Source organism: Dromaius novaehollandiae, chromosome 18 (genome assembly GCF_036370855.1).
Source record: "Dromaius novaehollandiae isolate bDroNov1 chromosome 18, bDroNov1.hap1, whole genome shotgun sequence".
Lineage (NCBI taxonomy): Eukaryota > Metazoa > Chordata > Aves > Casuariiformes > Dromaiidae > Dromaius > Dromaius novaehollandiae.
The window spans coordinates 4913300-4973590 of NC_088115.1; the positions used below are offsets into that span (position 1 = coordinate 4913300).

Sequence of the window (60291 nt, forward strand, 5' to 3'; positions counted from 1 at the left end):
AGATGATGGCATGGAAAAGACTGAAGCTTTTTTTAAGAGGGGTGGAAATGGGCCATGGGCAGACCTCTTGTTGTCTACAGGATCAGCCAGGACAGCGTCCCCATGCTTAGCTGAGGCTCACACAAGCACCGTGTCCCGAAATTGCAGCGCTGCACAGCTTCCGCTACCACCCGCGTGGGAGATGGGCTCAGCAGGGTGCTGCTGCTGCGGAAGCCGGGCTGCCCTGCTTTCCTGCTCCTCGGCCGGGGGACCGGGACCGGGAACCTGCGGGGCCGTGGAGGTGCCAAGGCCGCGGGCCGGGTTAACCGGGCCCAACGGCCGGGTCCCAAGCGAAGGAGACGTAAACCGGCCTAAGCCAGGTGCCGCGGCTGGTGTCCCCGGGACGGCGGGGGGCAAAGGCTGCAGAGACGCCGCACCCCCCGCAGCGTCCGACGCCGCGCCCTCGGCAGGCTGCTCCTCGGCCCCCCCAGGCGAGTGGGGCCGGCCCGGGCGCGGCGGGGCGGGGCGGGCGGCGGCCGGCAGGGGGCGCCGCAGCGGCGGCAGCAGCGGCGGAGCGCGGGAGCCCCCCGCCCCGCCCCGCCCGGCTCCGCTCCGCTCCGCTCCGCTCCGGGGGAGCCGCCGGCGGCGCGGGCAGCGCGGGGCAGCGCGGGGCTGGCCGGTGCCGGGTCGCGGCATGGAGGGCGGCCGGACAGCCGCCCGGTACGGCTCGCTGGAGTCCACCCGGTGGCCGCCCGCCGGCACGGCGGCAGGTGAGGCGGCGGGACGCGGCGGCGGGCCGGGATCGGGGCTGGTGCGGCCGCTCCACCTCCAAACTTTGCCCCGGGTGGCTCCAGGACACCCCCCCCCCCCCACCTCGGCCCCGGTCCCGGAGCCCCCGGACGTGGCTGGAAACGGGGAGCTTCATTCACTGAACGGAGCCCCACGGGTCCGCCCGGCACCGGGGGGGACCCTGCTCCGCCGCCATCGGGCGTGGAGCGGGAGGGAGGGAGGGAAGGGGTGATGGAGGGGAGGAAGGACGGAGGGAAGGGCAGGATGGAGGAGGGATGTGTGGAGGGAAGGGGTGATGGAGGGGAGGAAGGACGGAGGGAAGGGAATGGATGGTGGGGAGGAATGAATGGAAGGAGGGATGGCTGAAGGGAAGGAGGGATGGAGCCCTCCGCAGCGCCCCGGCCGAGGCTGCCCGGAGAGCACGGAGCCGCCGTGCCGTCCTGCCCGGCTTCAGGCAGCGCTGTGACCCGGAGCCCGGGGCTCGGACCAGTTCCTCCAGTATGAACCGGGGCGGGCAGGGGGGACAGACTGGGGGTCGCGCGAGGCAGCAGTCCCCAGCCCTGGGTGGGAGGAGGGGACCTTGTGCTGCCCCGGGGAGGGGAGGCTCCTGCAGCCCCTCTGCCAGGACATCGTCTGTCTGCTCCCCTTCCCCAGCCCTCTCTGTGCCCCCAGCCCCTCGTACTGGGCAGGACAGGAGCAGGCAGCGGGAAAGGCAAGGACAAGGCAGGGAGCAAGCTCCAGCTCTGCCCAGCATCCTGCTTGGTACTGGGGGGGGGCTGCTGTCTTCTCCAAGGTGTGTGTGGGGACAAACCCCATGGAGCCTGGTGTTTTGGCATCCTTGCGCCACCTTCCACTAAGCTCCCCGGGCAGTGCTGGCACCAGGGTCCTCATCAAGGGAGCAGTTCAGTCTCCTGTTGTGGGCTGGAGGGGGGGCAAGTCAGCTGGGGGAAGCCAGGGAAACGCAGAGATGCAGCCTTAGGGAAGGCTCCCAGAGGGGCTTCATCCAAGCCAGGGGCTGTTCGGCTTCATGGCAAGCTACCCAAAGTTTTAGTCCTCCTTTGCACCTTCCAGCACAGCAATATATATTCCCTCCTGCCTCCCCCTCTGAAGACTCTCTACTTGGAGACCCCATCCTTGGGAGAGCCAGGGCTGAGCCATCACCTGGATCACCTGGATCCTCTGTTCCCAGCAGCCGGGTGACACCAGGGTGGTCCAGTGAATCCTCAGGCATTTGCTGAGCTCAAGGGACTGGATATGGCCCAGGCATCTCCCCTTGGGTGCCTGCTTGCGGGGATATGGTGGCACTGATATTTGCTGGTTCAGTGCAGTTCTCTAAACTTCTGGCCCTTTTGGGGGGGGGGGGGATCCCCTGGCTGTGCGAGAACATGGCAGGGGTCAGTATCTTTTTTTCAGATGTTGCCCCATGTGGCTTTGCTGCTTGCTGCCATCGCAGGGAGTCTCAGGCTGAACCTGTGAAGCACTGAGCACACGTAGCCTTCACCTCCTCGTCCTGCTGGTGCTTGGGGGCCTGCTGTGGGCAGGGGGATGCGTTGCTGCCTGGCGATGCCCCGGCGGGTGACCCAGGGGAGCACACGCACAGCAGCAGGGTGTTGCAGAGGGGCTTCACCCCTCGTCGTACACCCAATAAGTCATCCAGCAGTACCTCACCCAAGACTTCTGATCTTTTTTATGGCTATCTCTCACAGCAATATCCAGCAGCCCCATTGGCACCAGCTGTTTCAGGGGCTGTACGAACAGGTAGCCAGAGAGATCCTCACTGGTTGCAATGGACCAAAGCTGTGCTTTTCTCCCAAGTTTACTAGTGAGGAGAAATGTGGCACTGGAAGGGGAAATGATGCTGTGGTTTGTGGGCTGCAGGTAGCTGTGACCTCTTCCATCTGAGCGTGAGCCTGTCCTCCAGGAACGGTGTGCTCTGGCCGCATGTTGACGGTCCTGGAGTTTCCCATCCTCCTGTCCCTCCAAGTGGTTTCTGCCAAGTAGTGCAGATGGTGGGGACCAGACTCCCCTGGAGAAGCTACCCCAGAGCCGGGCAGAGTTCACTATCGTTCTCCTTGTCAAGCCTGTGAATCGAGGGTTGATTCCAACGGGCTGAATGCCACCTGCCCATGCTGCTTTCCCTGGCAGTGAAAAGCACATGGCTAAGTTGAGGGCCCCTTGGGATGGTGCCCAAGTAAAGAGCTTTGACCCCCCCCCCCGCCTTTCCCCAGGGTGCTGTCAATCAATCGCCCAACTTTAATCATGAAATAAATCGCTTGAAACTCAGCCTGCGCTGGTTGCTGCTGTGACTCATCTCGGGCTTGCTGCTGGCTGTCTAAATGTTTTCACCAAAGCCATATGGAGTGAAAGTCTCCAGCTATTATACTCCTCATTAACGGTACTCTCTTCCCCTGGGCCATGTGTGATGATTAGAGCATCTCCAAGTTTAAATCAAAGCTTTCTTTTACTTGTTTGCTGGGTCGAAATGGTGCCTCTCTGGGGGTCCCTTTGCTCTGGCAGTGTGGGGCTGATTTCTGTGCCCAGCTCTGCTGTCATGTGCGCAGCTGTCGGAGCAAAGAGCCCTGGGCAGTGTGGATGCACATATGGATCATGCCTCTCCATCCCTGAAGGGAGGCTCAGGACTGTGAGTTCGATCACAGCTCTAATAAACTTCCCTGCCTTAGGCGTTTGCTGGTACCAGGCACATAGAGGGAAGTGTAAGAAACCCATTTTCAGCCTTGGCAAAGCCATCTCTAGGGAGATCCTTTACTTAGCTGTCTGCCTGCAGAACATGCCAGGTTTTACTCCTTCACCTGCTCCAAGGGTCTGTGCTTGCCACCGGCCACTGCCATATGGTGTCACTGTCATCATGCAGGGTTCATGGGTGCATGATGCCCTTTAGTCTTGCTGTCATCGCAGGAAAGCCGTGATCTGGCCCATGCCTGTAGTTGCTGGTGTTTGGGAACTCAGCATCAGCCCACATCTGCCTGGAGAAAGCATCTCCTGAACTAGCAGAGAAGATCCATGCAAATCCCAATCAGTCCTCTTAGACTGATCTCATTACATAGAATCATAGAGGAATTTAGATCGGGAAGGACTTCTGGTCCAGCCCCCTGTTCAAAGCAGGTTTCATAGATCTGGTTGCTCACAGCTTTGTCCAGAAGATATCTTAGACCAAAGATGGAGATCCCACCACCTCTCTGGTCCCTCTTCCAGTGTCCAGTCACCCTAAGAGGAAAAGAATTCCTAGTATCTAACTAGAATTCCCTATGTTCCAACTTGTGCCCATCTCCTTTTGTCCAATCCTTATGCACCTTTGAGGGGAATCTGGCTCCATCTTCTCTGTGTCCTTTGATAGTTGAGGAGAGCTATGAGAGCCCCCTTCACCTTCTCCAGGCTGAACAAATGTGCTTCTCTCAGCCTCTCCTTGTACATCCTGGGCTCCAGCCTTCTGACTTCACTCAGATGTTCAGTTCTTGACAAGATGATCTTGTGGTCCTGGGCAGATGCTGGCAGATGGAAGAGGTCTCCATCAGCAAGATCATCTTTCCATCCTATCAGCAGCCTTCAGGGTGCTGTTTTTCAGTCACCTGTACAGATCCAGTGGTTTCTCATGAGTGTAATGGATAGTTCTCATGCAGTGGCGTAGCTATGCCCCCTTGTCCAGGTATTTCCCACACCCTGCAGCATCTCTCCTGCCCTACCTTTCCAAGCTGTGGGTCCAAATTCAGTGTGATGAATTGCCTTACATTGGACAGAGCTTCTCTCAGTATCCAAAAAGCAACAGCAGCAGCTCAGGGGGGTTATGATCCCCAGGACTTTCTCCAGTGTTCACTGAAGATAGAAGGGGCAGCGAGAAGCTGCTTAAGATACTTTTTAAAGGAAGCAGAGGGAAGCGATTGGGGCTGGATGAGGCCAGAGTGGCAGAGGCAGACGTGTGCTCCCTCCTGGGGTGGGCTGAGCTGGGGGCAGGCAGGGGTGAGGTGATAGTTGTCAGGCACACGCTGTTCTCCGCGTTGCGGAGCAGCAGGGTTGGTGTAGGGTCAGGGCAGCAGCCCTGCAGCTGCAGCTCTGCTCTTAGCCGTTGCGGTGTGGTTTAACACACCATATCCTCCTACATCTCTGTACCGTGGTGGCTCCAAGAGCAGATTTGTTAGTCACGAAGGACAACAATACACACAACACTGCTGTGACCCCGACTGCTCTGTTGTCCCCATGCATGCTGAAGGTCTTGAGCAAGAGGGCTTCTGCTGCACAGTCAGCGCAGCTCCCAACCATGCCACGTTCCAGCAGGTTCCTGTTCCAGGAGCAGGATACACGCAACCAAGGGAGTGCCTCTCCGTCACATCCCTCTGGCTACAGCGAGGGAGCCGAGGGCTGGGCTGTGAGCTGGGCTCCTGGGGGATGCCCTGAGTTGCTCTTCCAGCTTCCATCCATTGCTCCTTCAGGAGCTCAACATGCACAAGACTCTTGTCTTGAGGTGCAGCTCCATTCTGTGGGCTCCATCTTCACCTCCAGGTTCCCTCAGCAGCCGCAGGTTCTCTCCACAACTTATTCATCCTGCAGGATTGGCACTGTCATTCCTCTGATTCTGCCCTGCTTTAACTAGCTCCAGGCAAGGGACTTCCTCTTTAGAGTTTCTTGTCCATGACTTATTGCTTTGGTGAGCATTTCCCTGGCTTGCCTGAGGATAAGTCTTGCCCAAGGGGTGCAGAGTGCCATGACCCCAGCCACACCACCGGCCTCAAGACCTAGGCAAGGGCTGGGGAGCTTACAGCTTTAGTCCTGCCGCAGTCATAGGCTGGACATTGCCTTGTTGCATGGTGTAGACCTGTCCACCATCCCTGTTTAGAAGGATGCTTCTGATCTGTAGCAGGAGCAGCAGCAGGAGAGGAGACCGGGAAGGGGTGTGTGAGGGCAGCTTTTCCTGGGCAGGGTGGTTCCGAGGCAGGCCTTGAAGGTGTGCTGAACTCCGTCTGTCTCAGAGGGTCACCAGTAGGATGGTCAGGCTGTCCGCATTGCTCCATGCATGTTGGGAGCTGCCCCAGCCTTCAGGCCAAGCGATGCAGTGATTACACGGGGCTGCGACAGGGGATGAGCTTCAGCGTGAGCATGGTGTTTGCAGTGGTAGCACCTCCGGCTGCCGGCGACTGACAGCCCTGGGTCTTGCCTCTTGTGGTGGTTTGGTGCCACAGCCAGTTTCTCAGCCATGCCGTGTCCTCTGCCTCTTCGACAGGAACCCAGCCCGACCTGGGGACAGCACTGAGCCAGGAACTTTCTTACTGTTGTGTGCAGCTGCTTATGGGCTGAAATCACTTCCCACCCTCCTGCTGCAGACGGGAGAGAGCAATCCAGCACTGCCACCTCCTCCCTTTGTGTGCAAAGGTGAGGAATCGCCTCTCCCATCTGGGATGGCTTCTGCTAATGAGGTTATGGGATGAGAAGGGAGAAGAGGCGTTGCTAACACCCGTTTCAAGCCCTTCAGCTCACCCAATGGGAAAGAGCTGGCTGATAATCCAAGCCAAATACTTCTGCTACCAATAATCAGACTATTCTGGGTCATTCCTCCACCCGACACACCCCAGGAGTGACAGCCCCCCCTTCCCCAGACCCACTCCTGTGCTGCTATGAGTGATTAGATTTGTCCTTAGCTAATGAAAGCTGCAGTAAACTCATATCTTTGCTTACTGGAGCATCTGTAAAATAATCAGCCTTGTCATTTTAGCCTGGTCACAGAAACAGCACTTCAAGAAATGCAGCTTCTTCCTGACAGGTCTAGAGCTGCGCTGAAGTACAGCCTAACCCCAGGGAATGGCTGCTTGAAAGCACAAGCTGGCTGCACCATCTGCAACCACACGTATGTCATTACCTACTTGTCCGTCGCATCTGCAGAAAGATATGCCTGGGGAACCATGGCCGGCGAGCAGACAGCTGAGCCTCCCTGGTCCCGGTGCCAGGCCCTGGGTGCTCAGTGGGTGCTGGGTGCCGATGCACAGCATGGTGAAATATCCAGGGTCACGAGGAGCTCTGGAGTGGCAGAATAGCAGCGAAGCTTGGAAGCGGCAGGCCTTCAGCATCCTGGTCCCCTAGCAACTCTGTCCAGACCCCTAGCAACCGCAGCCTCATCCCCTAGCAACTGCATCCCAGTCCCTAGCAACCCCATTCAGGCCCTTAGCAACAGGGCTAAGGAAGGGTTTCCTGTGGAAATTTGCAGGAGATGGACTGAGCAAGAGCTGATGGAGGGCAGTGAGTCCAACCCCACACCGCACCCGATCCACGTAGCCATCAGTCCACCACCCGGGGCAGGCACTGGGTCCCAGTAGCACAGTTTAGGATAGGAAACAGTTGAGGGCTCACCATGCTGGTGTTGGGTTGAATGTGGCTTGCATGGCTGGGAGAAGTGGGAGATAATCTCCAAGTGATCCTAGTGAGTTCCAGAAACAGCAGAAAACTATTCTCCAAACCAGTCAGGATAGCCTAAACCACTCGCATTTCCACTATTAAACCTTCTCTGCCAGCTGCCTGGGAAACATGCCTCACTCTAGGAGTGATTTCTCAAACAATTTTAAATGATGAGTAGACAACCAGTATGTGCCAGCTCTTTTGCCATATACCTTAATGCTGGCCTAACTCTTCCTGCCCTGTAACCCTCAGCTCTGGCCTGCTTCCTATTTGGGGTTCCCGAGTCAAACACTCCAGCTCTGCCATCTCCAGTTCCCAGACCTCGGCTGCCTGAGAAAATCCAGCTTCCAGACCTGGTGCTCCTTGGCAGTGTTCCCCCCCCCCCCCCCCAAACCTGTCCTTGCATGGGCAAAGTCCCAGGGCTATAGGGAAAGCAGAGTTTCAGAGGGGAGATCTGCCCCGTGGAGATTCGAAGGAAGCAGAATTTGTCCCTGATGTACAGTGATTTTTTTAATGTTTTCTCATAGCCTGGCTTTGCTGTAGCTTCTGAGGTCCCTCCAGTCCCCGCCATGTGTGTACGTTGCGGGAGGGCCAGGTTAGCCCACATGTGATCAATGTGTCATTGCACATCACCGAGAACAAGCCCATTGATGTGTCTCTGAGAGCCAGACATGGCTGGGAGGTGGGAGCTGGCCTGGAAGGGATATCTCAGATATCCTTGTAAAATGGGCTGCGACATCCTTGTGTAAATCCATGTGATAACTTTGTGTAAATCAATGTGACAGCCTGGTGTAAGTCAGTGGCGCATCCTTCCACGTAGGGCAGTGGTGGGAGGGAGAGGCAGACTGGGTTGGAGTGGTGTGTCATCCTGTCTGTCCCAGGCTGGCTGAGCCCACTACTGCTCTCTTCTAAAATACAAACAACATCCCCTTTTCCCCACATCTTGCTGGGAGTCTCAGGGATATTTACAGGTTGCGGTGGGTGAGGTTATAGAAAGCATAAGGTGTTTGACTGCTATGGTGAGGTACTTACGGGAGGGTGTTGTTATTTGCATATCATGTAGCACAGTGCATCTTGATCCCTGAGCAAGTGACATCCCCTTTCCCTGCCTCAGTTTCCCCAAGTGGGTCGTAAAGGTGATGCTCACTGCTCCAGAGGGTCAGGAAGCTCCACTGGCCAGTCTGGGCGCCATGTGGGCTTTTCCTCCCAGTGAGTTGGGAAGGATGGGGGCTTCATCCAGCCTGTGCTGGGAGGGAAGCGGCTGTGGGATCTTCGCCTCCACAGCTCCTTAGGAGACCACTTGGTGCTATGTGTGGGGCCAGATTTTGGCCCTGGCACATGTTAGAGGAGGGAGAGTGCATACGTTGTGTCTCTGGTGTCCATACACGTGCTGGAGATGCCTTAGGACCTTGGACGGTCCAGGTCTGACCCTTGCTGGCTGTTGCAGACAGGCAAGCTGGGCCCCAGCATTGGTGCAGCCTTTTAAACATACCCGATAGCAAGAATTTAGCAGCATGTGCAAAACAAGCACTGCCAAACCTTTTCTGTGGAGTAGCCTGGCATGGCGTTTTAACCTTAGTTAGTTGGTCTGGGTCATGGCTGTTTTCAAACCTTGCCTCTTAAAACTTCACATCTGTTGTATCTTCCTCCTGCACTGGCAGAGACCAAGGCGAAGGGCAGAGTATCTCCCTGCCTTGCTCATCTCAGTTTCTGCTGCTCATTCCCAGCATAGATATTTTCAGGCAAAACACCAGCTGCTTTAGCAGTTCTGGAGCACAAGAGATATATGTTCCTCCCTCCAGCAGTTTTTAGCTCCCTTGTCCTCCTGCTGTTCAGCAGAGGGGAAGACCCCAGGAATTTCTATTTTTTTAGCTTTATAAGCAGTGCAGAGCCTGGTGCAGCACTGGTGTGGGCAGGATGTGCTACCAGTGCAAGCTGGTGAAAATGGTGCTTGTTTGTCAGGCTCGGAGGGCTGGAAGCTCAGACGAGGTTGCCTGCTGGCCTCCAAGGTCTTCCTTCATGCAGACACTTCATGCATATTGCATGCGTGTTTGGAGCCATGCACAGCAAGCCAAGCTAGCTCTGACGCTAATGCAGCAGTGAACAGATTTGTTCCAGTACCCAGCACAACATAAGTCATAAATGCGAAATCCAGTCGCCTGCAGCAAAATGCCCTTGCGTATGACAGTGACTTTCCTCGTGGGCCAGAGTCCCATCTTGCTTCCCCCCATGCAAACATGCAGTGGCACTGCAGAGGTCATCGGAGTTGCGACAGGCTTGGAGCCGGCTGGGTGCTGTGCTTGCCTGCCTTGGCCGGGCTGTAGAGGTCTTCTCTCGGCAGTGACAGGCCCCCAGGCCCTGATCTCCACTGTGCTGTCTCCTCTTGCGGCACCCAGCAGGGCAACCCTCGCCAGCGCTGCCTGAAGCCTGCCAGCAAGGAGCCTGGAAATGGGTTTAAAACTGTGGATGTGCTTAATGGTTTCGCTGATCTGGGGCACGGATGTGTCGTGTTTGCTGGCAGGGGTCCGTGACAGCCTAGCCTGCACTTTTGTCCTCAGCATCAGTTTAACATCTCCTCTTGCTAATGTGGCTCCTGTTTCATTGGCAGAAGATGAGATTATTTCCATGGCTGACTCGACCACGACCATTGATGACATTGAAGGGGAGCTCTTCAAAATCGAGAGAATCAGAGAGATCCTGGTGAGGAGGGAGTCAGAGCTGCGGTACATGTGAGTATCCTGCCCACTAGCCACTGTCCCCCCCTTTCCATGGTCATCCCAGCATTTTTGTCTGCCTAATTAAATACGAATCTTCCTCAGGGAAGGGCAGAGCTAAGGCCATTTTCAGCTGGAAAAACAGCTTCTCCCATGGTAGATGATCCTGTCTCAAAGTTCAATGCTCAAGAGCAGTTTCATTTATTAGTATTAGGTGCTGAAAGCCATTTTGTTGGCCGAATAAGATGCAAGAGCTATAGTCACCACCCAGAGACACTGGTAAAATAAGTCCCAGAAAAAGCTCACCTTTCGGTTTGTACGGATGGCGAAGGACTCATTGACCAAGTAGGAGCACAGTGCTAGGTACTGGGGACTGCAGGCAGGCGCCAGGGTGTGAGCCACAGCCCAAGAACCAAGCGGCTCCAAAGATGCCTCTGGGTGCGTTTGTCCTCCTTTGCAGTCGCTATGTCGCAGTCCTTGTGGCAGGAGCTATTTTTGGGTCTCCATGTGCTGGTGGCCTGTGGATCACAACAGATCGCTTTCCGTTTGAAAACCAGACATTGTCCTAGCCTCGCTCTTGGAAGGGTCTTGATAAAGTCCTTGTCACAAAGTGGCACAGGCTCAAGGACATGGAGAGCAATTGCAGACAGCGTCCTGTGGTCGGAGGCAGGTGGGAAGGACTCGGTCCTCCGAGTTTGCAAGTCAGATCTGCAAAATTGCAGTCACTCACCCTAGGCCGGAGCAAAGGGGAGTGCTGTCCCCGAGGGGCTCAGGAAACAAGCTGAACTGAGGGAAACGGTGGGCAAGAAGTGAGATAAAACTATCCTCCAGAATGCAAGGGCAACTCTGCCCATAGTCCTGGGATTAACTGCTGCATGGCCCCACTGCATCTTGCAGGCTGCAGGGAGAGGCCCGAGGAATGCCCCCAATTGCTTCAGCCCCCTGAGCACAGCGAGGCTCTGGGGACCCGAGCAGGTCAAGCATGCCAGGAGGGGGATAGAGAAGCAGCCTGGCCATGCGCCGTGCTACCGAATTGCACTGATGCAGGAAGGCTGTGATGGTGGTGCAGGGCTTGGAGTAAGCGGTATGGATAGCATGACACTGTGATGATTGGAGCCAACCGATTTCTCGGCAAACAGAGTTTATAGCACAGGTTTCACTAAACTAAAATGTGCCATATTTCACCACAAGCACCCCATCCTTGGCGGGTTCATACTCTTCCACCAATGCATGGCTCTTGTCTTGCGAAGGGACCTGAGGTTCAGGTAGCTCATTGCTGGTCTCTGGAGGTATTGCTCTGTCCCAGTACTGAGATTGCTGGCTGTTAAATATCCCCACAACTGCAGCTTGCTCTCCCCACAGTGCAGTATTATGCATGCTCCTAGCTCCTCTTTTGCTCTTTCCTTGGTTGTTGGAGAACGGTTTCTCCTCGTTGACAAGCCTCAGTGCCCGGTGCCTGTCTCTGCATTGCGTCCTGCTCTCCTTGCCCTGCACAGCCTCTGCAGCCAGAAGTGGAGAGAAAGATTTTCTTCAGGGCCCATTTCACTGGTCAAAACAGTCTTTGAATAAAAATCCAGAGTCCTTTGAGGTTTAAGGCAATCAAATAGTGTGTTGCAGTGGTACCAATGGGCACTTAGGAACATTTTCCCTGGATGGGTTGGGGGCTCCTATGGTCCACGAGGAAAAGGGCTGATTTACCCGAGCTCCAGATTATCAACACAGTGGTCTCTGTTGAACTCTTCCCTTTTGGATCATCAGTGTGGGGAATTTGGGTCCATAGCAGTGCCAGGGTCAAGGCAGCCCTGCCTAAAAGGCAGAAATATAGCCAATTTGATGCAGGGTGATATTTGCAAGGCAAGAGCTCACTAAGCAAATTTGTGATGAAGCCCGGGCTGCACACCCCCTCTGAGACCTTCAGTGCCTGCAGTCTCACATTCTGGGTTGCCAGGCTTGGAGAGGACTGAGGAAATGTTTCAAGGGGCCAAAAGATTCATTTGCAGCAGAGGTAAATATATGGCCCCTGTTTCTGCCTCTACTCTAAATGTGGCTACAGAAACCGCATCAGGGATGGCCTGGCTCCCCAAGTGACTCTGCATCAAATGCATGGCATCTCCAGTTGGCCCAGAGCCCACCACGGCCTCCCGACTACTGTGCTGCCTTTGGGGCTATGGACGCAAGGGGTGGGCTCACAGTTCCTGGCTCCCATCACAGCTCTGTGGGCCTTCACTGTTAATCTCACAATTCTGATATGGGCAAAAAGGGAGCACACCGTATATACAATTCAGAGAATAATTAATATGTAATCAACCTTAATATGTAAACAACCTTATCAAAATACAGCAAGTGTTATTAACTGAGTTACAATAATACTAGCATTCATAGTCTTAGTTAATGCAGAAAAGCTTCATTAATACCATTAAATTGCTATGGCCAGACCAGTTCTGAGATCCCATACTGTCAGGTCAATACAGAGCCTGGGATTTTTTAATGGTAATGGCAAAAAACATGTTTACTGAGCTGCAGCACTTGACATGCTGCTTGTTTAAAACATTTGTCTCCACCAGTGCCTGGACCACAGGGAACACAAGAACCTGGTAATGCCCACATAAACCTGTTATCTAGGGTAACTGTGAGCTGAAAGGTGTGATTTGGATTGGTGTGATTTGCAGTGATGACCTCTCTGAGGGATCAGCATGGTTCCCCTGAAATATATTGCTGAATGGGATTTTTGAAAGTCATAAAAAGTGAAGTGCTTAAATACTTTCCATGGCAATTGGTACCTAACTCTCAAAGTTGCTGCCAAGAATCACATCTGTTGGTTTTTCTCATCCCTTTATTTGGTGTGCATTTGGAAAGTAGAAGGAAATCACTTACAGAAACCATGTTACAGGATGGATATGGCTGCAAAATTAAGCACTTGAAAGTTAGGAGTCCCCGGAGCTATGTATTTGAGCTGTTTGGATGTGCTGCGAGGAATTAGAGCGTTTCTGTCAGCTTGCTGGAGCGCACCGCTGGGGAGGAGTGTAGCTCTGCAAGTCCACAAGAGCTGGGTCCTTTGGCTGAGGAAAGAGCCCCGAGGATTGCCCAGGCCTGGCTTAGTGCCGGCTGGGGAGTGCAGGCGGCAGATGGCTGCAGGAGGTAAGCCTGGTCCAGAGAGCTAAGTCGCTGCTGAAGAAAAGGGATCCACCAGGACCAGGGTGCTTCAGGACAGGGTTAAAAGCACCGGGATCTGGGGCTGCAAAGGGGCTTTTTCTTCCAATGGGGGGAAAAAAACAAAAAATCCCTTATATTAGAGCTGGAGTACAGGGTGCAGGCTAGCCTGGGAAAATGGCATCTCTAAAGACCAGAGACATGTGGTGCCCATGGTGCACTGCCATACGGAGATGTGACCCGGCTGGTCAGTCGATAACTGTCAGTGTTTTGTTCCTGTTGGAAATGTCAGACTAAAATGTTCCAACATTTCTGAGATGTCTGTGCTGTGGAAAATGTTGAAGGTCCCAGTATTCCTTTCCTTCAGAGCAAAAGGAAAGGGCAACATTTCCTGTGGGAGATTCAGCTGTGTACATCACATGCTCCGTGCAGGAGTCTGGTCCCAGGGTCGGATCAGGGATAGCACAGCCAGGGCTAACGCTGCAAAGTTTATCTCAAGTGGTAGAAATAAACCCAGCGCCAGCAGCAGCAGCATTCTGGGTGCTCGTCTTTGCAATCTCTCTCAAGTTTTATTTAAATGAGAATTTTTATTACTACTCATTTATTATTTTTATTATCAATTTTAAAAAGCTTTCGCTCCAATTTATCTTTAATATTTCAGTTAATTGCTTATTTCAGTTTTACTAAGTGAATTGCTAATAAACTTTTCATACTCTTAAAATAAGAGTGATTATATAAAGCAAGCTTAGCTGCATGTATAGGAGTTTGCGTGCCATAGACACATCCAGTGCTCCCAAAGAAGTGGGATGTAAAACAATAGTGAGAATTTAGGAGAGAAAGAGGAGGGAGAGGCCAGCTGGTGCAGTACAGCTTTGATAGGATTTAACCTGGGGTTTTATGTGGAGAGGCGACTAGAGCAGGCAGAGCAATGCAGACTAGGTACTGTAGATGGGACATAAATCCTTCTGTTCAGAGCACCAGTGATTTTTTAATGGATGGGTCCTTGGGTTCGAATGTACCTTAGGGTACACCTCAGAGCGTCCCCTCCTCAGGACCAGCCAGGACCCAGATGGAGCTGCGAGTGGGAGGACTGAGGCACAGAGCTGCGCTGATGGCCCATGCAGGGAGTGCGCTTTGGGCTGTGCCTGCTTCCCCCTTCGAAGTGCGCTGCCACGTTCCCGCGGCTCTGTAGCAATGGTCCCTTTGAGGGAGGGACAGTCTGGTAGCTGTCTGTCCTGTGAAGACCTGTTGCTGCTCTTCATGCAAGCTGAGGGCTTTGTGATGATGAAGTGAGGAGCAGTGGAAGGAAGGACAGATCAGCACACACAGCTACCAAATGTTAGCGTTGGTGGACCTGCTCCGTGCCCAGCACAGGACTTGCACTAGTCTCTAAAACAAGAAAACTTGTAGTATGCAAACAAATGAAGACACCATCAGATGAAGCAAAAAATGACAAAACCAGGAGGAAGTCTTCTCCTCTGTCTGGGATGTTCTCCTCCTACAGCAGTATGTCACAGGGCCCCTCTCCGTCAGTCTGTTAATTTTCCCTTCCCTAATTAATATTTCCGTTGTCCTCTACTCAGCTGACAAAGCTGCAGCTTTGAGTAGCTCCCGGCAAATATGACTCATCGGGCCAGGGTGAATGGTGTGACTCAGTGGACGTGCCAGCAGGATTATTGAAGATGCGGAAAGGGCTCTTAGCAACACACACTTCAAAGTGAACCAGACACTTCTGTCCAAGGTGCCACCAGCTCATAAGCCACAGATCGTGTATTATAGCTTGTCATCATTCACATCTGTGGAGCTTGCTACCTAGTGATCTCAACTGTGCTCTTGAAGGTTGGATGCTTTGCCATGTGTCTTGCAAAGCGTGCAAGGAGTCCTGCATTCCAGCCTTGGAAAAACTTGTGAAGCTCAAGCTAAGATGCTGGAGTGCCTGGTAGGCCTTGGAAGGAAGTATGGCCCTTAAGTTGCCTCTCTCGGGGTGAAAAATGGGTCAGCTGATTTCCTGTAGTTAACATTTGGAAATGCCACTCCGCTTTGAGGCACAGGCCAGATGGGTTGACCAGTGCACTCTGCGGTGTTAGTGCTTCACTGCTCCTTAATGAAACACGTCATGAACACTCGGAGTAGGCAAGGGACAGTGCACAGGGCAGCACAGAGCCACATCCTGTGTGGACACATTTGGTCTCCAGCTGAGGTATTTGTGAGGGGAGCCCTTTCCTTCACCATCCAAGTGTTGCCGCAGTAGCCCCGGTTGAGGGTTACTGTCTTGGGGCAACAGGGAAAGAATGAGCTGTTGTCCTTGGAGACAGTTACCACAGGGGGGTATCACACTCAAATTTCCTAGCTTAGATCATTTGCTGCAATTAAAAAAGGTGTTTCTAACACCTTGGGCCACCAGATATTTTCCCAGCACAGACTGGTCCGTGTCCTGAGCCTTGTCCGTTGTCTCTGAAACACCTAAGGCTGTAGTCACAAGTGTCTCTGATGTCCAGGGAGCCCTTAGATAAAGGTATTTCAGAGATATCAGTGGATTTGTCGCACTGCCAGAAGTAAATGCTCCTGTTCAGAGTGTCCACATCTACCCCTGGGGTGATGATGGGAATGCCTCTGTTCTGCCAGTGGAGCTGCTCAGCGCCAGCTTGATGAGCTGCCTAACTCCAGGCCTATCTGCCATGCAGCTTCTGGTGCCTTCACTCCAGGCTCCAGATTCCTGGAAGACATTTATCGAGATTGCGAGGACTGATGTGTAGATGAAGGGGTTTCTGCCTGGAGGTACCAACTGAGCAACATCTGGTCCTTGGGGCATGAGTACGATTGTGGTACCAGTCATGACCAGGATACCTACCTCACTGCTGTATGCCTCTGTGATTCCCTACAAATGTGGCCTTGAACAAAAACAAATTTGGCCTTAAGAAGGGAGTTTGTTCACAAGGAAAGTGTAGCTTTGCAAAGAGAACACCCGACTGTTGCTCTGATGACAGAAACTCTATGAATATGCAGCTTGGGGATCCCAGGAAATTCCCTTGTCACCCCACGGGAGCTAATGCAGAGCACAGAATAACCCTCTGATCATCACAACCAGTCAACTAGTTCTTACTTATACAGAAATATCTTTGGAAACTCATCTTCAGAGCTGCACAGTAGCTTCACAGCTGCACATTACATCTGGAAAATCTAGAGGTGGATTTTTGGTGCAGACAGTTTCATTTAGCCTCAGGTCATGAAACACAGGTGGGGAGATGCCAGATGCTGTGGTAAGCCTAGAAAGAGAAGAGAAACATCCCAAGTCTTGGCTCAACAGGCCATCTCTGAAGATTCACAGTCCTGCCACGGGGTGGCATCTGATAGAATGCTGCCACTATGTATTGTTTTTTGGTTTTAGAACATGTTTTCAAGTGAGCCTACAGCCCAGATGTCCCGCTCTGGGACTTGGGTTCCTGGATGCCTCAGTGCTGAGGAAGTGGTGCTTACCAGCTACTGGAGGGGCAGCTGCCAGCTGGCTGGACTGTGCTGGCAGAGCAGATGGGGCTGGTCAGCCCTCAGATTGGTGATCTGTACATATGAGCTGCCTTGGCAGAAAGCAGGAATACTTTGAGGAAAGGATCCTGAAGGGCAAAGCAAGGAGGTTGCTAACGCTGTAGATTACTGTTATGGAAGAGGTCAGGAGGTAGGGAGCAGAGCAGTACAGGCTGACAAAGGTTAGTGCAGAGGATTATTGGAGAAGTGGCTTGTCTCATCTGCTGCAGTGTCACCTTCCTGGGGCAGATGCTCGAGGATGGCTTGTTCTGTGGCAGAGAGGGATCTCAGCCAGGAGCACTGTCTGCTGTTGGGGTTTTCCTTACCAAGAGCGAGTAAAGCCCTTCAGTTTGAAGCACTAACACTCCTCATGGCCAGACAACAACATTCCTAGGTCTTGTCCAAGTGGGGCTTTAGTGAGGGCACAGGCATGCCATATTTTTTGAGATAAATCAACAAGTAAATTAAGGTGAATCTTGTCAGCCAGTCCTGGTGAGCAGCCAGATGCACTTGAGCTGATACACTCATGGAGAGGGCTGAGCATCTGCAATACTTTCTCTTCCCAAGCCATCATTAAAGCTGCCTTTCCAGCGCAGACAAGGCCGTGCATCCCCCAGCCACACTGCCAGCAGCTGACACTGACACTTGAGTCTGGATCCCAGGGGGCCCATCTAGGGCCCATCCTGATTGGTATCTCACTGCTGTTCCATGGTTCAAGCCAGAGAAGATTTCATTGCCTGTGGCGTCAGCAGTCTCCTGTTGAAATGACATTGTTTCTTAGTGGGCACCTGCAAAGTTTACACTTTTTTTTCCCTGCGTTGTGTTTCATTTTCTTGCTTTTTTAAAAAAAATTCTGCAGAAATCCAGTATGAAAATGCAAGACCTTTTTATGTGGCAGCAGTTTCTGTTTGCTTTTGGATTTTGCTATTTGGGGACTTTTTTTTAAGAAACACAGCTGCTGTTGCATGGTGAATGTGCCAGGTTTTAATAAGGCATCATTGTCATTAGAGCAATGAAATTTTTGCTTTGCCAACAACCAGCGACACAACCTATTTAGCTCTAATAAAAGCTCTGAGATGAAGTGATCTATCGTTCCCTGTGGGAAGGCAGGTAAATCTGTGCTCCCTGATGCATGCATTGGGCTTGTTGCCTTCTGAGGTTGGCTGGGTTTTGCTCCGGAGGTTTTGCACCTTTCCTCTCTCCATCTTTCCTTCAATGGTTTCATTTGTATCTCTGCAGGATGGATGACATTCAGCTTTGCAAAGAAATCAGCCGGCTGAAAAAGGAGCTTCAGAAACTCATAGCCCTTCCAGGTAAGGCTTTGTAAAGTTTCAGAAAGCTTCACGCTGCATTTGCAGTCAGCAAAAGATTTCTGTGAAATTCAAGCTCTTGAATGACTCCCACTCTGGGATGCTCCTGGAGACACAGGTGCTGCAGGCAGGACGTGTTTTAACAGAAAGAAATGTGGTTCCTAAGGTCTGATCTTAGATCTTTCTTAGGAGCTTGAAAGCTTGCAATACTGCCAAGAAGTCCTTGTCCTGGCCTGGACTAAAGGGTAGAGAGGAAACAGAAGCGGAAAAGAAATAGGAGTCCTTTGAGGAGGAGCATGGGTCTGATACAGGAGGAGGAAGGGGAGTGGCTGAGTTAGGTGGCAATGAATGCCGACATGGTGGGACCTGCCATGCCCACCAAGGAAGGCCTCCAAACAAGTCCAGAAGAGAAGAAGGAAACATCTTCAGACTATACCATAGAGGGGCTTCTTTGGAGGTGGCAGGAGGGCAGATGCCTTCAAAGATCTGAAATACTTGGAAAACAATTAATTCTTGCTGTGGCCACGTCAGAAACATCTGTCACCCACTAAACAGAAGACAGCTGCTGCCAGGACAGGCTGGAGTCCCAGTCACAGCCAGGGTAGGATGGATGCTAAGGGCATGTCATGCCAAAGGAACTTGGAGATGTCCCTGATTTAGGTCAATTCTGCATTCAGGATTTGGAAAAGAGGCAAACAACTAAGGGCAACATGTATGAAAGCTTCAGGAAATGCTGCTTTTTTCCTCCATTGCCATGGCCAGTGACTCTCCATGTCCCTGTGGCAGCCAGCAAACCACATTTCCCCCTTCGCAACCAAGGGAAGGTCAAAACTAGGCTCTCTAAAGGATCCCCTTCAGCCAAAATATTCAAATAAAAGCATACAACAAACTGCTCAGGGTTTGAATGAGAATGAGCAAGAAAGATTTGCCCTTGAGCTGTTTCCACAACTGTTCCTAAGGCTATGCCTCCTCCTAGGACATCCATGTTCAGCCCACCAATAAGGACCTTACCTGTGTTTCTAGGACCAGATAGAAGACATATCCCTGCTTATTTGTCCCCATGAGTTTGGACATCCAAGCAGTAAAATCTGGACCTCGGTTATTTCCACCGCAGGTATCTCTCTTAAGATCTTGAACTTACTGAGACCAATGAGTGTTTAGCAGGGGGTGAGCCAGTTGCCTGAATTCAGACAACAGGCCAGCTGTGCACATCTGTTTCCCAGAGCAGCAGCTCAGCTGATAGGTTCTTTACAAGAGGTTATCTCAAAGCCAAGGACATCAAGGGGCCTTGACCCTTTCTAATGCTTCAGTCATGCTGTGCTGTGTGTGCTTATGATCGTCAACATGCAGATTGAAGCAGGTGAGAAACTGGCTGCTGCTTAATATGAAGGTCTCGATTGGTTGTGATACAACCTGGCTGTATCCAGAGGGAGGTTCAGACTGGGAAAGTGAGGAGTCTGGCATAAAGATAGGAGCTGCTTGCAAAGTGTAGACTCACATCTCATGTTAGCTTTTAGTTCAAACATTCTCTAGTTCATAAGATAAGACTTGATCTAAATGATGGCTCAGAACTAGAGACAAACTGGAACTTCTCTGAGCCTTGAGAAATGTGACTGGCTTTCCCTCATCTGCTTTGGTTTTTCATTTCTGGCCTTTTCAGCATTCCCAGTTTCAGCTGAGAGCAGAAATGCTGGTAGCATGCAGGATGCTCTTTTTGTTTTCATAAGTTAACTCAAGACTCTCCTGGAAAAATGCTGCAAATCACTAATTTTGGGAGACCATAGCAGCAGATCAGTACTAAAAATGGGTGTTGAGGTCTGATTCAGATAAGGACCCAAACGCGTCAGTGCTTACTCAGAGCTCAGCCAGACCTGTAGCTAGAAATCTCACCAGATCAGGTTGTCTTAAATTCAGAGGCACACCACAGCTATGATGGACTCTGACATCAGCAAGTTGGAAAAAAAAGGTGCAGTGTTTGTACAGTGGATATGTTTACTCTGATATGCTTAACTCATGAGTGCAGATTGTTAATTAACTCCAAAGAGCTGATATGTTTGTGCACCAACCTGATGACTCTGATTGTCATGACATCTGAATGACATTGTAAGTGCTTCTGTTCCCACCAGAGAGATGGGAACTGCTGCACGGAGACCGTGGCCATGGCCAGGTGACTTTGCATTAACTATTCATGGGAAGAGGCCAGTAGCTGTGGCCTCTATCTCAGTCCAGATCAGCTTTCTCTGCCAGGAAGCCTCAGCTCACTCCATACACAAAATCACTTATCACCTCAATGGTAGGAGAAACCTCTGTTTGCTGGGGATGTTTCTAACAACATCACGATTGTGAGAAGTTCATCCTACTCAGACTGCCGCAGCAACACCTCAGATCAATATATAACAGGCTTTAAGCTACAAATCAATACACAGTTTAGGTAACTACTGGAACCCAGCCTACTGGTTTGCTCCATACTGTGAATTTCACTGGATTTTTATTTAGCTGAAGGAAGAGTGGAGATTGATCCATCCTGTGCTGGATTGATTTTGAAGCTGGCTGCTGAATTCAGAAATGGTATTAAAAAGTTGCAGCACAGACAGTCACAGTCTCCAGCCAGGGTAGCTCTCCAGGTATTTTTAACTCCCGTTAGCCCTACCTCTGTCATCTTCACATATCTCACTTACCATTATATACCAGTCTATATAGGGCAGGCCTTTATAGTGATGCGAGAGTTTCCCTGGTCTCACTGCACAAAGATACATGGTGCAAGTGGGTCCCAGAGTGCTAAAGGTAGGTCACTCTGGGGCTTTGGGGGTGCAGGTGACAGCCAAGGCTAACACATTCAAAATAGTAGCTTGGCAGATGCTTGTGGTCATCCTTGTCACTGTGATGGGAATAACATGGGTGGAGGCTCACAGTAGTTTGAGAGGTCAGATATAAGGGATAGAGATCACAGGGACTGAGTTCAGCAGGGACTGAGACCACATAAAGCCAGTAGATCATACCAGTCTTCATGTCTCTGTATGTATGGGTAAATAGTGGTGTAACATGTTCTCAAGGCACCTGATCATTTGTGATAATTCCCTCCAATTCCTTTGTTAGGCACCTCAATCCGTGGCTGGGCTTGCAGCCATGTGGAGAACCCAGCTCAGAGGCAGCCAAATAGGGTCTCTTGAGCCCTGCATAGCTCAGGTCTGTGCCGAGACTATGTGGCTGGGTGTGCTGGCATGGGAATTGCAGGCTAAGCACATCCCGGCTGAAGGAGGTCATCTGAATTGACATCTCTGATCTCCCTGGGACCAGATGCCCAGTCCTTCCAGCAGTGAAGGATGAAGGCTCCTGGGGAGACATGATCTTTCCCACTGGTGAGGCCACCCTCCTGAGGTTCTCCTTCTCTGAGGCTCATAGTTGCATCTTGCACTGCTCAGCTCCATGAAAATTTTGAGGAGCAGTTCAAAATCCAAAGTTTGGCCACACCTGGGCTATCCCCTCCCAACCAAGACGGTTTGGACAAGGATGCTGCTTATTTAGTGGCCTGTGTCTGGATCCAGGTGATTACTCTGGCTTGGCTTTTACCCCCACCATCACATCTGCTCCTATGTGGAACAGAATTAGAGCCAGCCTGGCCTCAGCTTGGGGGGATGGCCCCTGTCAATATGTTAAATATGTTCCCTGTGCTGCAGAGACCGAGAAGTCCAATGAGGAGAAGCAGAGAGAAGAGGAGCTGGTGCAACAGATACACAAGCTGGTGGAAACGCGGGATTTCCTGGTGGATGATGTGGAGTTTGAGAGGCTCAGGTAGCATGGTGCAAATTAGTTCTTTTTTCTGGAGCAATTACTGCCTGGCTGGGTCAGCTGGTCTGATCCTTGTGTGTACAGTGTGTACAGCAGGTTGGGGAACAGAGCTCCATGGCTGGGACGTGCTCCCAAAGGCATTACCTGCACACTCCACTCTTACATCCGGATCACCATCCAAAGTGGTGGTATTCCAGGTACATCTCAAATGGCATGCCCTTGGCTTCCCTGAAGCAGGAGCAAAGGGTAGTAATAAGGAGGGTCTACCATGTTCCCTGGGTAGTTCCTGCTTGAGCAAGCAAACTCTGTGCCCGCTGCCCTCCCTGACACCGCAGGGTCTCCCTGGGTGCTCCCAGAGCAAGTCTTGGAGTCAGCGCTACACAATAAGGTACTGAGCAGTCCCAAACCACTGTTCTAGGCCATCTGCAGATGCAGGCAGAGATTGCTGTGCTGGTCACACTCAGGTCATGCCTTGTAGCTTTCTGAACACTGTAGACTAGGCACGTCCTCCCACAGAAGAGCTGAGCTTCTGAGATATTCACATGACTCCAGAAACAGAGGTTGAAGAGGCTAAGACAATTATTGGCTCTGGAGATAGATAATGGAGAGATGGGCATGGCTACTTGACCAGCTGAGTCTGGCCTGAGAAAAGTTTACAAACCAGGATTTTTGAGGAAGGGGTGAGAAAATAGCCACTTAGCACCTACTGTGCTGGATCCATCTGCAAAATATGGCTCACTTGTGAGCATGAGTGTGTGTTAAAACCCCCCTCTCCAAGGAGGCTGCTTTGCCTCCACCAAGGGAACAGGAACTTTTGTTGCAGCTGGTGTTAGCTCTGGAGGGCTCTGATTAAGCCCTCCCAGAAGCACACAAGGGGCTTTCGCTGTTGCAGACAGAATGCTCAGTCCCCTTGCTCCCATCTCTCCAAGGAGCACTGTGGTGGATATACAGTCATAGAACAGGTAGCTTGGCCAGAAGTTGCTCTCCTGGCTTCCAGTCTGTGCTATCATGCCTCACTGGATGCTCCTGGATGCCTTACTGTTCCTTTCCCAAGTGGTAACCAGTCTCCTTTATCACAGGGAAAGGGAAGAAGACAAGGAAATGGCAGAGTTCCTGCAAAGTAAGCTCTCCAAAAGCTACCTCCAGAAAGCAAGTAGGTGGTTGATGAGTTTTATTCCTTGCATAGAACCTCCCTGGCAGTTTCTCCACTTTGATAAGTTGCCTGCCCCCAAAATTTGATTGCTCTGTGTGGGCTGTTTTACCTGGAGGCCATCTGCTACCTGTGGAGGGTGTGAGAAAATGGCAACTGGGGGGTGCTGGTGCTTGAGATCATGTTGTGGAAACATCCCAAATTGGTATGGATGCTGTGCTTCCATTTTTCTCCCTTCATTTCGAGCCAGCATGTCCTATGAGAACTGGAATGGGTAGATGTCCTTTCATGTCTCATGTACTTCATCTGACTCCTTCTAACCGGCTCCTTATGTCTCATCACACTGTTAGCTGAGACCACAAGTTGTGGTATACCATCCGCTCCTCCTCTAGTCCTGGCCTCTGAAGCAGGCCACCCTCTTCCCTGTGCCTCCATCATTCCTGGAGGAGCACACCTCTGGTAGAGTGGGAGGCATGTGCAGTCCAGGGTCCCTGTGTGCATGTCCTGCTTACGGATACCTGGGAAGCGCACCCAGTGATGGGCATCGTGATGGCAGGAGCTCCTGGCCAGCTGTGGGGGTGAGGAGGGGCAGCATTCCAGCACTGAAAGGAGCTCTAAGAAGCAGCAATGGGCCTGTGCCCTTGTCACCAAGCAGGTGGTGACCCTGAAGTTAATGATGCCTCTTTCCATAGCTCCTGTCAAAGAGAAGAAAATGACTTCCAGGGGGCAGCAAACCTCCGCACCGTACATGACCAAAACGGGCCTCACCCTGCTCAAGGAGTGCTGTGGTTTCACCTGTTCCATCATGTAGGCCAGCCGCCGGCTCCTCTGCACAGGACACGATCACGGTAGCATACACGTTCTGGGAAGCTGGGCCGGGTGAGAGGGGCGTCCTCAGGGTACAGGAACTCCCCAGTTCCTGTGTAGGTGGGTGAGCGAGGGTGGCTGGGACATGCACGGCTCCTGGCACAGCAGGCATGGGGCACAAGCGAGCACCAAGCTGCAACCCTGCTCCGCGGGGGTGTCAGCAGGGCAGAAGTTCCAGAGCCCCACTGACTCCCGGGAGAGTAGGGCTGCAGTCACGAGTGGAGGAAGGCTGAGGAGATGGAAGGGTTTGGGTGGAGAGGGAAGAGAGACAGAGGTCAGGGAGGAGTGGGGGTGGGCGCACTGAGGGATGGTACCCTGGGCACCAAGACCTCTGGCTACAGCCATGAAGAAGAGGGAGTTATAGATCAAATGCATCGCTGGTGTAAATGCCTGGTACTCATAGAGTTACACTACTGAAGTCCTCTGTCTTCTTGTAGCATCTTCTCTGAATATGTGAGAAATCATCGGGCCTGTCTCTCCTCGAAGGTCCTCACATGCCTTCTCCCTGCCCCTCTCGATCTTTTCCTTCTTAGCAGGTTACAGTTAAATCACTGACATCTGCCAACATTATCTTACAATCACAGGTGCCCAACCATAAAGTGATGTGTCCCTTGTATTTAAAATAGTGTTTACTGAGGGCCAAGCTATGACAGTTGTACAGGACTCTCCTCTCACTGCCCAGCTGCTGAGGAGCAACCGGTTGCACCTCTGTTCATTTGCTAACAGCTCAGCGCATAAAATCATTCCTGAAAGCATAAAATGAATATTGTCACTTGACTTTGTAAAAATCCCAGGTAGTGGGAAGCTCTAGAAGCACCAGTAAAGAGGTGCTTCTTGCCAGTGCAGCCTGGTGTAGGCTCCTTCTCCTCAGTCCAGGAGGAGGCTTAAATCAGTGTACTCACAGAGGTAGATAGCGGGATTTGCACAAGATCAGCCCTGCCTGGGTCAAGCTGCCTCCCTACCCACATGTTCATACACTGCACTGCTCCATGCAAAATGCTGTCAAAACTGGTGTTTGTGGAGTGCAGACAAGTCAAGCAAGGCCTAAACATCTTGGTGGGAGCTGGAGCAAAGGCTGTACTCGTGATAGCTGGTGAGCTGAGCTCACTCCTACCAGAAGGCAGTGTGGACAAAGATGAAGCAATCTGCAGCTGAGGTAAAATTATGTCTCTAAGCATATGCCTTGATATGGTTGAACTGACATTCTGGGCTCCAGCATTGCAAACCTGAGCACAGACCTTACAGCTTATCATGGGGCAGCTGGCAAGGAATGCAGGAATTGAAACCACCCGCCCCACTGAGCTCCCACCTTTCTCAGTGCCTGGACTTCACCCAGTAGGTGATGAGCATGGCCAAACCTGAGAGCTGGGTCCTGACTGACAACACACGTGATAAGCACTGTGTAAGAAGGTGGTGATGTTAATGGAGGTCCAATGGGTTGTAGTGTCTCCAGGGGAGGATACATCTCATCCTCTAATATTGCTGATAACTCTTCCATTGTGGCAGGTGGCCTGACACCCAAGGGTTAGTGTCATTGGCATTGGGCACTCTGTAAAGCACGATCAGCTCTCCAGCTGCTGGGGAGGGGATGCACCGAGGGGATCCCATGGTCACAACCCCTTGTTTCCAATCTCTTGCCTTTCCTCACCAGGTCTCCAGGCAGAGTCCACAATCTGCTCTCCTCCGAGAGTTTCAACGTCCTGTCATTGTTCATGCTTCCCACTGCAGCACCAACACCGAAGAGACTTTCCACGCAGGCTGGTGCAAGCTTGAATGATGGCATGTTTTCTTGGTGCCACATCAGCAGTCGTCTCCTTCGTAACATCAACAAACACCAAATTCTACCCAAGCTCAGCTTGGAAGAGGCATGTGCAGCAGCGGCAAGCAAGTCCATGACAAAGAGGACTGGTGTAATTCTTTACCTGAACAGAGTACTAAAACAAGCACTGGGAGCTAATGTTTGAAGAACATTGTACTCCACCATCCAAAAAATGCTGTGACCATGGATGAGCTCTCATCCTTGGCCCTTGTACCATCTTGTTGGGTCTCTTTTCTATGGACTTTTTGTGGGGAATGTCTCTGTTTTGGATTTTGTTGTTTGCATCAGTTTTAATGCAATGTGCTGGATGGTTCTGGGTAGAGCTGTGGAAAGTGGGAAGGACAGTCCCCACAGGCGGCTGAATGAAGGGTTATTTCTTATGAAGTTACTACCTGAGCACAGATCTGCTGTGTTGAAGAGTGGATGAATGAGTTGGTTTCCCCACCTCACTGCTACTGTATTCAGTTCCAGCTCAGAAAAAAAAAAGGAAAATTAGAGCAAAAGAGAAAATGAGAGAGATTCAGAGAGAAATTCAGGAGAAGAATGGAGTAAAGTGCAGAGATAAATGAAAACCAAACAGGAGACTGAAAATGTGTCAGGGAAAGGCAGAAAGAGCAGATGAGAGACACTGTCACTGCCAGGAGTGTCAAGTCTTGCCCTCCAGTTTCCCAGCCAACACTTCTGGGCTTGGCATCCTGAGCTAGACATAAAGCGCTGTGTGAAAGATGCACACACCCCAAGGTGTTGCAGTCTATGCTGTCCCTTCTGAACACTCACCTGTGTCATGATGGCACAGCCAGAGCTGCTAATGCCCGTTTTGGCAGGACAGGGGCTCTCTAGCTGTCTGTGAAGCTGCTGCCCTGTCTATCCTTCTGTCCTTCAGGATGGTGTGTTTTCACTGGGTACCCTGGGGTGGCGTCCCATTTGGGTGGCTGCCCAAGAGTTCTGATTGTCCTCTGGCCAAAATGCTGAGGCCATCAACTCAGTCCTGCTGCAACTTGCTGTAGTGATGTGTTCCTGCCTGGGTCACTGTCCAATGTGCCTTTGCAGGTGAGCTGGTCACATCCCATGTGGCTCTTTTCATTGCATCTCCTGCTATTTGTGCACTTGTTAGCACATTCATCCTCGTAAAACACAACACAAGTGGGATCCTTCCTTGTGCAACACCATAAGCAGGTCTGAGTTCCTCCTGCATTTCTTTATCAGCACTGCTGTAAGACCCAGTGTGTGGGACCCATTTTCAAACTTTTGCAAGGGTGTTGCCACTTCCTTTTCCTTCCTGAGCAATCTCCTCCCCAAATGGTTTTTATTAGCAGTCAGAAAAGTCCACAGACTCTAAAACGATCCCTCTGCACATTCACAGGACCAGGTGTGAGGCCCAAATCGGCTAGCATGGTACCTGGTCATCTCCAGCAAACTTGACCCAGCTCTAGTTCGTGTCACTTCTGAGCAGACCTCAGTGGTCTCAATCTGGAGCCTGCCTTCATTTTGCGTTGCTCATTATTAATGACCTATGGCATCCCACAGCCACTGCTTGCTGGTTCTGGTGCTCTCCTTGCTTTGGAGCGCCTTCACTTCAGGCTGGAGCGAGGGCTGGAAAGTGCTGTAGATAGCAGAAGTAAATTAAGTCACAGAGAGGTCCCCTCTGCTTTGCTAACCTGTGTAACAGAGAGATGTGCCTCCACACTGCAGAACACACCTGAAGCTGTTGCCCAAGCAGGAGTGGTGGGTAGTGTCACAGGCCATGGTTGGTAGCATCCGTCCTGAAGCTGATGGGACGGATTGGGCCACTCTTACTCCCTGCCCTTCTGGATGCTGTCCAGTGACTGCTTTTATCCCTCACCCTGCAGTTACCCATGTGGTGCAATATGGATGTTTGCTTTGATCCACACAGACCAACGGTTGAAGACCTAAAAGACCCTCACTGTCCTTGCCTTCCCCAGGATCTTATTGGGGAAAATGAATAACTGAGCTAGTTCGCTTGGTTGGACTGAGAGGGAGCCAAAAGCAAAGAAAGACCTTTGATTCAAAACTTTTTCTCCAGGTTGATCCCTACCTCCACCGTACAAGGCCTAGATTTCAGCTGCTGGAGCAATGCTTGGGTGGGCAGAGAGGATAGCTGGTGAGGAGATGGGGAGAATCCTGACCTGTTCTGTACTGTGTTTTCTGGTTGTATTTGTGTAGCTGGTCGTGGAGGAGACAGGCTGCTGTCCTGGTCATGCAATCCTATTCGGCCTGTATTTTAACTGATGACAAAGGTGCACAGCACACAGGAGCAACACTCTTTCATGTGCATTTATTTCAACCCAAACAAATAAATGTCTGCTGGAAGCTTGGCTCTTAGATATTTTACCCTGCCTGAGACCTTTGCAGTGAGGTGTCTCAGGCTGTGTCAGAGCAGGGTGGTTAAAGTGAAAGGAAACAAGATCCCAAAAAGTAAGGCTGGATTTTGGAGTTTCCTGGTATTGCAGGAGTACAGACCAGCTCCTGCTGCTGCAATAAGATATATTATATATACCTTATATTATAAGACATATATATATATACCTGTGCCTTTCTGGCTGTCAGCCTAACATTTCTCTTTTGGACCGGGCTGAAAAATCTTTGGAAATGCAGGAAACTGTCTCTCTGGGTTAATATTCTTTAAGGCCTAGAGAAAACACCCAACTGTTTTAATTTATCTAATCACTGATATTAGTCTTTTTTTTTTCACCAGGCCTCAGTGGTACCATTTATAGATGATTTCTGACACATAAATGTCTTCTACATGTGGCATTTTGCTTGATGGAACTCTGAAGAGGTCTGGCTGTAACATCTCTCCTCTTGACCCCCCAAATCTCCCCCTCCTCTATCACATCCCCAGGTGAGCCTTCAGTACTCTCAGCATAAGGATCAGGAGTGGCAGCCCTCCAAACTGGAGAGTCTCATGGGATTCAGTGTCGTGTGTCCTTGGGACAAGTGAGTAAAGAATGCCTGAGAAGAACTCCCAGTGCAGCTCCCGGCAGCTCATCGTGGGCATGCTGGGGAAGATATGGTGGTGGAAAATGGGCAGAGCGGGAGCGAAGAGGCATGATGAACTCTGTGCTTCACCTGAGTCTCTGCAGATGTGTAGGACCAGAGAAGCTTGCAGTCACTAACAGATGCCACATATGATTTTATGCCAGCAATGACTGAGAGGGGAGCAGGCAGCTATGGCACCCACATCCTCTCCTGGATCAAGCAGCTGGAAACTGCATATGCAGAAACAATGCTCTAATTCAAGTTTAATGGCATTTATGCCTTTGCCATCTGGCACCCCATGATGCTTGGCACGCCAAGTCCCAAGTAATTGCTAATTATGGGGTTAACAAGCCAGCAATGCCTTTCCAAGTCACTGCTGAAGAGAGAGGTTGTTGCTAGCACAAAGTTGTCCACATCTGCTTGCAGAGGGTTTAAGGGGGGGATATAGCAGGTCTGCAGGTGAAAGCATCGTAGGGGATCTGGAGCTGACCTGTGCCTCTCCGTACAGCCATGCTCTGTATCAGAGCCTTCCCCACCTCGTGAACACATAGCATGTCCCGTCACTCTGGCCTGCGCACTGGCAACAGGCACATCTGGCTGCTCCAGGGCAGAAGCTGACTCCAGCAGCAATCCCTCCACTGGTGCTGGGGCAGAGCAGCTCCAAGGGGCAGCTTGTAGAGCAGAGAATATCAGTATTGCTAGCTCCTGCCCACACTGATGGAACAACAGGCTTCTCCAGAAGAAATGTTGACAGAGTCCAGATTACACCAATAACAACATTTCAGCGTGCTGGGGATTTTCCATCAAAAAGAGGCAAAACAGACTGTAGGTTTATCCAATGCTTTAATAATCTCTTTTCCATGCCAAGAGAAAAAAAAATTACAAACAAAAACAAAAGCAAACAAAAAACCCTACAACCCAAGCCCTGCAATTCCCTAAGGAGAAGGCATGCTATTAACACAAAAACCCTGTTTATTATATACAGTGTCACAGAACTTTGACTCTGATTAAGTAATTTTAGTCTTTTGTATCACATCCTATGGCACTGTGAGTCACACTGCTTTTGCTTCACCCAGCCCAAGGAGGATGGGCTGGCAGGAAGCATACTAGGAACTTCACCTTTGTGGTGTTCAGCATGCTGTGCTCGGGGAGTGGGTACTGCTATCTCCTTTGCTGGTGCTGAGGTCCCTGAGCCAGCAGGATGGCTCCAGCATGCAGGAGAAGGAGGAACATGGTCCAGGAAACCCTGCCAACCCTGATGGTCCCCTCTGTGAAGCAGGACTTCAGGACCAGTGCAGCTCCAGCTTGGCATCCTCTGGCACCCCGCAAGTGATGGGAGTGGAGTTTGTCTTTCTGCTGGGCTGCGAGTGCCTCAGCTGGCTCTGCCTTAACTCAGAGGAGATGATTTCCTTCCTTTCCAGCTCCCCAGGAAAAGGACAGTGGGAGGATGAAATGAGCTTTATTGCTTGGAGTAGCCGGTGCCTGTCCCCCACACTCCATATCCCACTGGTTGGTTTTCCAGGCAAGCCCAACCAAGGATCCCTCCACCCCAGGCATGGCAGGGTCGATGCACACTTCGGGTACACTCCTTTCCCCCCTCACCTCACAGGCACCAAGTCTTCCAAGGCTTCTTGAAGAGGCGTCTTTAGGGGCTCTTAGTCACATGAGAAGAGGTGAGGAACTCAGGTAATTTAGACACTATGCAGCTGTCCAGGGCACGACCTGTGCTTCACCATCTGGTCAGAGCCTCTTCTGGCTCCTCAAAATGGGCAAGGGGAAGGCTGGAGCTAGAAAGAGAAGGGGCAGCTGAGTCACATCCCAGGGTGGACATAAATGTCCCCGGTCCCTTTGGATACATCACTGCTGGGATGAGATGCAAGGACACAAATGCCCAACATCATCTCTGCTTGGACGAGTCAGGAGTTGACTTTTCCAGTGCAGGCAGCAGGTCTCAGTATTGTCACTAATTCCTCTACGACGCATTTACCAACCTCTGGGATCCCTGAAGGCCTCAGCAAGACGCACTCTCCTCCTGCTTGTTTTTTCTCGCCCTTCTACTTCTGTGTGCTTGGTTTCACAGAGCAGCAACAAAGACCTTGATCCAGGCCAGCATGGATCAGCATGGACAACAGTGGAAGCACTGTTGTCTGTGGGGCAAAGGCTCTCAGATCCAGTCCCCACGTGGCAGGCTGCTCTCTCCGAGGAAATTGCCAGGAGAGTGGATTTCCATTCTCCCTATGAGGCCCAGCCCTGGGGCTGAGTGGTGAATCACTCCATACAAACAAAAAGGTATATATTTGCTCCTCAGTGAGAAATCAGTTTTCAGTGGCCTCAAGTGCTCTGCACTGTCTGCCTCTCAAGGCCACCCCTGCAGTCCCGGTGTTGCTGGAGAGCATGACTAGGCTGAATGTTTTTACTCACTGAGGAAGGAGGCCTTGGCATGGCAGTGGCAAGGATCTGCCCCTGTTCTGGGATTTGAAGGAAGTCCTTCCCATGCAAAGAGCTGCTGCAGATCCATAGCCCCTATCCAGGGTCTTAACAAAAGGCAAGGGAAAGCTTCCCATTTACTCTTAACCCATCTCTTCTCCAACCTTCTTGTTTCAGTGAGCATCCCTCTACAACCCTAAATTCCTGTCCCTAAGCCATAGTCCTCTACTGATGTGGCCTCTAAACGCCCCCTTCTTCTGGATGGCCAGTGGGTAAGAAACCAAGCTCTTCTCACCTCTACCATTCACTTGCTGGGTGACCCTGGGCTCCTACACTGCTCCTGCTCTCAGACTGGGCATCTCTTTTCTCCTTCCACCCTGAGCTCCTTGAGGCAAGGACTGTGTACATACACCCATCATAGCAGGGTCCAGACCACAGCAGTGGTTACACAATCACTTATACAGGACATTAATCCGGGCTCCTGCTCTGAGAAGTAATATGGCTCTTTGCAAATGTCAGCACTCTGGGCCTCCCAGCCCCTTGCAAGGAGGTATTAATGCCAGGGCCCTCTGTGCACCCATGGGCTCTATAACCCCTTCCCTCTCCTAAGGGTCAGGAATGTGGGGTCAGATTGCTGGAAAACCAGACAAGGCATGAGATGGAGTTGTGTGAGGGGAAGCTGTGAGGAGCCTTCATTAGAGCCTCCTCCTCTTTGCCTGGGAGCTGCATTTATGCTCAGGCCCTTGGCACTGCCTTGCAGGTAAGCCTGTATCCAGCCTTGTACCTTGCTGATTCTCACCTTGACTTGCTGACTTGACTTTTTGGCATGGTGTCATCTCTGCCTCATCACTACAGACTAGTGCGGCAGTTATTGGACTTCAGCCAAACCTGGTCACCATCATCGATCTGTTCTCCTGTTCTTGCTCCTGTGCCATGGGACTGCATCCTGTTGATGAGGAGACTGCCTGCCTGCCTTGCTGTCACCTTGGCTCCTTCCTTTGAGGAGCAACCCACTCTTGCTTCTCCCTGACAGTTATTATCCCTTCTTTACAGATTAAACATAATATAATCATGAAAGTGTAGGCACATGGTGGATGCATAAAGTTACTACTTTTACTTTTCTTTGCCAGCTCAAATGCAAACTGCCACTCAACTCCCACTGCTCTGGGATCTATTCAGAAAAAAACACAGGGCATGTCTTGGCCTACACTGCATTTACATGTCAAGGTTTCAAAAAGAAATGAGCTCTCCTTCCATATACAGTAACTGACAAGCAATTACTGCCCTTGCCTCTCAAATAGAGGCTTTCATTATTGTGTTTCCTTCTGCAGTATCATCACCCTGAGGACATTCATAGGGTCATTTTCTGATGATGGATGGTAACTCACTAAGCTTCAATGACATAAAATAAGCCTGAGCTCAAGAGTCTTGAGCTTTCAGGATGAGGTCTTGCTAAGGTCTGACCTAAGATACTGTATTTCTAATTGAGTTTATTCTTATGAATTCAGACTTGCAGAGAGCGCAACAGCAAAGAGGAAGCATTTTCTGTATGGACTCCATGTCAAGCGTTCCAGTTCTGACCTTATTCTTTGCTTTCCAAACATGCAACCTACCTCCAGCTCTGGGGTGCATCTGTTTTCCTTACAGCTTATGAAAGCACAGCTTTTGAGGGGTTTAGTCTGTGTCTTCCTCACTCTCAGATGAAGCGATCAGGTGTCTGAGCAACCCCCAGGCATTATAAACATGCGCCAGCTGGACTTGAACTTTTCTGGAAGATACATTAGCCAAATCCACCTCACTGGACTCAATGCAGGAGTAACTACCGGACAGGAGGGAGCAAGATCATATCAGCATTGATCTCTTGTCCTCAAAATCTATAAGCTCATGCCATTGGGTGCCTGATCCATTAAAAGGTCCTCCTCAAAAGATTCTGAGCCTGATCTGAACTCTATAGTAGATCTCTGGTGCCATTTTTAGTGCTGTTGTACTGTATTCATCAAAAGTTAACACTCATAATGACTAGCTAAATGCTTGATGCAATAGCCTTGATTAGTTCATCCTTCACCTGTATCTACTTTCTACACTTTTCCTAACAGCTAGGAGGAGTATGAGTTTTGGTACACAAGGTATGGCTCTGCAGAAAAAGCCACGGGGACAAGCAAATAAGGATTCACAGATGTAGTGGTGGGAAATCTCTGAAGCTCTCTGAAGCACAGTCCTCCACTCCGCTGTGATGTCCCTCTGCAATATCTCAGAGCTTACACTGGGTAGGAGGCCGAAGTGTGAACACTAGAACTAATTCCCACCTGAGACGCTGTCCCAGCCTGCCCTTGCTGCCTTGCATGCTTTGCTGGCACGCTGTCTCCTCCCAATGAGAATCCCATTTGCCAGAGAATGCACACCGCCATGGCCCTCTGGATTGAAGCTGTGGGATGGAGCTGACCTGATGAGTCCAAGTCTCCCAGTAAATGAAGAGATGCCTTAAAATATATTGTTTTTAATAGTATGAAACTTCACTGATATAACCTGTGGTGGAGACCACAACACCCTTAGCGTCCTCTCTCCTTCTCTTGCCCTTCTCACCCTGCTGAGCAGGTCAAGTTGGTACATCCCTTATAGCTCCTCAAAGCGTAGCTGCTTGCTGGCGGCTAAGATAGTCCTTCCTTTTAACCTCCATACAGATGTCTGTGAGGTCTTGGATAAACTGCTGAATCTAGGATGGGCAAGAGAGATGTTAGAGCTCAGACAACCTGGAAATGTCTCTTATTGTAGGGACAAAAGCAGGAGGCACAGGAAAACTTATTAGCCCTTCATGGCAAATTTCACCAGCTGCAACAAATAAGAGGATAAGGCATTTGGCTTGCTGGAGCTGCGCTGCTGGAATGGGCTATTGTGAGTGAGTCTGAGTTCATAGCATGGGTGAATGGAACCAAAGCTTGGCCATGGATTAATTTTCAGCCTCCGCCCCAGCCTGCTTGACTTCCACTCCTTGTGCCTCCACAGGGACCCACACCCTGCTCTGCGTCCCCAGAGAAGATAGGCTTTCCTGGCATCCTCCACCCATTCCCCTTGCCCTGGAGAGATTCCACACAAAAGGGAAGGTGCCTGCTGGGCACCTCGGTTTCTCTGGGGTCTCCCCTCCCTTTGGGGAACTGAGGCTCATTAGTGCTCCCTTTGCTGAGCAGGGAGGAGGGGGCTAGCCTGCTTCTACCATGTCCAGCTGTCTGTGAGTGTCCTCCACTGGCACATTCAGGCTCTCTTTCAGCTGCTTGCTCACACACTGGAAGAGGTTGAGGGTGGCCATCTTGATGGTGCCTAGCATAAGGGTTTTCTCAGCAGCCGTGTTCTGGATGTGGGCCCAGTGAGACTCCTGAGAGGAGAGGAGACATGCAAAATGTGAACATGGCACAACAAAGATGTTGCTTCAGCACTGTGCTGGAGCTGGCTCAGCTTGGCATGCTGGAAGCAGCTCCAGGAAACCACTATGGATGCTGTTTTCCCCAGGAGCCTCCCAATCCCTCTGCCAGGTCCTGCAGTCCTCACCCTGGCACTATCTTCCTGATGACCCCATTTGCATACACCACACCAGGACTAGCAGATACCCCAGGAGCAGAGCATCCCCCTGCCACCCGTCCAGACCAGCTGCTTTCCTCCTCTCCCTGATGAGACTCATCTCCTAGAGCTTGATGTATCCAAAAAGGGGATTTGGCAAGACACTCTCAGAGTGGCACAAAGGAAACAGAGGCCAGCAGACCTGGACTGGAACAACGAAAGGTGTAATGCCTGTTTCAAGAGGGAGGCTGAGGCTCTTGTCCAGAAAGGCTGGGAGAACCTGAAGAGATGCAGCAGTGAAAGAGAGCAGATTGGGTCAAATCAGGGTTAAAACCAACAAACGCAAAGAAGCAGTAACTCTGAGTCTTCCTCAGAGGCCACTCAGAGAGAAAGCAGGGCTAAAATCCACCCTGCAAGTATGGCGTGTACAGAAATATGGATGGGCTGGCATTTGGAAAGGGCTGGAGAGCTGATCTCTTCTCCTCTGTGGTCCTTTGTTTTGAAACGTCCTTGAGCACAGATCTAAGGGCATTTCTACACGCTGAGCAGGGGCTATGGAGTTATGTGCCTCATTATAGCCCAGGTGCAGTCCACTGCATGTCTGTGCACCTTTGGACAGGGTAGGGATGGCAGAGAAAGGATGAGTCCACTTGGGCAGATGCTGTGCAGAGGAAGAAAATGGATAATAACAAAAATCAACAAAATCAATTTCGCTCTGAGGTCTGAGCAATGAATGGTGGAGACCACAACATGTGACACACTGAAGCCCGATCATGGGAATGATGTTGCAAGGAATGGTGACTGGAAATGAATGTGACCAGGCTAGATAAATCCAGTGGCATGTGGTGGAGTGTGCTTGCGATTTGTGTTGAAGTAGACCTCCCCAAAGCCTGGTTAGCTTGCCTCTGTTGGCTGAACTCAGTGTGGTGCAAGCAAGGAGTGAAAGCTTACTGTGGCCTCATGAGGGCTCCATTTTAAGTCCTGACATAATCTGCTCCAGACCTGGTCTGTCATTCTTCATCCTGTAATCCCTTAGAGGGATAAACACAGGTGTTTTCTCCAATTACAAGGGCTGTAGCTGGGCGTTGCCGTGCCCCACTGGCTTAGGGGCAAGCCATCAGCTGGTCTCGACAGCCAGGACATGGTGATGTCCCCCTGCCCTTCCACGTTTCCTCACCCAGATGAGGACATCACTGTGAGCCTGGTCAAAACGTGTTTGGAGCTGTGCCAACTCATTGTTGTGCTGCAGGATCTTGTCTTCTTTCTCCTCAGTGTACTGGGCCAGGAGCACTTTGGCTTTCTCAATCATTTCCATGCGCACCTGTGCTGCCTGCAGCAGGTCCTCGTGCATTCTCATCAGCGTCTTGTGGCGCCCGATGACTTCCCGGATCTCTTCAAACTGCAGCACAGGCCTTCTGGAGTTAGCAATCATCCTGCCCTCCTTTTACCATGATGGCAAGTCTCACACTATTGACTACCCTGCCCTGGTGAAGGACACCTCCCCCAGGGAAGATCTTCCTTATGGGAGACTGTTGCCCCGGTTGGTCCGTGAGCATGGCCACATTCCAGATATCTTCATGCCAGCCCATTTCACTGGTCCCAGGGCTGTCACTGACATAAGCATGGGGAGGTGTCTCACCTCATTGCCAGCTGAGCAGTGCTCTGACACACCATGAGCACCACTGCGACTGCCAGTGCTAGGTTGCCTGAACGTGGGAGGGGGCTAGCTGGGGCAGCAGGGGTATGAGCGATGCCCAGGCATCTTTGCACAGGGGACAGTTTTTGAGATGTCTGTCAGGGTTCCCATTCCAGGGCCATATTTCACTTCTCCCTCACAATCAATGTGACATGAAACAGTGATGCAAAGGGGATCCCATTCACCTTAGCTTGTGCTCTTTTCTCTTCTAACACATTTTTCCTGTAATTTTTTCAAGACTTGACCTCCTTTCCTGGTTTCTCTCCCTTGATTCTGGTCCCTTTGTTTCTTTCTGGCTGCAGGGAACCTCTTCCCATCCCATCTGAGGTCGCTGGATTTAACCAAGCGCTATGGTTCCCCTGGTCCTCTATGTCTAAAGCCCCTGTAAGCCCCTTCCTGAGGCCATGATCTGTGAGGCCTCTCTCACATCAAAACTCACCTCTGAGACTTTCACCACATCCTCCAGGTACTTGTTGAAGATGGAGTACTTCTGCAGGGCATTGTAGATTTTCTGGTGCTTATTTTTCAGGGCTTCCAGTTCCCTCCTAGCTCTGAAAAGCTCTTTCTCCCTCTGAATCTTCATCTCTCTTTCCTTGCTTGCTTTCTTTAGAGCTCGGATTCGCTTCTCGTCATTTTCCTGGTGATGTTCCCCCCCACCAACACACACACACACACACACACACACACACACACGCACACACACACGTTGAATTCCACCCAGGCACACAGATATAGGGAAAGGAAGGCAGGGGAAGATAGAGGTGGGTCGCTCCATAGCACTGTTAGGTGATACAGTTGCAGAGGAGAGAACAGGGCTGGAAACTCATGCCCTCTCTAACAGGGCCATCCCTCCAGCATTGACCCTTAAGTCTTGGAGACAGGCATCTGGGATGGCACCCAGTGGTTTTTCAGAGCTGCTGGTATATGTCCCTGGAAGACGCCTCAGTGCCAGCCATGGAAACAGGGTCAGATCCTTCTGGGGGATGCCTGAGGCCCTCAGGGGATGACACAGGTATGGAGTGAGCACACTCCCAGCAGACCCTACCAAGGATTTCCACATTGCCAGTGCAAAGCACTGAGTGTACCCTGGGCCCTGTGTGCTGCCATTCCTGTTCCTCATGCCTTGAGGCTTAAGGAAGATTGGGACAAACAGGGGTGCCCTGAGGCTTTACCATGGAGGAGCCTTCTCCAAGAAAGGGGAGGAAGTAGTGTTATGGGTCAGGGTCATGTTAGCTGAGCTGAGCTGAGCCAGCTGTACCTGTATGAACTTCTCAAATTTCTGCGTGTAAACTTTCAGCTGAGCCTCCTTGGCTTGGAGATCCCTCCGCCGACAGTTTATGGCTTCCATCCTCACCTTGAAGGCCTGGCAGTGTTGAGAGAACATGGTTGCTCAGCCGGGAGCTAGTCATCTGCATCCAGCTGCCCTCCAAAGCAGCATCAAATGCTGGTCAAAGCTGTAAGTCATCCCACCCATGCCCAGAAACCCTCCCATCTTTTTCACCTCTTCCTTTGCATCCAGAGCTTTTTGAATCAGTCTGGCCTGTTTTTTCTTCTGCTGGAGGCGAATAGATGGAGACAGAGAGTCTTCCTCTGTTTGCTTGAATTTCCTGCCACAGAAGTTTTCCCCAAGGTTACACACCGGGCCTGGCGCTGCATGCACCTTGGGAGGATGTTGGATGGCTCTGCTCCATCAGCCCACACCGGACCTGCCTGAGACTCAACCTAGTGATGTGTTTCTCTCCCACCCAGAGTGGTCCCCCGCACAGCACGGATGCCACTGATAGAGCCCAGGGAGCGATGAGCAGGTGTTAGAGGGGAGGAACGTGGATGGGGAAGGGTAGGAGCAGTACACAGGGAGACTGAAGTGGTGGAGATGCGGAGTGAGGGTTTGCCATGGTGAGGGAGGAGAGATGGAGGAGACAGGAAAAGAGCCTGGAGGAAGATGGAGGAGGATGGAGGAGCTCCCTCACGTGAGCAGCGGCAGGAGGTTCTTTTTGTAGTGCATGCAGAAATATGCTGACAGGTCCTCGTTGTCCATGACGGCCATTGCTCCAGCCACCAAATGGGCCTGGAGAGCCCAGGTCCTCCTAGTGATGTCCTTGTCCTGGGTCAACCCAAAAGCTGCCCTGTAAGTCTGGAGGCTTTGCAGTGTGTGGGAGATGCAGCTAGGAAGCGGATGAGTCCCTGAGGGCCTCCTGCCTCTGCTATCCCAGGGCCTCCCCTCTTCCCGGTCGGCCTGTGGCCACAGTTAGAACGGGGTGCTGGGGGCAGTTGGAAGCTGCTTGGGCGGTTACTTGGCAACCTCCCTGCTCTGAAGCCAAGCTGATGCTGGACAGGCCCCAGCTGTGGGGACTGACCACTGCATCTGCAGCTGCACCCGGGCCCTTGCCTCCCTCCATGACCTGCTCTGCACCCAGCTTCTTGTGGTGCCCTGTCCTGGAGGAGAGTCTTGCTGCCCTATAGGCTTGGGCTGGTCCCTTGGGGTGACCCTCTTCCCACAACGGCCCCAGCAAGGAGGGCAATGTCTGAAGGAAGAGCCACTTTTGGCCAAGCCAGGATGTTGTGCAGCCTGGGAAAGACTTATGCATCCTGCTGGGGTAAGGGATTGCTTCTGGCTGACACTGGGTGCCTGACCTCTCACTCCTTTGCCTCCACAAAGAACCTTTTTAGTACCCAAATGCTTTACCATTAAGGAAAACCTGGGCAGGTGGCAATTCCTTTCCCTTCCTCTGAGTTTCTTTAGTTCTCTACTAAAAATAAGCCTCTACCTGCTGTGACTTCTGCTATCTCAGGGAGGTCTTTCAACCCCCTACATCCACATCTCACTGTCTCAGCTCAAGACAGGAGTTAGCCCCTTCTCTCCCAAAACACCACATGGAAAGATGGATAAACTGAGACATGTGCTCAGGGATGCTCTGAGATCACTGTATCTCTCATGATTCACTCTTTGTGTGGGACTGAGGCCTACTGTTCACTAAAAATTAACTGATCAATTTTTTTTTTTTTTTTGGTCAGGGCAAGGCCTTTGAAGTAGGTGAGCAAGGTCCCATTGCCCGTCACAAGGGCACTGCTTGAGGGCTAGATGGGGGAAAGTGTCTCAACGTCGATGACCCTGGGCTCTGCTCCTTCTGCAAGAGACATTATCCTGCATTCACTTCTGGCAATCTCTGGCTTTCTCAAGCCTAGCTTGCAACAGCTTTGCTGTGACCTATTGAAGCTGATGCAGTCCTGGCTTGGTGGCAAAGGATATGACCCCCCAGGGAAAGAAGTCTTCATTTCTGATACAACCCTGACTTTCTTCAGAGAAATTGTTTTCAGGCAAACATCACCCCTCACTCATTATAAACTAGCAAGAGCTGGGGAAAGCTTGCCAGATCTCTCTGGCACTTTAAACAGCAAGAAGATGTATGGCTTTGGAAGGGATCATTTGCTGCTTGAGAAATGCTTCATTTAGAGACAAATGACCTAAATCAAAGCAGTAAATATGTCTGGCTCTTATTGCTGAGATTCAAATCAGTCATGACAATGACTGGCTACTTCACCTCTGTCCACCCCGACGTCAGCATGGGGCTGTTCCCATCCCTGCAGACTAGACAGATGAAACCTGGGTCTTCTAGAGAAGTACTCAGCAGGGACATGTCTCTGCCCTGGGAGCTGGGCTCAGGCCCTCCTGTGAGGTGAGGGGTCTCAAGACTTCCTCCAGCAGACAGGGATCCTCTCTGGGAAAGTCCTGCCCACCCTCATGTCCCAAGGGATGGAAGAGCTAATGCTCTCCAGCAGAGCATGGGAACCCATGGGAGCACCGAGATGAGGAACCAGGGAAAAAGAGTCCCAGTACGTCCAAATTTCAAGTACTTGCTGCAAAGCCTGGAGCTGGGGCAGGGTCTCTCTGTGAAGTGGCGGTGATCCTTCCTTTAACACAAGCAGAGCTGCATATCTGTATGTATCCTCATCTTCCTGCAGTTGAACCGTGCTGGCTGAAATAGAAACAATACAGCTTTTTGGAAAAGCAGTTTGAAGCAGGTTTTGGGCACCCAGATCATCATCTCAAGCAATTAAGGTTTATTAGCATTATTGGAGACAGACATTTCCAAGGGGAAGCACTGGCTGACTTCCCAGCCTCACTTAGAATCCCCCTTTATATGATGTTTCACCCTATAAATGACAGATGGGCTCCAAGGAGCATGTGGTGTCATCTGTCACCTCTCTGCTTGTAAGGCACATTTGACACCTGAGTGCTTACCCCTATGCCTTTGCCTGCACAGTATTTCTTTTGTTCCCTAGGAAGCGCTGCTCTTCCACAGCAAGGATTTGAAGTGCAGCCCAAAATAAAATCCCTAGGGTTTTAATTTCTCCTGAAGATACTTGTCGGAGCTGTTCACCCTCAGCATTCAATTTCCATGCTGAATACTCTGAGCAATGCTACTGCTAGCTGCAAGCTTATGAATTAAAAAGTCACTGTAGAGGGTTTTATCCTTGCTGATCAGAGGAAGTTGCAGCTGAGTCTGAGGAGTGTGACTCAAATGTTAGTGGTGTCAGTGGGGCTTTGGGGAATTCCCAGTACAGCTGTGTCCAGGGAAAGCCCCTTCCTCAGGCTGTGCATCCCTATCACCGTGTGTCCACTGTGGGGAATCAGCAGTGTCCACCTAGCACAGGTTTGGCATAGCTGAGATCCAAGCTCAAACCATTTGTGTTACTCTTGATTTTCTCAGGTAACATTCCATGGACCAGGGATCACCACAGATACCCTCTGCTCCCGCCTCTGCTTCTACCCCGCCAGTTTTGGAGGCAGCAGAGCTGACTCAGTTGGAGACCTTTGCGTTCTCTATTTGTACACCTTGCACAATATTGTCCTTGTCGTGATGGGCTCCATACCACAGTACTGCAATGATAAGCATAAAACATGTGCACTGCAGCAAACAGGTCTGATGCCATGGTCTGAGGCCAGAGGTCCCCAAAATGTTGTTTAGATGGGTCATCTGTAGTGTGAGACAGCTGGCTCAGGGCAAGGCAAGACAAGTCCAGTAGACATAGCATGAAATGTCTTATATTTATTGAAGTACAAGGATTTGTGCTTTGTAGGAATGTATGCAGTTGGCTTTTGGTACTGATGATTTGGATGTCCCCAGAAATAGCTGCTATGACACAAGGGGCTAAGTAAAGGGTTCAACACATCTCTGCTTGGGTTGATCAGAATTCATGTGTGTGATTCTGAGGAACCAGACTAATCTGGAGTGATGCCAGCAGGCCATGGGGGTGGTTGGCCCTTTACAATTTTTTTCATAGGAAGCAGCAGATTTCATTCAGTAGGTGCTAGTTTGGTCCATGCCTGTCCTGCAGAAGCTGAAGGCTGGTGCCTTGTCCTGCCTCAACAACAAATGACCATGCTCAGCAGGTTCACTGGGAATGGATGTGATGATAATATCTTTTTACAAACTGCGCATGGACTTACCCTTGAAGAAGTAAATCCATTCCTCTGCCAGCGTGCGAGACTCTATCTGCCTCCAGCCCTGCTAGCTCTGATAGTTTAATACCCATCTCCCTGGGTATTAAGCCCACCTTTCTGACAGGTGTTATCTGTGGTGCTGACACTAATTCAGGCTGAGCAGATGGCTGTTTTGATCATGTCAATGATTGCTGTGGTTGTTGCTGTTTTCCTGTTACAGCCAGGAGGGATCACAGGGTCTGTCCCCTCTTGGAAGACCCTCACTGCAGATGTCTAATTTAACTGGGGTGAGAAGGCTGGCTACCTTTGGCTGACAAGGCATTCCCCTGATATCTCAATTTATCCCCACTGTGGGTGCGTGGTGGTATTCATTCAGTCGGCTCAGATTAATGAGCATCTTCATTCATTATGTGACTGTGTTGAGCTGGGCACTGATGAAGTGCCTGGGTTTTAGTATTAGTTGTTCCTGCCACTCGCAGCGAGGACAGTCAGTGGGCGTGGAACAGCACCGGGAGGCAAACCAGCCCCATGGCACAGAAAATTCTGTTACCTAAGAGACCCACAGGCTGCTTCACAGGACCTTCTTGGAGATGAAGTTTGCCCATGAGGCAGTCTTGCCCCTGTTGATGTGATCGAGGGAAAGAGGATGGATGCAGGTGCCATAGAGCAGACATCCTTGGGAAGGCAGGAGTTGAGCTCCTTGCTGTTGTGTCTTCTCCATACTGCTGCATGACATTCTGTGTTGCCTGTACAAGTATGACCAGGCCAATTTTGCAGTAGCAACAAAGCTGAATGTCATATCCAGTACCTTTAAGCTCTCCTACAGCCCTTGGTGCTCCTGTTGCCCCGGCCCAGAAGAGCTGGCTGCTACAGAGGGGACACCATGTCCAGAGCCATCAGAAAGATTAACAATCAAAAGGGAAGCTAGTGCCACACAGCCACCTGAGGACACTGGGGAGGGGAGGAGGAAAAGAAAGCAGTGCTTGGTGGAGGAAGGCCTTGGTTCAGGATGGAGGGAGATGGAATGCTGTGACGGCAGGAGAGACACGGCTCATCAAATGGGCCTGATCCCTGCACCTTGTGTGCATGTTCATCCGCAGGTAAAAGGGGGCTGCTGGCTGGCTGATCTAACGCAGAGACGGAATTTTAAATGCCAAGTGCAATGCAGGTACCTGCCGTGCACTGCTGTGGTGCTCTGGGCATGCAGGGCATGCGGGACTGACTCCCTCCTCCATCTTGCAGCACCATCGTCCCCAGGAGACAGAGCTTGTGGGGCTGGCAGACTGGCAAAGTCACCCAAAACCACATGCTCATGTGGTGTGGTGGAGCTGGAATAATGGGTGCAGCAGAGGGGGACACTGGAAGTGTCACCTGCTCAGAAACCAAGAGACTCTTTCAGTGGATCTCTTTCCTGGGACACCAGTCCCTCCTGGATTGGTGTCAGGTGGATGGGAAATTCTCTGTGCTGGGATCAGTCTCCTCCCCCGCCTGGAGGAAAGCTGAGCAGAACGAGATCAGACCCGGTATTTCACAGTTGCGGTGGAAGTGATTGCAGACAGGTTTTTTTTCTTTTTCGTAATGTTCTTAATCTCTGTTTGCTGCTTTTATCCTCACACCAAGGTTTTATCTCTGCTTCTTCGTCAAACACTTTCCTCCTCAATAGACTGTGCATTAAAAAAAGAGTTTCTTTCTATTGTGCTCTCCATGGCAACTGCATCAGCTTGCCATGAATAAATTACTTCTGACTTGACATCCCTTATTAGAATATAGAAAATGCCATTTCTGAGTCATAGCTACCCAGTAGGAACCTTTTCTGTTCATCCCTTCGGTACATCCCCCACCTTTTTACTCTTTGAAGGAAGCTGCGTTTTTTTTTTTTTTCTTTTAAATCTCCTCTGCTCTTGAGAGACCCTGGAGCTGAAGGCTGATGGAAAGCCAACACAGACTTCCCCTGCTGGCCTTCAGAAGCTCCTAGTACAGTACAAAGCGCACTTGGCAATAGCTGATTCTTCCAAATCAGACTGGGATCTGTATTGGCATGATCTCGAATGGTCAGATTTCTTCCTGGCATCTTTCATCAGCTGATAGGTCCCTAAAGGAGGCACTTAAGGGAGAATATTAGCTTCTCTCCGGAGAGAGTGACATCCATGTCTCAGTGGGTACAGAGAGCTCATGGGTATTCAAACTGAACACTTGGCACTGAATGCCAAGGGCTTCTAGGAGGAAAGGCTCTGGGAGGAGAGCAATTCCCACATGGAGCATTGGCCTGTGCCTGTCTGGAGCTGGAGGGAGCTCCCCGGTCTGCTCTGGGAGTTTGTCTAGCCTGAGATACTTTCAGTTTGCCAAAAACACTTTTATTTTCTCTGGGACAGTGTGACCATGGCCCAGGAGAGGGAGCACTTACTAAACAAGTGTGCAGTCCTGGACATCGACCAAGGACTCTCCTGTCTGTTCCTGATCCCTGACATAATAGGCCTGACTGTCACTCGCATTTCCATCTCCTGCTCTGTTTCCTTGCCCTGGGATAACTCTAGTCAGCCTTTCTGATGTGAGGCAGTTTTCTGGCCCTTCTGTGGCAGCACACCCTTCCTACCCCTTGTTCCCATCCCATCCTGCCCCCACAACATGAATGCCATTGATGCTGATGGCAAAGCAGGAAAAATTTGTTGATCTCTGAGGGGGAAGAGGTGGGGGAACCTGAGTCACTGCTCAGTGTCTCTCTCCCCTCACCACTGTGATCCCCTGCTACGCTTCTCTATGAGTCATCCAGAACAGCAGGATTTTGGCTTAACCCCTGGAAAGCCAAGGCTGTTGGAGATCCCCATTTCCCCTGGAAACCTCAGCTCCTCTTCAGCAGGCTGGGCTCCCTTCTGTGGGAGGACAGATGTTTCTGCTCTCCATGAGTTCCGTGACACAGGGATTTGTCCTAACATCTGTTTCTGCACCTGAATCTGAAGCATGGGGTGGGAGGAGGCTTGTGCTTGGGGGTTAATGCAAGAAGCGTCAGGAGAAGGATCTAAGATGTGGTTTACAAACACCAGACCCTCCACCCCTTTGCAAATTTGCACATCCTTAAATTCACTTAGTCATTTCCAGGTACCTGAGAGACAGTATGGACTAATGGTGAGAGCACAGGGCACTGTTCTGCAACCAGACAGCCCTGCGGCCATGGAAAACCCTGGCTTGCCTCTGCCTCCCTTGTTCAGATCGTGGTGACCTTTTCTGCTGCAGGTCCTCAGCTTCCAGTGCCAGCTCTGGCTCCCAAACCACCCTTCTGGGCTTCTGCAGGGCCATCACTGCCTCATTGCTTTGTCGAAGTGCAGATCACACACAGAAGACATCAGTGAGTTGGGAGCACTGACCTTACCGGCATGGTTATATCATTCCAGAAAATTTCCCTGTTGTATTTATGAAGTGTCACTGCCTATGTGCCTATATAGGGACTTCTAAAGTGTGAGCTCCTGGAGTCATGGGATTGTGTGAGACTCTTCAATCTCCACTAAACAGATATTTCTAGTTAAAGAGCAAACCTCTGAAGGCTCACAACCCCAAAAACGAGTGGATAAGAAGCCAAGATGTGATATTTTGTAAATGTACGAGTTTTTACTTTTTTTTTTTTCATTATCTAAGACCTGAATCAAGGGCTTTGCAAGCTTAGCAGTTAGCCTTCCCAAAATATTATGGTTACACCATCACCTTTGCAATATCTCCCCCAATCCTGCTTCACTGTGTGGCCTTGAGCAGAGCTGCCTGCTTCACCCTCCCGTGTCAGTGGGAGAGGCTTTTTGGCTTCCCTGAATTTTACACCTTTCTTCTGCCATGGTGGGTTTCTGCATGTGTCAGACTCCACTGTCATGGCAGTAACTTGTCATCCAATTTCTCTCTTGCAAAAATTTATCCCTGTTCTCATTTAGTTGGGTTACAAAAAGGAAATATACTGGTAAGCCCACTAGGAAATAGCATCCGATTGTGTAGGCTTTGTTGGAAAGGGCTGTTCCACACCTTGCTGCTGTGCCTGGTGGTTCAGCTTCTTGTTCCAATCCTGGTGTGGTCTGTCCTGTTTAAAAGAGGGGTGCCTACACCTGATGGTGAAGCAAGATGGTGGCACTTGCTGTCAGCTCTCAGAGCAAGAGGACAACAGCCTGGATACTTGGGTGAAGACGACAGAAAGGGAACAGTCCTTCCTATTGGAGAAGAATAATTCAACACATGTATCCAGGGATGTTTCCATTTTAAAACCTCATTTGCTGAGTTAATTTTTATAACAAGTGAAAGAAGCCAAAAAGGGCAGTTTGCTCTTTTGTGCCTGGAGTAGTCCATAAATCAAAAAGTAAGGACAATGCAGCAAGAATAAGAAACAAACTATGACTCAGAGTCCAGTCATCCCTGTGGCAGGAGTAATTGTTGGACCATGTTAAAATGTGCTTATTCATCTGCACAGAGAAAGAGCAGACCCTGTCTGATGAGGAGGATGTGATAGCTGGAGCAGAAGGGGTGAAGTTACTTCCAGCCTTCAGGTGTTGCCTACTCTCCAATTTTGAGAGCTGGTTCTTGGGTCTACATCTCTGGACACAGAAGCAAAGCAACAATAGATATTTACTCTTCTCAGAAACAGTGTGCCGCTCCTTTTTCCTCCAAAACTGCTCCGTAAATGCATTCCTACTAGATGGTAGGGAATGTTCACAGGTCTGGCTGGGGTGGATGCTGCTGAGCCCTTCTCAAGGATTTCAAGGCAGCAAACTGCCCTTATCCTGTTGATTTCAAGCTGTGATCTGGGTGGTGTCTGCAAAAGGCATGTTTAAGGATCATTATAAAACCTCTTGGTAGATGTCTTCTGTGGAGACATCTTCAAGGGACAAGCCACTCCAGGCTCCTCTGGAGCTGAAGAGAGAGATGAACGCTCCTAGGGAATAACACGTGACCCCTTTAGGCTGAATTCCTTTCTGGAAGCTCCTGTTCCTCTTTATGGACAATCCAGGGCACCTGCCATGAACAGCTCACATGGACACAATCAATTTGGCCACCTTGAGCATACTTGTCAGGCCTTGTAACCCTGGACCTGAGACCTAATTAATCAGTGAACTGAGCCTGGTCCCCCTTAGCTCTCCCATTTCTCTAAGACTGGAGAAGACTAGCTGGAAAACTTGCATGAAAAACTGCTATCACATCCTTAGCTAAGCTTATAAACAAAATATGAATCCCAGCATCCATCTTTGGCAGGAGTTGATATTTGGGCACATATACTAACCTACCTCCAGGAAGGCTGGCTCTGAAGTCTACCCACACCATGGGGGCATCTAGTACCCCCACATCGCTCAGGACCAGTCAAGCAGGTTTCCTCTCTCCTCTATCCTAGGAGCTCTTCTTAAACAGACTAATCTCTGTTCGTCTGAAAAAATAGCCCCTCGCCAGAAGGCCTTCACTCATCCAAAGAGCTTCCAGCAAGCAAACACCTAGCCTGCAGCAGGCATCTCCCACGGCCTCCTCCTTCCTCCCTCAGCGAACACTGCTGCAGAGGAAAGCTCTCCCCAGGGAAAGCAAATGAGAAGCAAGGAGGGAAAAAGAATGCTTAGGACACATCTCAGAGCAAGCAGAAACACTGCCTGCCCTTTATTCGCCACGCTGCCTGCGCACCTGCGCAGGAGCTTTGGAAACTCAAGGCCTCAACCGCAGCGGACAGATACCAGCAGGCTGCCAGTACCCCCGCCTCACACCGCCGGGAGGGCGGCCTGGGCCCGCTGAGCCAGGGCAGAGCCTCACCTCCCAGGGCTCCCCATGGCCCACCCTGGCAGCACTCCCCGCGCACACGGCTGCTCTCTCCAGCCACCGCCCGCGCCCAGAACCAGGACACTGGGGCCACCACCTGTCCCCCCCGCAGGGCACCCCCCACTCTGACACGCCACATCCCCGCCCCGTGCCTCGTGGAGCCCGGCCAGCCAGCACGTGGCTCTGCCTCGCGGACACACAGGGCACACGACCACAGGTGGCAGCAGCCAGGTGACCCCCCAGAAGGGCCCCAAAGCACACCAAGGCCAACTCTCCAGGCCCTCCAGCCCCTTCTCTTCCCCAAGGCCTCGCCACAGCCAGGTCCTCTGGAGAGCCATTTACAGCCCTGCTCAGGCTCACTCCCCAGCTCAACGACGCAGACCCGCAGTGCTCTCCGAGGGGCTCCTCAAGCCAGCTCTTGCCTCTCTCATTTGCCTCCGCTTCCCTCAAGGCTCTCCCCCAAGGGGCCTGCCTCCTCAGGGGCCCTTTGGGGCCTCTTCAGTGGAGGAGGATGGATCCCTTGGACACCACTTGCCCTCTTGGGCCTTGCTCGGAGGCTCACAGATGATCCCCTGGGGCCAGGCACACACACTCGCCAGCACCAGACCAGTGCACGAGTCTCAGACAAGCAGGCTGCCAAAGAGGAAAACGGGCCAAGCGGTCCACCAGTCTCAAGGATTTGGATTCCACTGTCTCACTAAGGGCTGGGATGTCTCTCGCAAGCAAAACATTGAGCCAAGCCAGGAGCTTGCTGCACTGCCTGTGCCACAGGGAAAACACAGTGTCGGCTCTGCCTCCACACCCCCACTTTGCAGGGCACAGGGAGAGTCTGAGAGCACCAGCACAGGGACCCACTGAAGGCGCCTGGGTTCTGGGAGGTCAGAGCTTCGTTGTCTTCTGATTTGGTCAAAGGAACTCTCTCCTACAGGCTTCCAAAGAGGAAAATGGGCCAAATGGTCCACCAGTCTCAAGGATTTGGACACTGGAGACACCGCCCGTCCCCACCACAGGGCACTTGGCCCCTGTGGCACACCACACTCCCACTTCTCTTCTCATAGCAGGTTTTGAGCCCTCAGTTTTTTCTTGAAAATTGCAGAATTGGCCTACTTCTAGCTTAGCTTCCTTCCCAGGAGACAATAGAGGCTTTATTCATGGCGCTCTTGCTCACACCATGGAGATGGGGACTACCACAAGTCCAGGGAGCCAGAATTCATCCATGAATTGAAGTAATGTAGCTTTTTCATGTACACACACCTATAGGACTTCTCTACTGGCCAGGTTTTAGCAGTTTTTCTGTGATGGCTCTGAATCTTTTTCTGATAGGGGCACAGGGGTAGTCATGAGCCTGAAGCAGTCTGAGGTCATCTCTGGCAGTGGAAATGGGCTCAAACCCAGAGGCTTCAATTGAACGGTTGTTACCCAGGGCATCTCTACGAAGGACAGCCAGCCTTGTGATAACATCAGGGAGGATACTGGAAGCACCAAGGGTGTCAAGACGAAAAGAAAGAGTCTCATTTTTTGTCTCAGTCTTTTTTTTGAGGCCCTGTCATGGGAAAAAAGATCCAGACTTGTAAACTTCTGATTCTCTAGTTCAGATCAAGCATGTTGATCCTTGTGGTGTGCACAAGAACTGGAGAGAGGCAAGTCCTGGGACTTTGCACCACTCTGAAGCAGTTCTCAGATTGTGAGTGGGTAGGGGAGATGGCTGAGGACTAGAGAGTGCACAGAAGCTGTGACACAAGCTCAGTCATGTTTATACCAAGGCCTCTGCAAGCTAGAAGGGACTTTAGGGTGGTCGCTGGCCCTGCAGGTGGTTGTGCCCTGGTGCGTGGACTTCCTGGCCACACAAATGCCCAGCATAGGGACACAAATGGTGATCAGGTCCCGAAGGTTCATCTGGGCAGAGTCACAGCTCCAGAGAGCTGTCACGAATACGTTCCTCCTAGCTTCCACACTTGGCTGGTTTCCAGCACACCACATTGTTTCAAAGATAATGAGCGTCCTGCACTCCCCCAGCAGCTGAAGCTGCCTCATCTACCATAGCTGCTGAAAAGGTCTTGCTCTCGCTTTATTCTCCACCAAAGTTTTGGTTTCAGTTTCACTGGATTCTGAATACACATCAGAAAAATTGTGAACCTGGAGGTCTTCAGATTTCTTTAGGCTGGATTCAGCTCTCTAGCAACCAAGAAAAGTCTGGAGACCATTTTCAAGCAATCAGTCCTGAACTGGTTCTTGGTCTTAGGGTTGCTTTTTGTCCCTCTTTGTTTCCCATTTGAAAACCTTTCTGCCAGGCCTTATGGCACCAAGACCCCACATATGACTCCACTGAGCCCATCAGAGGAGGCCATGGCACAGGTGTGACTGTGATGGGATCAGTGAACACTAGGCAGATGGCAAGAGGCGAACAAGATCCTGGTGTGGGCAGAGCCCAAGGACAACCATAGAGGAATATTTAGAGGTCTCAGCTGTGACTGCAGCTCCTGAAGAGAAGAAACATCAAGTCCTTATAGTCATGCTCAAACTGGAAAGGCCAGATAACATGGATCGAGTCCAAAGGCATTCATTCATTCTCCTTTCAGAGTGCTGTGGGGTTGAAACTCTGCACAGTGGCCATCCCAGCCAGCAGCTGAGGCAGAGCCATCTTGGCCCTGGATGCTGCAGCATGGATCAGACTCAGAAGCAAGATCAGATCTGTCCTCTGGCATGAGTCACGACACCAAACCACAGATTTGCATAGCAGGCTATTTCCACAAGCTGAGAGGCTCCATTGCTGCTCTCGGTTGCTGAGGGGGGAACAATTCTGTGAGCAGCAGGAAGTTTTCTGAGTGCCAACAAAGCAGGCAATACTATTTCCATGGTTTTGCCTTATCCTTAGTTGGGTGCCAACATAGGTCTGACTCCACCTCACCACAGTGGGAGCGGCTCGGGGGAAGGCTGCTGCAATGAGATGGGAGCTGCTCACAGGCTGGGAACACTGCTTGGAAGGGGGTGCTCAGTGGTTTGTTACTCACTCCAGGAGACCAGGCATTTCCCACCAAACCCTGCAGCGGTACAGATAGCTTCTCTGGTCCTTTCATATTGCTTCATCTTGCATGGCAGTGGACCAGATCCCTGCTCACTCCTAGAAGGGAACAAATTCTTGCTGAAATCAATGCTGAGTGAACCACAGGAGGATTTCCGGATTGGACCTGTAAACATAGAGATTTGCCTGGCTTTGCTTTTAGACACTGCAGACTTGTGTTGAGCCTGTGGCTTCCACAGCACCACCCTACATGTGCACACACACATAACCTGGACCCATTTTGGCTGGGCTGCTATTCCCATGCTGTATTCATGCATTTGATGTCTCCTCCAGACCTGCAGCACTTTGCTCTCAGTCTGGTTGGATTTCCCTTTCCCAGTCGCCAAACCCATTTCATGCTAAGTGTTTGCAAACCCATAAAGCCCAAACCCAGTGATGCTACTAGCATATTACAACTTCACCATCCAAATCATGAGTGAAAATACAGTCCAGAAACCCAGGACAGAATCCCTGACAACCTCTCTTGAATAGTTCTCGCAGCCTACAGTGGCCCAAGGGAACTGAATTTTGATGAACGTGTTAAGCTGCCATAATCCAGCAGTGCTGCCTGGAGACACAGCCTGGCCCTCTCATCCTCAGCTGCTCATCCCCAGCCCTTCACACCCCTCTCTGTGCAGGCACAAATGTCTGTGCAGTCCTGCCCTGGAGTAGACTGGGGAACCAATTACCTAAAAAACAATGTAACCAAAATAAAAGAGGGTTATTTTTAACCTGGACCATTGCCAGAGCCCATTCACTGCTTGGGTGGATGAACACTTGTGCCATGAAAGAGAGGGCATCTGAGAGGTAGGACAGTGTTTGGGAAGAGGAGGAGAGCAGAGCTGCCCGAATTGATCCAATATCACTCTGGTGATGGGTTGATAATTCTTCCCCTTTTGGCCTTCTGGATGGGTTTGTCCCTCTCAGCTTCATCCTCCTCTTCTTTCCAGCATTTTCGCAAGCTCTCCCAGGACCCTCCACCTTAGACATATCCTATGCATCAAAATGTTCTTTAATCCCACCTCTCCTGTTCTGGCCTGTATTCTCATCTACCCCTTTTTTAAATGCCTGTTTTTTTAATGAAGGCCAAAACTAAAAAAAGAAACCACCAAACTCTTCCATGTTCCCTGCATCCCACTTTATTTGTTCTTCTTCCCTGCTGAGCAGTGAACCAAAGCTCTTCATCTTCCTCTGAGCAGATGCTCTTAGTTCTGCTTGTTGTGTCCTCCACATGCGGCAGCCTCACCTTCTCCAACTACAGGCCCATTCACTCTTGTTGAACCTTCAGGTTCGGTCTTGCTCATGTGCTCTTCTTTCTTTGATGTCCTGGTGTTCAAGGGCTTGTGCATCCCTCCATGTTTCTCCTGACATGTCCTGTACCTCCTCTGTGCTGATATTATTTCTCATGGAGCCTAGATAGAGACCTGCTGAGGAGCTGCCAGCTTTCAAGCCCTACTTGGCCTCACAGGTCCCCTGCCAGGAAGGTACCTGTGGGCTGATGACTCTTTTCCTTTGTTGTTGTTGTTGTTGTTGTTTTCAGTGATGTCTTTATCCCATAGGTCTTGCTATTTCATTTTGAATCCTCATGTTTCAGCTACACTTTCCCCAAAATTTCCACCTGTACATTTTCCCTGTGGTCAGCCCTTATTTGACACTGAAAATGATGAATGATGAGTCCTGATCTAAATATGGTACCTTTTGCTTCTCCTCCAAAACAAGCTCAATCCACACACTTTCACTCTCCGTAGGATGCAGCATGTCTGGTACAGAGGACACAGAAAGCTATATGCATCTAGCTCCTCACCACACTTCCAGAAAAATGAGGAGCTGATGCCCTCCCCAGGCTCTGAGAAAAATAGCAGAGGGTTTGAACAGCAAGGAGGAAACGGGCAGCCAGGGAGAGCACCCAGACACAGTGGTCATCTGGGGCTTAGGAAACCCTGTGGGTCACTGTTGAGCCTGCAGGAAGGCTCCTTCGGTGCTGCTGGGACAGAACCACATGCTGGTCTGCCACGGAAAGGACCCTCTTCTCGGGGTGGAAGACCTTGTGGCATGTCTGCACACACTGTGCACGATGCATGCATGCAATCATGCACACACGTGTGTAGGGATGCAGATGTTTCCTCTCAGCACTGGTTTCCCATGATTCATTCTTTTCTCTCATACAGTCCTGGGTCTCAGGCAACTGCCAGCATCTCGTACACATTCTGCAGTGCTGCTGATGCTCTTGAGAAAGCATTGTCAGAGCAATGCTGGTCTTCAGGGATATACAGCTCCTCTTGCACAGGCTGATCCAGGCTTGTACCCTTCCAGCAGACACCAGTGTGTCAATGTGAGCCCCCAAATCCTTCCAGAGGTCTGTGATATGGTGCAGATCCTCCAAGGATAGGTCTCAAGTTCACGATGCCAAGCTACAAGGTGAGGTGATGTGTGGAGGACTTTGTCCTTCCCTGAGGATGGAGAGGGAAGGTGGGCTATGTGCTGTGATCTGTGGGGGATTGAGGTATGCAGCTGGCCAGGCTGAGCCAAAGGTTGGATTTTACATACAGATCTGGCCTCAAAGAGTGCTCAGCACTGGAGAGTCACCAAGCAGGGAAGAATGTGTCCCAGATTTGACAATCTGGAGATCTTCAGCTGGTGTGAACTGAGCTATGAGCACAATAGCTGGGGCTGAGCTGAGCCCTGGACCTTGCTGTTTGCAAAGTCCCCCTGGTGCTCCCTTGCCAGGCGCCGACAGCCACAGCTCTGCTGCGCTAACAGCACATGTAGATGATGGGGTCCTTGTAGCTGTGCTGTTTCTAGCTCCTTGGCTCAGGGAACGGCTTTGAATCAGCCCTAAAGGGAGTAGCCTGGTTTCTGCTTCTATTTGGTCTTCTGGGTTGGAGCTGGTCCAGCCTTGCCTACCTCCTGGGCACTGTGGGGTGCTGCAGCACACTTATCCCAGCCTGACCCCTGACCACGGGGCTAGGTGCAGGGAAGAGCAGGGGTGGCAGGGCTGGCTGGGGGCTGTGCAGGGCCTTTTAGGGTCCTTTCCAGTGGGAGGAAGGTGCAGAAAGGCTGCCTGGAACATCTCTCCATGCAGGGCACGCTTGCCTCAGGATGTTGCAGGCGCTTAGCATTTACAGATTGAGAAAGTGATTAGACAAATTCATGGAGAGCAAACCAAGCCAGAGCTTCCAAGCACTGAGATTCTACCACAAGCTCAAGAAGTCCATGAACTGGAAATGACTGGCAGCATATTCTGGGAAGCACCCTGAAATGCCCACTCAGTTCATGTACTCTTCCCTGGGCTATTGACCCTGTCAGAGATGGGGTGCAAGACAAGTGGCTCTTCAGCCTGACCCAGAACAGCTGTTCCTACATACATACCAGCCCATACGGACATCCTTGCCCCATTGAGGCAAAGGCCATATGCTTTCAGCATCTGAACTTGAACTAACCCACAGACCCCTGTTCCCTGTAACAGCATTTCAATGTAACACTGAAAGGGGTCTAAAAGTTGGGTACTGGTGACCCTGGGAAGTTTTCCATAGCATAGGTCAGTGGCCACTGGGCACAGGGATCCCCCAGCTTCCTTGGATGGGACCAAGAGGACCAGGGGAAGAGCAGAACATTCATCTGATGCAGGCTTGCAGGTCCCCCCTGCCCACCTGTCCTTTCCTTCCTCTCCTCTGCTTCCTCTGAAGGCCCCAAACCCTGCACTCTTCCCCCAGAGACCTTGGCAGTGAGGTGATCAGGCTGTCCCTAGGATTTGGGAAGTCCTATGGAGGTGCTGGGGCCACCCCTATAAACGGGTCTGTGGTCCACAGGTACTTGGTGCCTTTTCTGTCTCCTGGCATCACAGTGGTCCTTGGTCTTCGTCATTGATCCCTGCGCCCATATCAGTAGGCCATTTCTCCATCCCCTCCCCCTTTTACCCTCTTCTTCCTCCCATCCTGTCCCAAACAATACCTCTGAACACAGTTACTATCATAACTCTGGGGAAATAATCTGGTAAAGGGGGGAGTCAGGAGGAGACCATAGAGCCAGGACCACAGTACATGGTCTGCAGGGAGAGCAGATCTGGGAAGGGACAGAAACATCTTTTCTTTGAAAAATTCACCCACTGACATAACTGCAGTCATGCAATTTCTTATCTTAGGGCAGCACAGTTCTACTAAAACATCTAAAACAGGAATTAAAAGCTGCCCTTCCCCTCCAGTTTGGTCTTGCTAGAGCACTGTTTTCCAGTTTGAAGGGCCATGTCCTCTGCTGGTGTAAATCATGTCAGCACTTGGGTTCACTCGCCCTGCACTGATATACAGAAGTGGAGGAGCTGGCTATGCTGTCTCCAGCGGAACAGATACCCTGTGGGTGTAAATCAACACAGCACCTGGCCTGCCTGTTCCTCATGCCTTTCCTCTGCTGAAGACATGAACCCAGGAGCGCAGGACTGAAATTTGTACCAGGAAGATACACCCAATAACTCTCACCACAATGTACTTTCATCAGCTACTAAGGACCCCACTGGAGCATTTAAAAGGGGAAGGACCTCCAGGGTGATGGTGGTGTGTAGTTTTCTTCCTATTTAAAGACACACAGACTGGTCCTTTTTGAAAAGCAAGCGTACAGCTGGAAATCTGTTAAGGTAGTTTTATGGGATCTCACACAGAGAGCTCAGCTTAATTAGTCGTCAGCATTGCTAATGATCTCCACTGCAATGAGATGTGCTGGTAAATGCACAGCTCTGGGGTCTTTAGGGGAGCAGGGTCTGATGGCAGGGCATGGTCTCTCCCTTGACAGGGTGTTGTTCCTTGGTTTGAACGCTGTTTGCGTAGACCCCCACTGTTCTCTTCACCTGGCACGGAGAGCTGCAGCCATGGACAGGACCTTCCCACTTGTTTCTCCTCCATCCCACCCATCTTTTGAAATCTTGCAGCAACCAGCTCCAGTCCTCGAACGGACTGGGAGGACCTTCCCTGCTCACTGGCCCTATGGTGCCACCATCAAGGCCAGGAATTTCCAGGATGGTCCAAATGGGTTAGGACTTGGCTGGGAACAGAGTAAAAGTGGGGAATGGCCATCCTGCTATATCTGGGCCTGGCTACCAGGGACAGGATGGTAAAGCACAACGGCCATGCTCCCATCACCAGCCCTGTTCCCTGGTGCATCCCATCTAAGCATCCCTGAGGCAGAGAGACAAACTGCAGCAAGTCTTTGGTGAATAATCCCCCTACCCATCATCTCAGGACCTTGGATGAGTTCGTGGAGTTTGTCTGGTCTTCTTTATGTGCTTCAGACCCTTCTTGGCTACAACAGCTTTGGGAACTGGGTCCCATGGAGCTGCCAGCCCCTTTTGAGCAAGCAGCCAGAGCTGCAAGAACACTAGGGCCTCTGCCAGCAGCCGCCTCCATGTTTCTGATCCTTGTGCGAGTAAATGAACCATAGGCCATGCGCAAAGCCACAGGCCCTGGCCCCTAGCCACAGGCTCCATAAATCTCCTCGGCTCTTCTCCCTCCTCAGGCTTTCTCCGCTGGGAGAGCGGACGTGTCTCTGAGATGCAAACAGTTGAAACCTGCCCAAAAAGAAAATGTTTCCCATGTCAGGGAGCCAAAAGAGATGAAATGGCCAGGGCTGTCCTGGGATCAGCCAGCTCTGAGCACTTGACCTAGGCCTGACAGGCAAGGGCAAGGTCAGGGAGAAACCTAGTCCAGCCAGTCTGCAAGAGGGGATGTGTGTGCAACTGGGCTGGGGGAGGCCGGGAGGAGGAACGAGTGCCCGGCCCACGTCCAGTGTCCGTTCTCCTCAGGCTCATCCTCTTCATCCCAGGCACTGAGCCAGAGCAAGTCTGGTCCGAACTATTGCAGGGACAGCAGGGCTGGAGGTATCTGTCTCCCCCATCTCCTGAAAAGCAATGGCAGGGGTGGTAAACTGACCACTGGGGAGAAACATGGTGCTGAGGAGAGGTAAACAGGTCAAATAGCACCAAGAGTCCCACAGCCTGCTGTCCTGCACAGCATAGTGGAGCGTGCTATGGGGAGGGTGAGGGCCAGGGTAGCAATATGGGATAGATGCAGCTCAGCCTTCCCCAGGGCTGTCACCAGCACCTTGGGGGAGGGAGGGGTGCTGTTCCCCCCCACTGGATGAGCAGCAGGCAGGGATATGCCCACAGTCCCCCAGACTCTCGCTATGGCCCCTGCACGGTGGTATCTGAAGGCTGCCGGGAGTGTGGGGCTAGATGTGGCCTGGGTGTCACTTTACGGGGTGCTTTGCTGTGGGACCTGCAAATCCACCCTTGCCACCCTCCTGCTACGAGGGCCCCTCAGGAAGCCTGCTAGGCATCCAGGGTGATGTCTGCGCCTGCTCAGGGAAGCCTGGGTGAGTGCAAGGAGGTGCTGTCCCTTGATTTCCACAGAGTTCATCTTGTCCCCTGAATCACAGCAAGAAAATTTAAACTATGCAGGGGGTATAAAAGTTCAGAACAAGCCCAAGTCCCCAGCCGGCTGTAAAAGTCTGGCCACGATGAGGCAAAGCAAAAGCTAATCACTCAGGCAAGTAACAGATCTTGAAAAGCACAGCCTCTCCCGGAGACAGTGTCAGCTCACTTCTGCCACCAAGAGGAGCTGCGGTCTGGGAGCCCTAGAGAAGAGCTCCTGCAGGGCCCTGCACGGGAACTTCAGCTCCTAGGGCAGTGCAGGGGTCCAAGACCCCTGCACACCTCACAGCACCAGCTGGTCGAGATTAGGCTAAGCCTATGCTAAGAGTAGGGGTCTGACCTTTTTCCACTGAGCTCTGGAAGAGCGAGAGGTAGAGATGCAGTCCACATTTTCCCCTCCAGCATTTGCCAAGACTGGCATGTGTATGGGGCCTTGGGCAGTACATTGCTTTAGCTTCCAATCCGCAGGGTTGTTTGAAGGGATTACAGGGGATATGTGCCCAGGATGCAGAGATAACTGTTGCCCAGGGAACGCAGCCCAAACATAAGCAGGTGAGCTGTCAGGCTCAGTACAGAGAATGGGCAGCACAAGATGCCACCATGCTAATCATATTGCCACCTGCCCAAACAGTTTGCTCCCCTCTCTGTCTCTCCCTGCTCCCTCTTTCCCCACCTCTCTGCCAAAGTGGCCCTTTCCAGGAACCTTCAAGAACAGGGCCCATGCTTGATGTCTGGTTTGCCCCAACCTCACAGCCTCACTTGTGTCGAGGGCAGCCTGAGCCCATGCCTGTCACAGCTTTACTCAGCAGAAGAGGGTCTCTGAGCTCTTAAACTCCCATGCTCATGTCCTGGGCTTGGTCCTTGCTGCTGACCAGTCCCTGAGACATAAACCTTTCTAGCTGCTTGGCATGCTTTAGGTGCTCCTGGGATTAGGAAATCTGCCTTCCCCCAAAACTGTGCATTTGTCTGTAACCTGCCCTCTTTCACCAGCCAGCAGGAGAAACAGGCGGAGTGGCACTGGCAGAGGCCTGACGCTGTGCTGAACCCTTCTCCAGGGCTCCAGGGCCACTCACCAATCCCTCTTCTTGTTTATGTACAGCTGCCAGTAACAAACGGGCTTCCCAGGCTGGAAATCTCTAGGAGCTTTCCAAAGTGGAAAAGCACATGAAAACCTGCCACCAGGGGCTGCGTGTGATAGAAACGCCCGCTTCTCAGAGGCTCATTCACTTACCCTCTCACTACCCTGACTGCCTGCAGCAGGAGAGAAGGGATCTGCAACAGCCACAGGAGCACCGAGTTGGATGGGGCTGGTGACTCCCTCCTGCTATCTGCAGAGAAAAGCTGTTCCCAGGGCCTCAGGCTGGTCACGGGCCCTAGTATCAAGGGCGTGCTTGAACCCAGAGCTCTGTCCAAACAGCAAGATGGCCCATGGAAAGCAGAAGTTAAGGCTCTGCACATCCAAGGCTTGGCTGTGACCATCCGGTACCCTCCTCCCTCCCACCCATGGTTGTCTCCTTTCTGTGGGATGAAGGCTCTTGTGAGGAGTGTTGCAGGGAGCTGGGCAGATCCCTGCTTCCAAGCTGAGGAGCAACGTTAAGCACCAGGAGCTAGTGAAAGGGCTCAGCAACCTGGCACTGGATGCCCCAGGCTCCCTTAATCTTTCAAGTGATACTGCAAGACTGGCCAAGAAGTTACTTGCCTAGGAACGAAGGGCAGGATGAGCAAGGTTTGCGTCTCACCCCACCTTTAAATGGAAAAGTGAGACCTGCCTGGTGCTGTTGCATGTGGTGCCTGGCAGATGCTTCACTCACCAGCCTGGCTGCATGCCCATGGGCAGTGTAGCCAGGCTTGCAGGTCACCCAGCGTGCAGCTCTGCAAAGCAACCTTTGGCCACCCTGGGAGGCTATGCACATACCAGCGTGGGACCTCACATGCACTGAGGCTGAGGAAAAGAAATCCAACCCTTCCCTGACCATGCAGGCTGCCAGGGCCTGTGCGGGAGGTCAGAGGCAGAAAGGGCGCAGGAATTCACGAGAAGAATGTGTTTGTTGTTTGATTTTTCAGCAATACATTTTGGGTTGTGGCTAAATCCTGTTTCCAAAGTGTTGAGTCTGTTGCAAGAGCTGTGAGCAACTCATATACAGAGACAAGTAGGGAAAAACCCATAGCACATTCCCATCTCTCCTGGGCTGTCAGCTCTGTGTGCCTTCTGCTCAGCAGTGCTGACTTACCAAACTCGGGAGGGAATTGCTCCAGGAATGTGTGGCAGGACTGGGGGTTGGAACCAGGAGCCCCAGGGCATGTGGTACCCACAGGATCATCCAAGCTCTCCCTTGTACACTAAGGAATAGATCCACAGTATGACCAGAGTCCATTCCTACTTGAGATCTCCCCGCCATCATCCCCGGACCAGGGTAAAACACCCTGGATCCTGCAGATCTGAGACTGCACTTTTAACAAACTCCCACGGATTTGGGGAGCCCATGTGGAGACATGGTAACCCTCTCCCCATTTTTCAGAAAGTTCTGAGCAAAAATGACTGAAAAAACAGCCCTGTTACAGTATCTCCAGCTACGAACCCCCCATTCCTCCCAGAACTCGACTTAAGGTCCCCGCCACCAAACCAGAAACCAGGACACAGAACACTTCCAGAGCAGTAGCCTTTCCTTCCACACCTCCTGTGTGAAGGCCCTGCATGCAGCTGCTGGTGGAGGAGTGCTGATCCCATAGCTGCAAAAGGGAGGCTCCAGCAGGCCTGGAGATGATGATAACTGAGTGCCTCTTCCCCAGGTTCCCAGCTGTGACCTGATTCATGGCAGCAGTGATGCTTCTTGACAGGATGCCAGGATACTGAGGAAAGGGGATGGGAGCAGAAACACAGGTAGAGGAAGTCCACATGACCTGAGTGGTGGTCAGTGTCCCACACAGGGTGCTCAGTCCTGTGCACGCTCTGCTTTCTGTACTGGGAGCCAGCTCAGAGAACCGCGCTGCTCTGAGGGTGAACGGGAACAGGCAGAACCAGAAGACTAATATGTTTTTAAGTGGAGATGTTGCTTATAAGCTTGAATCAACGTTCTTCTCTCCCCAGGGACCCCAGTAGTGACACTTAAACTACACTTTTTATTGGAAGGAGCCCAAACAACCAGAAGGACGGGAGCCAGCCCAAGGCCCATGTGGGAAGGAGGCCAGGCTGCTGGGCTGGCCCACAGTTGCATGCCGCAAGGCCCTGGGGAGAGGGAGAACTGTGCCCATGGCAGGAAATAGCTTCTCCTCCTGTCCCACAGCTTTATCTGGCTTTGTGTCATCTCAAGGGCAGAAGCCTAAATAGATACTAAGCCTTTGTTTTGGAAGAAGATTGAGTGAGAGGGGCTCAGACCCAATCGTGAACCTGATACGGCTGTTTCAGCCAGCTCAGTGCCCTCCTTCCAGCAGCTGTCCTT

General features: G+C 51.4%; 2 protein-coding genes across 4 annotated transcripts; one reads left to right on the forward strand and one right to left on the reverse strand.

Annotated features, from left to right (window-relative positions):
- The first annotated feature begins 541 nt into the window (after positions 1-541).
- Positions 542-27819, forward strand: LOC112995570 (bMERB domain-containing protein 1-like). 3 transcript variants are annotated; one of them, XM_064522482.1, is made up of 7 exons: positions 542-749; positions 9776-9896; positions 17793-17866; positions 21541-21655; positions 22732-22772; positions 23495-23650; positions 25321-27819. In XM_064522482.1, exons 1-6 carry the CDS (start codon positions 674-676, stop codon positions 23611-23613), a joined length of 546 nt encoding a protein of 181 aa, XP_064378552.1. In that variant the 5' UTR covers positions 542-673; the 3' UTR covers positions 23614-23650; positions 25321-27819. The 3 variants fall into 3 exon arrangements, with proteins under 3 accessions (XP_064378552.1, XP_064378551.1, XP_025976400.2); XM_064522481.1 differs by having other exon boundaries at positions 555-749; positions 22732-22805; XM_026120615.2 differs by lacking the exon at positions 542-749 and adding an exon at positions 6011-6150 and having other exon boundaries at positions 22732-22805.
- A 5719-nt stretch (positions 27820-33538) lies between these two features.
- CCDC42 (coiled-coil domain containing 42) lies at positions 33539-44982 on the reverse strand. Its single transcript, XM_026120600.2, has 8 exons — positions 44977-44982; positions 38134-38267; positions 37665-37770; positions 37422-37526; positions 36603-36800; positions 35645-35866; positions 34127-34285; positions 33539-33628 (listed from the first exon to the last, which is right to left on the reverse strand). Exons 1-8 carry the CDS (start codon positions 44980-44982, stop codon positions 33539-33541), a joined length of 1020 nt encoding a protein of 339 aa, XP_025976385.2.
- Between the last annotated feature and the right edge of the window lie 15309 nt (positions 44983-60291).

Coding starts and splice junctions, on each gene's coding strand:
- CCDC42 (XM_026120600.2), bottom strand. Junction 37,527..37,664: donor CTCTGGATGCAAAGGAAGAG/GTGAAAAAGATG, acceptor CAACACTGCCAG/GCCTTCAAGGTGAGGATGGA. Junction 35,867..36,602: donor ATGTGGTGAAAGTCTCAGAG/GTGAGTTTTGAT, acceptor CCTGTGCTGCAG/TTTGAAGAGATCCGGGAAGT.
- LOC112995570 (XM_064522481.1), top strand. CDS start 674: ATGGAGGGCGGCCGGACAGCCGCCCGGTACGGCTCGCTGGAGTCCACC. Junction 21,656..22,731: donor GTGGAGTTTGAGAGGCTCAG/GTAGCATGGTGC, acceptor CCTTTATCACAG/GGAAAGGGAAGAAGACAAGG. Junction 22,806..23,494: donor AAGCTACCTCCAGAAAGCAA/GTAGGTGGTTGA, acceptor CTCTTTCCATAG/CTCCTGTCAAAGAGAAGAAA.